Source organism: Falco punctatus (genome assembly GCF_963210335.1).
Source record: "Falco punctatus genome assembly, chromosome: 10".
NCBI classification, from domain to species: Eukaryota; Metazoa; Chordata; class Aves; order Falconiformes; family Falconidae; genus Falco; species Falco punctatus.
Window position 1 is genome coordinate 26,067,929 of NC_137590.1, and position 67,464 is coordinate 26,135,392.

At 45.7% G+C, this 67,464-nt stretch overlaps 1 protein-coding gene across 3 annotated transcripts; it reads right to left on the minus strand.

Moving 5' to 3' along the window:
• Positions 1-22,727: 22,727 nt before the first annotated feature.
• On the minus strand, positions 22,728-60,361 carry WT1 (WT1 transcription factor). Of its 3 annotated transcripts, XM_080405877.1 has the most exons (10): positions 60,250-60,361; positions 59,872-59,995; positions 53,350-53,472; positions 53,030-53,132; positions 47,235-47,312; positions 37,740-37,842; positions 36,248-36,398; positions 28,741-28,830; positions 26,963-27,055; positions 22,728-23,569 (listed from the first exon to the last, which is right to left on the minus strand). In XM_080405877.1, the coding sequence occupies exons 5-10, from the start codon at positions 47,294-47,296 to the stop codon at positions 23,448-23,450; spliced, it is 621 nt and encodes a 206-aa protein (XP_080262003.1). In that variant the 5' UTR covers positions 47,297-47,312; positions 53,030-53,132; positions 53,350-53,472; positions 59,872-59,995; positions 60,250-60,361; the 3' UTR covers positions 22,728-23,447. The 3 variants fall into 3 exon arrangements, with proteins under 3 accessions (XP_080262003.1, XP_080262002.1, XP_080262001.1); XM_080405876.1 differs by lacking the exons at positions 59,872-59,995; positions 60,250-60,361 and adding an exon at positions 57,633-58,400 and having other exon boundaries at positions 26,972-27,055; XM_080405875.1 differs by lacking the exons at positions 59,872-59,995; positions 60,250-60,361 and adding an exon at positions 57,633-58,400.
• Positions 60,362-67,464: the final 7,103 nt, after the last annotated feature.

Here is a 67,464-nt window from a genome sequence, read left to right on the forward strand (position 1 = left end):
CTTCCACAGAAGACTCTGGAGCTTCACTGACTTCATACTGTTCACTACACCACAAACCACAATCCATCCATCAGCATTTTGAAAGCCACTAAAACACTAAAGCTTCGCACACACTCAGGTAGGCTACAATAAATAAATTTTAAACACCTCCACCTTTTTAATTCTTACAATCAGTTTTATATAAGCTTTTTCATAGACTGAAAGGATCACCACCCCTGTCAAACTTTAAAACTATTACTCTGCAACTCCTGCAAGCAACTTTTATCTCCACAGAACGGAAGTTAAATTTAACCAGCTGAGAAATCCATGATCATCATTAAAAGAAATGCAACAAAATCCCGTCAGTGCAGCAGAATCTGAACTGCCGGTCCAATAAATCAGCCAGTTAGTTTAATTATAAAGAGCATATTTATAGTGGAATCACTCCAAAAACATTACAGATAGGCCAATTAGTTACAGTCTTCCCTCAGAATAAAGTGAACGTAAACTGTATTCTTACTTCTGTAGGCTACATGAAGAATTTCATCTGGAATAAAAGCTTTTCTCATTTAAATCCACACTGACCTTTTTCTTTTTTACTTACTGCACACTGCTGTTAACCAAAGGAAAGATTTAAGGGTTTTTAACCAAAGTATCTGTTGGAAGTTCCAAGTAATGCCTTGACAGGGCCCAGGTTGCCAAGAACTGTGCTTTCTACCAGTAAGCAAGGAAATCTATCCAGCTTGGGTTTTTTAGAGAAAAAAAGACATTTCCTTTGGAATTTATTTTATCTTCTAACGATTCGGTGCTCTCACTGCCCAACACAAAGACATACCTTTCCCCAAGGACAGGGGGAAGCTCTGAGCACCCCAGGGGACTGTGAAGGCAGCCAGATCCCTCAGCCTGGGAGCCTGGGCTGCCATTTTCCCGCCTCAGGACACAGCCCCAGGCAAGGGGGCACAGCTATTTTCCCGCCTCAGGACACAGCCCCAGGCAAGGGGGCACAGCCATTTTCCCGCCTCAGGACCCCAGCCCCAGGCAAGGGGGCTCTGCCAGCCGGGGGCTGCCGGGCTTTGGCTGTGCCTCCACCCGCCGCATTGCTGCCCACCCTGCCCACAGGCTGTTTCTCAGCATTTTTGTGAGGAAAAGCCAATGTTTTCTTCAGAAATACCGTGAGTTCCCATGAGTATGGAGCTGGTGGATGAGGCGGGAGGGGGAGCGCAGGCACCACTGCCAGAGAGGGCTGAGAAACAGTGGGGTAGAGAAAAGGTCTTAACCTTTGAATGTGTGTTTTAAGGGAGGGGGCAGACTTTTTAGGCCTTGCATTTGACCTCCTTACAACAGGAAAATGCTATAATCTGAAGGAGTGCCCTTTAATTTGAAAGGATAATTTTGTCTAAATACATGCATCATCAGTATGATGGACTGATGAATAAATAAAATGAGCCTGCTCCAAACTGTTCATGATACACTTCTATTACATAGTACCCCATACGTTATACTGCAACACTAACCTCTTGATTAATCCAATGCTGACATTCCTTATGTGCCTACGAAAAGACACTTGTGTTATCGAGTCTAGATGGTAAGATAGTCCCCATGCTGCCACCTGATCCAAGGCCAGTTTAGCTGATGGCACAAAGCAGATCTGTCATACATGGTTATCCAGGGTTTTCTTCCCTATAAACTATGTTGTTATCACAGTGAAGGATTTGTACGATCTAATGAGAATGCAGTGAGTGTATCAGAGCAAGCCCAGCTTTCATGGAAGTATTAGCCCTGGGCAGGTTTATTAAAAGGGCCTCTGGAGTGTAGTCATAAAAAAAGGGGTGGATTTCAAAGGTAACTCAGCACAACAAATATCCGAGCAGGAACAACTCCATGTAACTGCCAAGCAGAATATGGCTGACGCTCAAAAATTAAAAAAAAAAAGCAGAAACCCGATAAGAATAAAAAGGATGTTCATTTTCAAGTAGAAGATAAGATATGGATTGAAGTTCATTCTCAGAATAGTGCAGAGAAAGATTTTATGGCTACACAAAGATTCGTTACCAAGTTATTTAACTAATAGGGTAAAAGGAACCACAGTGCTTACTGTATGCCATGTGTGCTGCTGTGGGATGTAAATCCTGGCACACTCACACTGCTGGGGCTTCTGGCAGCCTTTATTCTGGAGTTGTGGCAGAATTCAATGTTTATAGTCTTTACATATCCATCTCTGGTTTCATCTACATGGACATTAAATTTATTCATTCTTTTATGTTCTTTACCTCAGCCATTCAGTTTCTAGCTTTCCCTCAAGAAAAGGAAATAACCACAAGAAGGGTGGTAACCATATAACCTCTTCCATACAAATTATGTTAACTTTCTTCCTTTCTTTTCATTATATACATATATTTTCTACCCATGTACATCTTGGCCTAATCATAATCATTAGTTAATACATTGGAGAAGGAGAGATGGGAAGGGAAAGATGCTGGACATCAGGGGTCAGATCAGGGAAAGGATTCCTCACTTTCTGATTGGCATGAAACACCCTGCAAAATTAACTGGGGAACCAGCAAACAAATGGATTGACAAGGCTTGTATCACCCACAAAATAAGGCAGGGAAAAAAGACCAGGAATATTAATACTAGTTAAGAAGGGATAGGCAAAGCTGTACACATTTTTTAAACTGAAGAAAGAAAGTTGAAGTAGAAAAAAAATCTAAGAAATTTGTGAAGCTTTATTAAGTTTCTTATAGACCTGGGAATGGAGCAGTCTGCAAGTATACATTTAGGCTTCAACAGTGATCTAGGACACTCCTAAAGTGTATAGTGTGAGTATATTGAGTCCATTATTCAAAACAAGAATGAATATGAATGATGTTTAACTGTTAGGAAGCTGGTGCTGCAATTAAAATTTGATTGTAGCATTGCAGGTTCACATTCTGAGTCTCAGTTTCACCACCATTTTAGCTTCACTCAAGTCCTGGGGCAAATCATTTGATCATGGCAGGTCTCTTTCTTCTTCTGTAACAGAAATCTGTTGGTAATATTTCCCTTTGCCCATTCTTTTTGGAAGCAGGCGATAAACTCTTCTGAACAAGGACAGCCTCTTGCATAAAAGTGCTACAGTAATAAAAATAATGATTTCTGAGGTTTTTTCACACTGTAAATTCATGATTTACCACTAAGGAGAAATACCCTGGTTTGAAAGACTTGATGACATTTTCTGAAATGCTGTGGTTATGTATGGAGATACACCAGAATGCACCAGAAGTTCATTAGTCACCTTTTCAGGCCGTTTCAGATGTATTTCATTAGTTATATGTGGAAAAGAACAGCAGACTTTTCCAGTGCCTTTCTTGTCCTACCCTTCCTTTCATATTTTTCTCCCACTCTCAGCTTCACTTCTTTTTCCATGTTGCCTCTTATAGTTTGAATAACTTCCCATCTGCCACATGCCAAATCTCCTTTAGATCCTTCCTTAAAACCTACTTCCTTCACATAGCCTACTTATGTTGATATTTTCACGACGACATCTCCATTCATTCCCCATCTGAACTATTGTCCCATAAATCATATTTGTCTTGCTTAGATTGTCAGCGCTAAACATAAAGCATGTCCCGGACATTCTAGCAGTCATTCCTAGTCTGCTGCCACATGAATGATAGCAGGGTCTTGTATCAATTTCTGTACATTTCCCAGCAGGACAGAGGAGAAAAAATAATTCAAAGAACTTCACAACAGCCCTCAAGGCTTGTCTGTATTACACAGCTGGAAACAAACATTTCTTCCTCCTGTGAACTGCAACTCACAACATTATTAGTTAACCGAAGGTTAAATGTAAGTAACAAATGTTTGTTCCTATTACACCCAACAGATCCTTACACATTGACAAACATCTCAGCAAATATTTAAACATGCTTTTCTTCTTGGTTCTGGAAGTCAATGTTTCAAATGACACAGTAGCTGAACCTGAATAAAAAGAATCATTATTAGTCCTTAACAGTCAATAACAAATAAGAAATGCTTAAAATTTGATGAGAAAGATCTGTGAACAGTTTTGAAAATTAATTTTGTCAGGTCATATTTAGTTAACAGCTCTCTATTTCAGTTGTGAAGATTAATGTTTTTTCCATGAAACTAATGCCAAAACTTTGACTCACTGGAAATGAAACATTAGTTTAAAGAGCTACTCATTATCATTTGTTTTACAGTAAAAAATAAATTTCATGAATTAAGATATAAACCATTTTGTCATATAACAGTATGTTGGATAAGACATGGAAGGTGACCTGTGTACAAATAGTTCATCCATTGTTGCCAAGTTCCCAACTACTGTAACACTTGCACCATTTACATGGATAGAGAAAAGTTCTGCTTGCTCAGACTGTTGACTGAGGTTAGCTTTCCTCTGTAAAATAGAAATTCTAATGCATACCTTATGGGAGTGTGATGATGACTGACTATCGTTTTCATTATCTGTAGTGTGCAGAACCCTTCCCTGTATGTTAACGCCTGCTGGCCTAATATCAGCACTGGCCTGGATGCACAGTCAGTGAGATCTTCTGGGACATGACACCACTATACATGTGAGTAGAGATTTCTCATATGCATAGAAGTTCTCAAAAAAAAAAAATCCTGGCATAGGGCAAAGAGGTTTTACAGGTTGTAACTACAAAGCAATTAGTGTTTCTTGGAAGTACCACTGCACCTTCAGCATGTGTTGCTTCTTATGTGAAAGAAAATAGATCCTAAGGTCACCTTCTTGCTTGCAAAGATTTTATTCCCACAAGAAAGCAGCAAAACCTGGTAGTTTCAAAGAATTCTGGGAAATGATGAATGGAAATGGATCTTATCTTGCAGGATAAATTCATGTTTGTTTGAAATCAAAATAAAAATCTTACTTTAGCATTGAAAATCTGTATTAAATATCTAAATGCGACAAGAAAAAGAAATATAGGAATGATGGGGGGGGTTTAATGGATATTGATATTACCTGTCGGTACCGGAGTATCAAAAAATTATACCAAGAATTCTTGCAAATTTTGCAAATGCTTACCTTCGAATTCTCCTGTATTTCCCAGAAAATACTGTGGACAGTAGTTGTTATTCTGTCATATCAGGAGAATATATCTCATTTTATACTGCATTTAAGGTTTTATTCTCTTTTTTTGCTTTGTGACACACTGTTTTGTCAATTTTGCTTTCAAACTAGATTATTTTTTCATACTTTTTTCCTACAAAATATTTAGACTCATTCTTAACCTGATGAGATCTGAAACTAGTATTCTTGGCTTTAGGGATGCTCTAAAATGACACTGAGAAAGCACTGGCAGATAATGCCTTTGCAAGTGGGGGCAGAGTTTTTGCAAAGGCTGAGAAGCTAAGGAATCTGCAGCATTCCTAAACCCCAGTGGGTTTAATGCTCCTTGCTGTCTCTGAAATACCAATGTTTTGATGTGTGTCCCATTTCCTGGATTCACTAGCACTGTGAATTTGGGGATCTTTTCAGACTATTTAAGTTTTCGCTTCTGAATATACATCCTAAATATTTAGAAAAAACTGATTTTTCTGAAGAAACTATCAGTGAAAACATTGTTAAAGTAAAAGTAGTTCAGAGCACATGTAAATAACCTGAAATGTATTTCCTCTGTAAAAGCTGGTTTCTCCAAAGGTCCTAATGCTGGTCATGATTTTGGTTCTACAATATGAAATACTTTGAAAAGGTTGTGATTCTTCAGAGGACAGATGAGTATACTCGTTTCAGAAAACAACACATCTTCCTTTTAGAAAACAGCACATCTTCAGTGTGCCCCCACTTGGCTACTTAAAAATGGAAACATTCAAAGTTTCCAGTTACCATGGATAAACTGGGCATAATAAAACCACTGTGAATTTTTATTCTTACTGCCTCTTGTTCTACAGCCAAAAGTGCTCAGTTTGCAAATAGGAACCTCATCTTTCTCTACTGCCAGCTTTCCAAGCTCATTTGGATCTTAAAATTTACAGGAGAGACTTTTAATGCTTTTCACATTATCACAGATGATAATTGTTCAGGTACATCTGTGTGAGCTCACCACCTTCATTTCAGTCTCTCTGGTTCTAACTCAGGAATGCATTTCAGCAAATCCATCATTTCTAAGCAGTGTGTAGACTACAGACATATTCAACATTTTTCTGAATGGGAATGTTTTCTTATAGATCATACAGCTGAAACCTACTAAATACTTAATGTCGTGTGCACAAGAAAGAATCGTATTCAATCTTCCCAAGTTAACTGTTCTAGGAATAAAAAACAAAACAAAACAAAACCACCAAACCCAAACACCAAATAAAACAACAACAACAAAAAAACCCACAACAAACCCCAACAAAAGCAAAGGAAATACATTGTTTAGAAATCAAGTTGCTAGAACGACTGAAGGAACAGGTTCCTTGAACAAGCAACTTTATGTTGCCATTTTTAAAAGTCAGACTGGACTTGAACAGTTCAGTAAAAAACAGTAGTTACCTCGATGAGGACATTACAAAACTTGGAGTTAAGAATAAATTTTAAAGAGACTGCCTCATGGAGACAGTAAGATCTTGTTAAATTATGTTTGATGTTCTAATAGCCTAAGAGGTAGTGAGTGACACTGTTGTTAGGAAACTGGCACTGCCAAACACAGTACACAGTTAACTCCCATCTGTGCTGTGTGTGAGAGAGAGATCTAGTGCCTGGCCCGTAGAAAGAACAGTTGCGATCAAGGAAGGTACTGTTTACATTTCAGAAGCCTGCATATTTTTACAAAAATAACCTTCATCATCATTATCTGATGCCAGCTCCACAGCATGTACAGTGGTCCACCTCCTGATTACAGCAAAGTTCTTTAGGATCCATACTTCCATTCCTTTAAACAGTGCCAACACTCAGACTTGAGGAAAGTCAAAATATTGTGTGTCCAAGGGATATTGTACCGAGCACATTGTTCATTATTTCACTCAATAAAATCTCCTTTGTTGAAGCTACTCAACATTGCCACAAGATTTCCAGTCTACTAATAAAGTTCAGAGTTGTTATCCCAGTGATCTGTTCTGGCTTGCTACATGACATAGAAAATATTTCTTGTAACTGATTAGCAATAGATTGTTTTTATAACGATGTGTTTCTGTGCACATACCCTCCTCCAACATCCCTCCTCTATTCCCAGGACAGAGACACCAACTCAGTAGTCACAGACTACTATATTACATCAGAGAGCCTCATTAAATCACTGTAGACACAACTATCTTTTGTATCCATCAAACCATGAAAGGTTACCTGAGTTACTAAAAAATTCCAGGCTTGTCTTCCTAATAAACAACAGTATAGTGATTAATTGCTAAAAGAATCTGGTGCTTTAGGAGTAGCTTTTATTTGGAAAGTTTAACATACTCATTCACCAGACAACTGAACTCTCCACTTCTCACTTTCTCAGGTCACCTGCAAGTACTAAAGATTTATGTGAGCAAGAAATATTGTTACTTTTTAACATGGCGATGTTTTTTTAAGCAACATATTTCAGATAGAGATTTAGCCCCATGGTGCATACAAAGAGACTTTGCCTTGAGAGGATTTGGTATGAACTGGGTCACAAAGGCAATTAAAAGTTGTAAACCAGATGTATTATGTCAGTTCTATCCTTTTCGTTTGTGTCAATGGGTGAAATCGTAGCATGGTACACTCTGGTTCATTTTGTCATTCTAAAGCTAGAAAATATGTAAACAAAAAAGCAGCTCTGATTTTTTTAGTATTGTGAAAGAGAGTCATTTTATTCCACTTAATGATAAATTCAAAGCTGAAAAATGCATGTGTATTTTTAAAGATTCTGATTTTATAAAAGTGCATTCTGTAGTCTGGATTCGCTTCAATTGTGATTGCTTTGTTTTCTTCTATATCCCATAGTATCTATACATTGGATGAAACATATATAAATAAATCACACCATTAACACTGTGTTTTCATTCACCTGTGGAATCCTTCATAGGAATTACCATTTCATGTAAAGCACACACTAACTTTCATATGACTGAGCTGGGCTTCCAAAATGTTTTCTGCTTCCATGGAAGATCAGTTTAAATACAGTGAAATAAGTAAATCATGTAAGTGGTTGCTCAGTACAGAGTTCCTCAAGTTAATTATATTTCTGTTGGTTTTGGCTAATAACTAATGCTACAATATTTACTTTAATAAGCTGAAGTAAGCTCTGAGCCTCTTCAAAATCACGCTGTGTAGAGTGCAAAAACTGTAAACATTGCAGAATGAGGATTGCACTTAAAAGTAGATACATTACTTACTTGCCAAACTTCCTGCAAATGAGGGAGGATTAGCTATTCTCAGTAAGGTATCTTTATAGGTAACTGCTGGGAAAACCATTACAATAATTTGGTGGCACTGAGCAGCTGGTGCTGTGGCATCATTCCTAAAAAAATGACATCTTTGAGAGCCTACCCTGTGGGGAAGAGTAAAAGTCTCTTTGGCCTCTTTGCTGCTTAAGAGAGTGAAGATCAGTACCTAGTAAGTTCGTAAAACTGACTAGCTTACATGTCCCCTTCTCTGCTCTAGTCCCAAGGAGCCACTGCATCTGGCTGCCCAGGAGATCTCCAGAAACAGGATGTTCTGGCATAGAGGCATTACACTCATTCCTTCAGGTTTCCTGTATTCCCTATGACGCCATTCCCTCAGGCCGAACTAATCAAAATGGGTAGAAAATGGGTAGAGATTTCCACAACTGCACCTCAGAAAGTTCACCTTCATTAACCATTCTGTTCTTTTGTCAGCTCTCATTGTTTGGATCATATTTGTGCTCTCACCTTCACCTGTGGGACTTTCAACTCATGCCTGATACAGTTATCTGCATTTTGTAGGGGGAAAAAAATGCCATATGCTGTCCCTAAATAGCTTACTTTCCATAGCCAGACAGAAATGTGCCTGTAATTTGCTTTATACTGCCAATACTTTTTGTGAGAGGAAATTGTTGGGGCACTTGAAGTTATTTATTTTCCACTATATTTTATTAGGTTATTTCCTGTTTTTCTTCCTGTTCCTTTGCTCTGTCTAATTTGGCAGATTGATTTTCTTCTTGCACTTTCCTTCCTTTTAGTTTGTTCTCCCAGTCCTACTCATGATCTACTTATCCAAATCTTCTGGACATCAGTTGAATCTTAGAAAGTAGAGCTGGCCAAAGATATCAACATTTAAAATATGGATAAAGCTTCAGCTAATTCAAACCTTCAGGCTTGCCATTAGAGTTACATCCAAATCTAGAGAACAGTCATGTCCTCTGTGATTTTTTTTCATATTTATTTTTCCTTTTAATTTTTTTTCCCCAAATCTAGCTAGCCCCTGCTTTATCTTGTTCCTGTTCCCACTAAGGTCACATTTAGACTGGCCCAATTCTTCTACTTTCTATTTTAGGTATCAGAATGTTTCCAAAGACCCAAGTACCTCTAGCTTTTCAGCATTTATACTGGGATGAGTAGAGGGCAAAAGAACTGGGAAATAACACAACACTCCTGGTAGCACCTGATGAGAGTTGGGCAAAATGGGACATTTGTTTGGTGTTACTTAAGTCTACATGGCATAAGACCTTTATTGCTAAACACATTCACCTTCCTTCTCTGCTAGTTTCAGTAAAGTATAATTAAAAAAAAATGTACAGGTGAGTACAACATTCAACTTTGGTCTCCAGCTCCATCTCTGTTTCGTACTGCATATTTTATTGTTGTGTTAGGAAGTGAAAACTGCACATTGCATGACAAAAAAATAACCATATTGCTCTGAAGGTGAATTTGCCAATCTACCAGATCACAGATTTCTAATGAAATGCTCTATCCTTCAGGAAACAAGTCCCTTTAAAGTTATGTGCCCCTCTAGACTGAGATAAGTTGAACAGCATTAGATGCATCTATACCTTGGGAAAAGAGATCATTAAGTTCAACTCACAGAGAAATAGCCCCAGGGGATCTTGGGTTTATTCAGGCTAGCCAAAGGCCATAGCCAGCACAGCAAAAATTCCAAAATTTGACATATTTAAGCTATTAATTTGAATTGCCAAATAGTCTTTAGACATATTGTTACAGAGCCCTGAAAGTGGAATTGCTCAGTGGTTAATTTTACTCATCAGCTGCATCAACACATGTTCAAGGAAGGCAGGAATGTTGTGTTATTCCTGCAGCATTTTATGATTTCTCTCTTCAGAAAAAAAAATTGGATTTGTATTTATTCTTAAAAAACTAATTACTTCTGTCATAACTCTTCAAAATAAAACTATTAAAGTAGTGTTACAACACTATTGATTCACTTCAGTAGCACATAAAACAATTGAAGAAAAGTGACTTACCAAAATGTTATCATTACAAAACCCAAATGCAGAAAACTCATTTATTTTAATTATATATTTAGTAGTAACTGCACACAAGCCATCAAAACTGGAAAGGGAAACTCCTAACATTGCTTTCTAAATCAGTTTCTAAAATGTTATCTAAGTTTCAGCATTTGTTAACTAAGCACAAATTTGATAGCATTGAGGGGAAGCAATACACTCAAAAGAGATTACAGAGACAAGAATATGCTGATACTAAAGGCAGTGAAAAAATATTTTTTATGCCAAGAAAGAAAAAAACTTGGGGTATGACCTGGAAATTTGAACACTTGAAGAACAAGGGTTCAGCATTTTTTATTTTTCATTTTTGGCACACTGTGCGCTCCAATTTACTGCTCATGCGTTTGGACACAGATTCGACTGTCTCCTGTATCCAAGGATAATGACCTACCACTCCAGTGATTTAGTAAACCTCAACTCTGTGTAGCCACTCAATCAGTGATGGGCTAATCCCTTAATGGCCATTTGTGTCTTTCCAATGCATCCTAAAGAGTTCTGTAACACTCTGATTCTGCTGCACAAAATTATGTGCACTTCTTCCACCCTCGTTATCTTATCAGGTAGCTAATTCCCACAAATGATCATGCAGTTTCAAGTTTAAGATGAAATTGCAATTGAATCATAAATTTGTCACTCTCCAGACAGCTGCTAAGTCAGTAAAATCTTGATCAAGTAGGGATTAGTCACTGGATTGAACAATTAAGACCTGTGAGTGCATCTGGCCCTCTGTCAGAGACATGTTTATTGATAAAAAAAATAGTTTATGTAGAGGTTTAAAATGTTATTAATTCTTAAGTGGGGCATAATCCTTTATCTAGTATATTGTGACACATAGCTAACTATCCCACTAAAGTCTTGTTCTGCTCAATTGACTATTTAAACAGAATTAATCTTTTGAAATAATGACTGCGAGCCTTTGCAAATTATCAGAGTAGAGTGCAGTGAGAGATGTCATTTACAAAAATTGTTTGCTTCCATGTTTTTTTTTTTTTAATCTGTAAAAGGAAACAGCCTTTCAGATCATCACCTAGTTATATTTTTATTAAAAAGTTCATATACATTACGCAATATATTTCCTACACAAGAAAAATATGTTTCCTGCAGAGAATTGGCATATATGCACATCTCTGAGCTGTATTTTGAAAAAATTAAGGCACAATGTTATACGGAATGCTATTTTGCACTGCTTGTTACATAATGGAAACAAATAAAAGAGATAAGCACTTCCCTCATGTTAGTGACCCCTAACCAAAGCTTTCTCAAGTAGAGTTTTTTCCCATTGTATCACGTATCCATGTTTTACCATGTTCTATTTTTGTTAGTTTATTGTAGGAAACAGTAGATCTCTGAAATGTCAAATGTTACTGTTCCATGGCTGTAAATTTTACACCATTTATATTTTGAATTTTTTAGATAGTTTTTTAACTACAGGTATAGATGCATTGACATTCTGGGTACTTCTATAGTTCTTCAGTTGCAGAGTTTTCATTGTGTTGACAACTAACTGTGAAGAACTCGGCACAGGCTAAAAGCCTCATTTCAAGCATACTACTCACAGGAGTAATTTTTGTTCATCTTTGTTCTGACTGGGACTTCAACTAGTGAATTAAAACTAAGTGATTTAAGGTATAATTAACCAATGATACCATTAATGTGTGCAGTCTTGTGACCTGATAGATTTGGTGCCTGCCAGGTCTGTAGCAGGTGATCATTGACCAAGCTCTTCCAGTGCCACCAGTATCAGTTTTTCTGATTTATCTGGTGTGATGAAAAAAACCAGCAGCATTCCTGTATCTGTAGATAAAAATGTTATTTGCTTACCTGATGGAAACCTCCATGTTGTACTTGCTTGTTATGAAAATGATTCACTGGAATTACACCAGACAAAGCAGAAAATTTAACTGGCATTTTCTGCAGCCCACTGTTCTCATTCCATAGTGCTGACCACAAAACTTCTTTTTTAAGCAGATCTGTACCCTTCAATCCCTTTGCTTTTCTCACAAGATACTGAAACAAAATTTGGTTTGAGATTTGAGAGAAACATCTTGTTCAACTTGACATAACAGTTTTCAGCATTTTATTTCCACTAAAGAGACTCAAAAGGTTACAAGTAAATTTGGCCCAATGAAACCGAAAATTGGGACAGATACCTAAGTTTGGCTGCCCATATAAAAAATAAATACATATCCCTAATTAATTTAGCAATTTGCTCTATACTGCAATGTTTCAGACTTCAAAGCCACATCAATATAAGATCAATGCAACTCCATACAAGAACCTATTCTTGTTATAAAGATTAGTATCTCCTTATAGTAACATAGCAACAGTATTTTATCTTGCACAGTTACACTGAGCAGCACCAAATGCAGTAGCATGTGCAATAAATAATTATCACAGTGTTTAGCTATGTTAAGTGTTTACACTTAACTGAAAATAAAGGTATATGTAATTTCGGCAGTGCATAATTACTTTCTGTATCTTTAAAACACTATCCACCACTTGTTACCAACTCTGTGACTGGTGCAGACTCTAAGTAAAATGTAGCAATAAAACCAAGTATGGTTGAAAGTGTTCTCAAGGAACAGTTTAGTCAGGCAGGTACTTTTACCTGCCGTGTTAATATTGGCTGGATTTAGTGCAGGGGTACGGTGGAAAACTTCAGGTCTAAATTAACCATCTTCTGGTTTTTTAGCTGAAAAGATGAAGGGAGTGCCAGCCATTTCACAGACATAACATTTCTGCAGCCCATCTCGCACAAGGAGGCCTCACACAGTGATCTCGATGGCTTGCTCATGCAAGCCAAAAAGATGCCCTCAAAGATACCTTTTGCAGAATCCCTGAAGTGCTTCATGCACACACAACTGTGAACACACAGGCTACAGCACACAGGAGGGGAAGTCTTAGTCACTGTTTAGTCAAAGGTAACAACTGCCACAGGCAACAGTGTACAGAGGTGGCCAAGTCCCTTGGGACTGCTCCTCGTCTGGGCTTTGCCCAGTGCTGCACTAGCACTGAGGGTCATCTACGTGGGTGTTTGGGGCTGGGCCACGTACACCTGCTGGAGCTGGAATGTTTAAATTTGTATTCACTATTGCAAATTCTGCCTCAGTATCACACCCTATGTTCTTTGTCAAATCACAGGGAAGGGCCTCTTGCTCAAGGAACACAGCCCAGATTCTTCTGACAACCGGGTTGGATTAGGGTGATTCACTTCATGAATCAGACAGAACATGCCCTACACTAGCCATTACTTTTCCATGCTGCTTAGAAGCATAACTTTGTAAATACTCTAAAATCCTGCTCTCATGGGTCACAGTCATTTCATTTTGCCCTTGCCTATGGCTGATTAATGCAAATTAAATTTCAAGCCAGTCAGCTCAAGCGATCTGCATAGTGTACAGAAATCCAGAGGTTCCACTAGAAGGCAAAATTGTTTTCACCAGTTAGCAATGTTTTTGGAAAAGGTCAGAATTCTAAATGCACTGATCTAAAAGAGAATAATTAAAAAATTCGATCACAATAATCTTTGATTTAAAAGAAAAATTGAAAAATCCAGCTGGGTTACTTAAGATTTTTTTTCTGGGTTTAGTGTGTGTCTGAATAAAAACATTTAATATGTAAAACAACAACACTGCCTTTAAAGATGGATCTCTGCAAAAACAGCCAGGAATGTACTAAGCTATTTCCAGTAAATAGCCAAGTTAAACAACACACAATGACAAAATTTCCCCTGACTAAAACCAATGTTATACATTTCATGACTATTCACTACATTGCTCCTGAAGCGAGTTCATGGTTGGGGCCAGTATTTCAACTGGGTCTCAAGATTAGCTCAGCCCTATCTTCTAATATTGAATCTCATTCCAGGCAGAGGAGAATTTTAAAAGAACAAACAAACAAACAATCTAAACCTGCCCTAGGTTTCTTTCTCACCTGAAATTTTATTCTACTCAACTAATATACAGATCTTAACATGTTAAATGCAGAATCACATATCAGAGGTACTAGAATCCAGCTGAACTACATGATATACAAAACATAATCCTAACACATAAACTTTCCTTTAGTCTTGCTGTGACAAGAGCATGTGTCACAGAGATGTGACAGAACATCCTCTAACTGTATACTCATGTGGAATAACTAGGATATTAATCTGGAACGATCAGTGGGTTTTGAACTTAACTCAGCAATTTCTGGTCAGGTAGAAATCTTACCCAACTTCAGGAATATGGGGCTTTTCTAAGAGTCTAAGATTGCAGATTCAGCAGAGGTTCATACTATTAGAAGTGCATTACATTATATTACCTTTATTAACAAGGGAGATTAGTGTTTTAACGGGCTGGTCTCAAAATTCATAGTTAATTGTGAAATCCAGTCTTTAGTATTTTTTGATTCCCTACAGTACCTTGTTCCAATAAATACTCTGGTGCCATATAGAAATTACATTGTGTAAGTCTCTATTAAACAAAACATTTCAAGATGTTAACCCTTAAAAAGAGCAGTATATGTTTTGCTGAGGTCATCCCCAAAAAATTGGTTTGGGTCAATCTGATTTTTTATGTGATTTTGGATATCTAGCCCATACAAAACTTTTTGTAACCTAATTACATGAAGCAAAATAGCACATCAAAGGAAAAAAGTGAGCTCCAGTGCCCCTTCACTAAGAAAAATTAACTTTTTTTTTCTTTGACATTTTTTAATGAAGAAGTTTAGCACTCTCTGAAATGCCCAAGAAAATATTTGTTCTCTAGGCTAATGTCACCTATCTATCTAAGAGGTTTTAAATGTGGTTCTAAAGCAAGCATTGATGAATTCAGAATAACATTACCGAGGTATCAGCTGCTTCATGTTTGCCATTGTGGATATGAAAATTCCCCTGTTAGCTGAGTGTCTGTAATTCAGGCCAAGCTCATAATAAAATGTTTGGCTGGATGATCAGTGATTGATGTGCAAGGAGCTGGGGGACTTCAGTCCAGCTTCTAGTGGGGGCATTCTCCACATGCACAGCCACGAAGCATGAAAGCCGCAGACTGGGAGGGCAGGAAGACCAACCTGTTACCTCCACACCAGGCGCTAGTCTAGCACTCTCCAGTTTTGATCTGAAGTACAGTGGTAAAAGCCTGAAGTGAAAAATATACAGCTACTGCCCTAGTCTCTCTGTGCTGTGTAGCTAAAAGCAAGGCTCTATCACTTCAGGCAGGAGCACTTCCCTATCAGTGCACTCATTAATTTTTTGCCTTCTAATAGTTAATGATTTGTTAAGGAGACAATGGAAATGTCTTCAGTGTTTGATTCAGCTTTAGAATAAAAGGGAGATTCTGAAAGACTTAACTATTAGGCCTGTGTGTGGTAGATGAGAACTAAAGGGTTAAAAATACTAATTGTGGGCAGCCATCAAGCAGCAGAGAGTAGCAAACATACTGGATATAAACAGGTGATAAAAGGCGATAAGAGATGACAAAATTAAGAAAATAAAGAACACTGTTATAAAGATTTATAGATCAGCTAAAGCAGAGAAAAATAAATGATAACAAACACTGATAAAAAAGCAATGGGGCATCAGCCATATAAACAAGCAGGAAACTTCAATGCTTCTGTATAGTACTATGACACTGGTTTGTTTACACCAGCATTGACCTTTTGCTCCCAAAGAAGTTTATTAACCGTCTTGGTCTTTCTTTGTGTTGCTTTACTCATCAGGAGAAAGTTGTACAGGGCTGATTCTGATGAATGGCTTTTTCAGAAAGTCAAGTTATCCTTGACTAGATGCAGATGGCCTAGTAAAAAAATGAATGCTGCCAGCAGACATTGTCTTTATCAGTAGTAAAAGTTCAGCAGGGACTAGACTTCCTCATCTCTGGCCAGAGAAACCCAGCCTTCTGTTTCAGCACCATATCACATATTGTCCTAATGAATTCTTGTAACACACTGCAGCCCAGATAAATATGCTTATATTAATGTATTTTGGCAGTCTGGGGTATGGTACAGAATTGACACAAGTGTTTGGATTCTGCCTGGAGCAGACCTTAGGAATTTATACAGCTTACAAATATTAGACTGTTGTTAGGTTGTTTGTCCTGTGTGACAACCTGCAAACTGCAGCTCATCCTCCCCAGCCTGGCTTCACAAAGGGGAAGCCTGTACAGCCACACTGGAGTCCTGCAGCTCGGCACGGGGTAAGGAAGCAGCTCACTCACTACTGGGTTTCGTTCATTCCACAACAGCACCAAAACTAATTTGAGATTTATATTTCAGGCAGTCCAGTGGATGTTCACCAGGGCGATATCCACTGCAGGCAATTCAGACCCTGCTGCCATGTGACCTTTTCTTTCTTTCATTCTCTACTAATTCTTCCTTCTAATAACAGAAACACGTTATCGCCACGCTTCTGTGGTAATGAGCAGTGCATGATTTACAGCACATCTCTCTTCAGAGCATGAAGCACCATCCCAGGCAGCCTCAAGGACAGCAGGAGCTTGTCTTTTGAAGAATGCCACAGGCAACCAGATTTTTACAACTCTGTAATTCTCAATAGCTACCCAGATCCACTTGGATAAATGCTGTAATTACAATAACAGCACAACTGTGTACTCGGGCAACTGAACTACATTTTGAGTTGTGTTACATGATAGTCTTCAGCTCTGACTGCTGCTTTGTAAATCCTGTAACTTTCTGTTGCAAGTTAGGAAATTCCTCCAGCTGGAGCAGGCAGTTCCCAGAAACGCAGCTGTCCTAAAAGCAAGAAAACCCTCCAGGCTGAGCCGTCTAGCGGCTGAGGGTGAAACAGCTCTCCTGCTCTAAATACAGGTCTTTGTTGGGCTGGAGTACTTGCTGTACAGTAGATAAAAACCCTTTTATTTGCCTTTACAATGCACCTTTACTGTGCAGCTAGACCGATAACTTAACCTAAAAACCTCAGCGATGCTGTTAAAAATGTCAGAGACCTTCCTGGGAGGAAACATTAAGCAGAAGTGATTCTTGTACCAGTAGAGCACGTGCACGAGGACACGACATTTCCCAAGAAACTCCAGAGCAAGATTTTTTCTGGGCAGTGAGGTTACTTTTTTTTTTTTTTTTAGTTATGTTTTTCAACATTTCATTCAAATGAATGGGAGTTCTGGGGCATGACTCAGATGAGAATGAGCCATAAAAAGAAACAGTCTGAGAATAAATACAGTTGTATTTCTCTCCTGCACCTCCATACTAAACTGTCTCAGTATCCTGTGTTTTTTATAATCCTCTTGCACCAAAAAGGGCTTTTTTGATGCTGGGGAAGGGCAACTAGTTTTATATTAAATTTATCTAGTCATTCAAGCCAGGATGATCAGTCAGGTCTTTCCATTACTGCTCAGCCCATTTTTGCAGATTAAGATCTTGGTTCTGCCAGAGTTCATCAGAACATAACTAGCCTGTTTCACACACACAAAAAAAGCAGTGATGCTATTAAATTATATTTATACCTACAGGATAAGCATTTAGTCATCAGGAATAGAAAAGCCCTGCCTGGGACTATACTTTCTCACTCAAGATTTTCAGTGCCTTTAAACATCTGTCTTTTAAAACCTTATCTGTGGCTTGCAGCCTCTTCAGGGCAGAGTCTTCCTGCTACTCAGTGTTCTTACAACACCTGGCACAAGATTTGGCCGTGTTATGTGTCTTCTAGAAGAATGCCATCTTTCAGACCATCCTCACTGCCAAAGCTAACTTTTTTAGCAGCAGAAGCTGGCATTTGTGTTTGGATTGCTATCTATACAGAAAACCACACTTATTTATTTGATGTTCTGGCCTACTTCCAGTGGCCGTGCTGGTCTTGGTTCCCTCATCACCATCATTTAACAGCCTTACTGTGCTGGTGGAACCACACCTGCTCATTGGTGCAGAGACTGCCAAACCCAGCACTTAAACTAGGCTTCATCATGCTGCTATTTGAAACCATGAACGTTCTGCCAGCTTTTTTATGGGAATCAACACAGGCTGTGCTGACAATGTGAAAGTTTGCAAAGCTTCGTACCAGCAGAGAAGAACATAATCCTTGTATGTTTTGTCTTTCCCTCATTTGAATCATATTCTAGCCAACCCTGCTCTTTCCTATATTACAAGCAGTCTTTCATGAAAAAAAGAAAATAAAAGTTTTGGGGTGGTTTTTTCCCTGTTTTTTCTTTTGGTGTCTCTTCCTGTGCTTTGCATTGGTAACTTGCAGGAAGAGAAACTGCTTTGGTAGAAGTTTTTCAAAAATTCACTTTGTAGCAAGTCTGTCAGGGCATCTCACTAGTGGAACTAACTTAGGACCAGTGCATTAAGAGCACACCCATTCCTGCCTGCCAGGCTCATCTTCCTTTCAGCCTGTTCTGGCAGTTTCCCTTCATGCCTCGCCAGATGATGCCGGCAGCCCTGGTAAGTCTCCCCTGAGCACCGAGAGCTGCTCTGCTCCTCTGCTGAGCAGCCGGGGCTCAGAGCATTCCCCGAGGCTATTGGCCTACCACTGTCCTCTGGGTTTATCTCAGCTCTACCCCCGGTTTTGTCACTGTATCCTTCAATCCCCTCTCTCCCCATAAAAGTGTCTAGCTGTCTCTTAAACTCACTTTACCATTTGCTTCTTTGACCTCACTTGGCAACTTATCCTTGTGTTTATTATTTGAGGTGGAATAGTTCTGGCTACATTCCTGGTTTTACTCTTAATTGTCTAATTTTTAGAATGGTGTCAGTGGGGTTGGGATTTGGGTTCGGGCTTTTTTTAACTCATCGCTCTTGTGACCAGGTCTTCTCTTTCATTAGGCTCCTTTGTGTCATCAGGACTTCCAATAACTACAAGAATTCTAATGAATCTTTTATTGGATCTACCCAAATATTGCAGCTGGGCTTTCTTGTCCATTAGTGCCATTCTGAACTACATACACTGCTTTTAATTACTTTTTTGTTAATTGGGGCGGGGGGGGGAAGGAGGATTTTCCCCAAGCAACAAAGAGTTCCCTAACTAAAAAGCTGAGTGATCCTCCTTGCCTGTACCAGCCCCAGTGGGAAGGTACAAACAGGGCTCAAGCAGGACCGAGCAGCAGAACTTGTTCACGCCCTCTGGCAGCATACCTGTGCCTGCTGGTGGCCTTTGTGTACCCACCTCCTGCTCAGTTCAGGCAGCTCTAAGGTGTGTGGCTGTGGGTGCCTCCCTGGAGCCTCTCGATCCACTCCAGAGCCTTGTCGGGCTTTTGGACAAGGTGCTGGGAGCAGCTTGCTTACCGTATTGGATTTGCTGTCAGGTCAAAATGATGACAGGAAAAGACTGTGCATGACAGGGTTTTCCAGTGCCTGTTGTCTAGGGAAAGGGAAGGAGGAAGAAACACTGGTTTAAGGCACCTACCTGCATCTTCAGGAACTGTTCCCGGTTGCTGTAAGGTTGGTTGGTGGAGCAGTGAAAAGAGTCCTACTGACATCCTGAAACAGATAGGCCTGGCTGGAGTGGCTTCTAAAATGAACAACTCCCCTAACCCACCAAGGAAAAAGAAGGAAAGCGCTACTTCTTTGCAAGTCCCCCCTTCCCTTCCAGGAATCGGCACCTGTCTGAAGGACGGACTCGCCTTCAGGTCGGTTGCCTAATTGCAGCAAGTTAATGCCTTCCCTGTTTGTTCAGTACAGTCCGTATCCTTAAAGAACATGATGTGCACCAGAAGCAGACCATGTGGTTACAATTCAGGCACGTTAGCTCTCGTGTTTTCCCAGAGTAGAAGGGACCCTTTGCTGGATTCACCTACCTTGAAAAAATTGGTGCAAGTGAATTCCTGAATCCCAGCTGATACCATCGAAGAAAAGGTCACTTTCCCTTTCCTGCCCAACATATCTTGTACATCATGAAGCGACAAGAAAAACTGGAATTGTTGTCTCTATAACGAACATGCTCTATTCTGGGGTGCTATAGAAGCTACAGGACAGGAATGGTGTGCCAATCACAGTAAGACATTAACCATCAGCCAAAACAACTGGTCACTATTTTCAGTTGAAGAACAGAGGGCAGAGGCATGAAAGATTTGCTCAATTAATTGTGGGACTGAAAATTTTCCAGAGAGCTAAGGATACTTGTAAGATATAATAGAGTGCAGCCCCCTCATTCTTCATATGGAGGTCAAGCTCTCAGAGACTTGGCCTGCTGCACAGTTTCTGCTTGCTGAAAAATGAGGAATATGCTGCATGCTGCAAGAACCAGTGTCTGGGGGCTGCTTCTAAGAAATTCATGTAGGAAAGCACTTCAGTAAAGGTGGCTTACCTTACTGATAGAATCCTGAAAACAAGGAAATGAAAGGGAGAGACATAAAATGCCTCTCATGACAAAGACTGTAAAATAACTGGGAATAAAAATTTTAAAACAACTTGTACACATTTACCATTGTCCTCACTGTACTCGGCAGGTTGGAGGTTGCCATGATCATCAAAATCAAACAGTGGAGTAGCAGTAAGTACTTCCGTTGAAGAAGTGGCAACAGCAAAAACAAAAGGACATGCTCTGTCACTCATCAACCCACGCTTCATTTTTTGCAGCCATCCATCATTATTGTTTGGTATGCAATTCGCTAAGCAGCAAAACCATGGCTGTAGTTATTTACAGCTTACTGGAAGTCTGGCCTGCGCTGCAGTAGAGGTTTGGTTGTATTTCACAAAAGATAGTTTTATTTATGTTTGACTAATGCAGGCACAACTGGAGGCTGAGTTTTCTTTTTTTGGCTTTTAGTGTAAACACTCATGGCAGCGCTCTATTTTGGGTGCAGGCTGAAAACCAGATTGTTTTGTAGTTGCAGAAGACTGCTGGGTAAATCAGAGGACATCGTTATTGCGACTGAACTTTTCTCTCAAGAAAGCAAGGAGGAGTTGCTTTATTTTTTAATTCTGTGCAGTTTTAGGTACACCATTCACTCCAAATATTTGATGTTTGCCACACTTGTTATGAGTTTCTCCAGAGAGATGCTGGCTTTTGGCAGCAAAAGATAAAGTTGACTGATACAAATGAGTCACAGTACCCCAACAGTAATTAACAGTGATGCAATACCCATGCGAAAAAGAGGACTTGAAGAATTAACTGTTGAGTTTTCTTGACGATGCAGCTGCACTTTAAGAGAGAAAGCTCAACCCATCATAGAACTCCATTGTGTACATTAGAGAAAAAGCTTGGCAAGATACATTAAAGATTTTTGCTAAAGAGATACAAATATTTTGCAAGGTCAAAGGGCATTGAGGCAGGCTGTACTTACTTCCAAAGAAAAGTAGGCAGTATGACAAAGAAACAGTAATTTTTTTTTATCTTCATTTTCACACTTCATCATCTAAGAAAGACTGTCTTTTTCAACCTGCTGAACTGATTTAAGCCACCCCAACTCTGAGTTAACTTTTACTTAAAAGTCAGTCTATGACATCCTAATCTAAGAAGTTATTTGTGCTTATGGTTTCAGCACAATTCTACAGAAGGCCAGTACTGCTATTTATAAACTGGATTTTACTGTTCTGTAAAATTCTTACACAAATCTTACAGGTCAAAAGAAAAGGAAGAGTTTGGTAAGAAGACGGATGACTGAAGCAACTGCTTTATAGCACAATATGAAACTTGACACTGTTTGCTGCTGCCAGTATGATTCCCAAGTGAGATGGATAAATTGTGGTCAAGACCTGGACAGGTTAACTAGTGGTCATCAGTGCTGGTGGTACCTTTATATACAAAAAAAAAAAAAAAATGGATACTATTGGACAGGGCATTTGAAATTTAATACCAGACATGAAACAAGACATCTGTTGGACTCTCATTTGTTTCTCTTTGAATGGGCTTTAATTGAAAGCTCAGTGAAAAATGCAGGTTACATTCTTAGTGTTATCAATAGCTTGTAACAGCAACAACATCAGAACCGTGATGCATCTAATATTTATACACTTTCTAATTTTAGATGTCTAAGAGCAATACATTATCAGATATATATATACACACAATCTCAAGCAATTAAAAGTAAATAATAAACCCCTCCTCCCAAAACCCTGAAACAATATATTTCCTTACACTAATAATGTCTTCTTCACATATACTTGACAAAGAGTCTTTTTAAGTTACTTATCTTAAGAGTAATCTGTTAATGGAGAACCTGGACCAGCCCCATTAAAAGTTCAGTTTTAAGTTTATACAGCTTGCTAGCCACATAACCAGTGTGGCTTTACATTGTAAACAAATCCCAAATGTCTACAATGATTGGAATTAGTTTTGTGTAAAGGAGATCTATGCATCTCATGATAGAATAAATTTAATTCAATACATTAAAAAGAAAGAGAAAAAAGGAGAGAGTTAATTGACAAACAAAACAGTCTTGAGAGATCAATTATGCAATTATTTAAAAAAAAACAAGTTAACTTAATGGTAAGATTCTTCTTTTCTGTACAGAGAAGCTCTGGTTCATCTACGTTTAGCTGCTCTAGAAATATGTCCTTTAAAAAAAGGTTTGATTTGTGAAATTCAAAAGCAGATCTTCCAACTTTAAAAGCTTGCCCTTTGGCAGTACAAGTACAAAGTTTACCAAAAGTATCTCAGGTGATTGTTCCATCTCGTTTGGTGAGGACAGCTGTAGTAGCATTTGGAAACCTCCACACATGTACAGATGAAGTAAGCGTAAAGCTTACCTTCAACAGGGAGGAATCACTCTCATCCACTGCAGGGCTTAAAAAGGTACAACAGTGTGTACCTAGAAAAGTTCAAGTGAAAATAAAACCAGAAAACTGCAGGCAGATGTGAAGGTAAGCATAGTTTATAATAATCTTGACTGTGGCAATCTTGCTTACTTTTTAACTTACTTTTACTTTTTAAAAAAAAAAAAAGGTTTTTTTTTAAAAACCTATTACTTTAAAATTACAAATAAAAATCCCTTGAACTTATTGAATAGGAACCTGTGTAAGTCCAAATGGAAGACAAGGCTGAGCAGAATCCTACAGTTTAGTTAACTTGTGTCAAATGGGATGCGAAGACAGCTGCAGCTTTCTGACAGAGGTGATCGAAGAAGGCTGATAAAGTTTGCAGTAGCTCTTAATGTCCCATCTGGTTTATTCCCTTGTTTGAACTGTCTAAAGGGCCAACTGCAGTTTAGTCATGTTCCTCTGGTGCATGTTGTGATGACGAACTAATTCATCAGACCTGGCAAATTTTTTTTGACAGCTGGGCCACCGGCAACTGAAAGGCTTTTCACCTGTTAACAAAACACCCTGTTATTAACTGGGTATACAGCTTGCCTGAGACACTTATTTGTCTTCTCTCTGCAGGGCTGTGAGGAGCTAGGCAGAGCCCCTGCCAGGAGGAGAGGCATCCCAGGCTGTCCTGAGAGGGTGTGGGAGTGCCCTCAGTTGCTGCTCGCATCAGCGCTCGGTGCTTTCCTGCATCTCCCTCAGCTGAACTTTAACAACAGCTTTTTCAGATGACGTAGAACATTTTGCAGTGGTTCATTCCTGAAGACAGGCCCCTACTGAACACCATGGCGCCATGCCTATTCTGCTCTCGGCTCTCGAAGAACTAGTTTAAAAGTCACTCTGGCATTTGCACAAGCTTCAGTCACACTTTGGACTGCGGTGCAGACATACTCTTAGTCACTGTGAAAATTGTCAGTGACTATTTAGAGCTTGACGTCAAGTCAAGGAGAATTTTTCCAGCTAGTTCAATGAATTTGGGCTGAAGTTCTCTGAAACTGGTGAGTGTAAGTGAATATGGTAGAAGCAAAAGGGTTCAGCATGAAGTCTGCTGAGTCAGACTGAAAGTTTCCCACTACTGTCTAAATAAAGTAGACTCACATCTATGGGAGATGTTAAAGGCTTAAAATATTCAGTATTTCTCTAACATTCCCGTGGGCATGATATTCGCTAAAAATGACCCCAAGCAAAGTACACTCAATTTTAACAAGAAATGACACAGCTTCTTACAATTTAACCTGGTCTCTTGATTTTCTACACTGTTTAAGTGGAATTTCAGGCCGTGTATCTGATGCCATAGGAATGCTGATGGAATACCTCAGAGCAGCACCCGGTGACTCATGTTTCTTTTAGAACTGCATTTTCTTTATTTTCCCCCAAAATAAACGCTATATTTTAAAGTAGGTTCAGCGCTGGGACTGGGCTTTTCAGTGCTGTCTATACACCTTGTACTCTCCAACTCAAGATACACTGGGGTGGTACAACCTCACCCAGACATCTTCTCTTCTTTGCCTCACACTTTGTGGATTTCACAAACATCCAAATTCAGGCAAAGGGGGATCTGGAATTGGCATAAATATGTATTTCTGTTTGCAAAATCCCATGCAATATATTTGGTGGCATACGGTGGGGTGTTAAAATCTACTTTATCCACTTCACATACATGCTGGCAAAAGCATCAACCATCTCGCATGAGTGCATAAAACAGTATGGGACAACACTGGTCTGGTCAGAGCTACTGATAAAAATCACAGATTGTATGAAGTGGTCTTCTTCCATCTCAGCAGCATTAGCAAAATCATCCTGTGAATTGATGTGAGTTATCTATAATGGCCAGTTTTTCACTGAACTACCACAGTAAAAGAGGCACAGTTTTGCTGTTTCACAAGCAGTTCTGGTTGTCCTCTCACAACAGGGGACAGAATCTCTGAGCTCTGTGCTGGGCACAAACTATTCTGTACAGCTTCCCTGTACAGGTATCAGAAATCACACTTCATTGCTAAAAATCTATATAGATGTATGAAGTTTTCCTTTGATTAATTTTTTTGCATTCTACAGCAAAGATTGCTGTCACGGTAGGATTGCTTGTGGAGACAAAAAAAAATGAATTTGTTGCTTAACAAATAGTTTGGCAGTTGACTTAAAATTAGGATGGAATTAGATGGAAGTCACGTGTGCTTTGCTTCATCAAGATTTAACATGGAGCGAGTTCACTTGAGCTAGGTGTTTTGTTGCAAAATTTAGAGGGTACCAGAAAGAAAGAGGAATGAAGCTAAAGGGCTAGATGGAGATGAAAAATCCCCACCCACCACTCACGCTCATTCCCCTCAGGACATGTGTATTTTACAGTCAAAGGAGCATGACACATCCAAAACCGTCGACAGGAGTATCATCACAGCAGCATGCAGCTGGGCTGCAGAGCTCGCACAGAACCTGAGACAGTGGCAGGCAGCAAGCCCACGCAAAGGTCTGTGCTAGGAGGTTATCGGTGCTCAAGTGAGGCTGCTTTCAGCAGTGAGTGTGCTGTGGGCTTGGATCACATGGAGCAAGGAAGAACTAGGAAAGGGAGATGAGTCTCACTAGAAAAGAGAGCCAGTTCTTCACTGGTTTAGCTATGCTGGGATAAAAAATTACTGCAATGAAACGTGATGGGGAATGTAGTTTATCTTGACTTGCTAGCATGCGATACCCACTTGCCTTTTTGTCTCTACCAGAACGTTACCTGTTGCTGATTACAAAACAGCTTTATTCATGGCAATGTGCACAGATCCAGGCCCTGCAGCTCAGCATGAGGCTACGGGGAGGACCCAGAAACACTGCCATGCCCTTTACCATTTGCAGACTGCAAGTGTAGATATGGCCATGACTTGAAGTGTTTATTTGACTGGCTGACTTACTCTCAGGTAAGTCATTTCCTGTATTGAAATAACTTTTTTTATTTTTGAAAGCCTTAAGTATGGGGTTTTATGGTCCAGAAGAGAAAAAAGACTCCTTAGCAGGGAGAAAAAGATTTTCAGGATCCTCATCCACCTATACAGAGACTGAACTTAAAAGGTTAACACCAGTATAGAAAACACTGTGACATCTAACGACATGTCAAAGTGCTTGGTAAACAATTATTTGGTAAAAATACTGCACACATAGTGGAAGGGAACAGAAAATGTCAGTTCACAGGAATAATTATAAAACTTAAAACTAAAATACAGAGGTTGCTGCAGTTGTTCCTTGATGGGGTTTACAATTACATGAAGGCAGAGTAGGCTAAAATGGCCTCCTATTTTTTCCCCTGTATTTATATGAAACACTGTGGTTTCTACAAAAAGGTCCGTGAATATTTGAGTAAGCTTTTACTTTAGTATCTGTCAGTGTGAGTTTGCAAAAGGCACTCCTTTTATCTTCTGCAGAGATTACAGTACAAGCAGCAACAGCACGAGCTTTGCCATGCTATCCTGCATTAGGCTCAGCTGACACTTAGGAGAAGTATGAGTAGGCATGAATACTTTAGATTACAGACCTTCAGCTGAAGCTAGAATTAAAATTTCTATCTTGTAGGGTTTTTTCAGTTAAGACAGTAGATCAACTTGACATTTGTGGGCTGAAACCATGATGTTCATTTCACAATAGCTGTCAAAATACATTTTGCCAAGCTGAAATTCCTTTAAAAATGAAGAAAAAAAGCGTAGTTTCCAAAGTCACCTAAATCCTTTGTGAAAAGTGACTACAACACTTGGGAAACGCAGTCACACTGAAAAATCAGCACACTCTGAAATTCCTTCTGTTGTTCTGAATATTTAACTCTTGGCTAAGAGACTTTCTAATCATGTAATTTACAACAACATTGATTTAAACTTAAAACTTAAAAAATAATGAAATATAAATGTGAAGAAAAGTTTACGCACTTGTTTTACCTGTATGAGTCCTGGTATGAGTCTTCAGATGATCAGATCTGGAGAACTTTCTCTGACAGGTTTTACACTGGAAGGGCTTCACACCTGCAAAGACAAAAGGCGGCTATTCTTATATCCCAACACCTTTTGGAAGGGTGAATAAAATCAGCTATTTCTGAATTTTCAAAAGCCTGCATTTTTTGGTAATAGTTACTGTAACTGCTTCTCCCAGCTTCATGCCTACACGTTACAGAAAGTCATTAATCAGGCTGCCATCCCTCTGTAACCTCCTCTTCTGAAGTCTGGGTCTGAAGCATCCAAACAGCACCACCAGAAACAAACACCCACGTACGCTGCTGGGCTAAGGAAGATCTGCAGACTTTGTTAATTCTCATCCTGTGGCTTGGCCCTATTGGCATCACGTATGTGCAAACATGACACAAGAAGAACTGAGGCGCAGAGGTATATTTTTATATTCTCTCAACAGGCTTAACTTATTTCACACTTCTACTATTTATGTTACACACTACACCTAAGTCTTGGGGATTGATTAACACAGATATATATGTTCTAGCATGCAGCGGCTAAAAATGTATCATCCCACCAACTTTCAGAGATGCTGCCTACATCTCTCAAAAACACCATTTTGAGTGGGACAGAGCATCTTTAGCAGGAAAAGTAGTAGGCAGAAACCCACCACAGAACAGTGAGTAAACCCACTGCCAGGCCACTCCCTGAGAGATAGGAGACCCAAACACAATTTCTTGCTGTAACTCAGTCAGAGAAGTACCCTGAAGCCCTTTCTCATGTTCCATGCAGAGTGCCCTCATAGTTTCATTTCCAGCCAGGAGGCTGGAATCCTAACCATCTCCTCTTCTGCGACTTTGAGAAGGGCAGCTGTCAACATAATTTAGACCTCCAAGAACTCCTGAAATGCTGAAATGGGCTGCCTTGACATTTCCAGAAAATGGTGTATGTGCAAAAAACAACTTGCTGAATTTGGACTGAACTCACAAGTAGTTTTGGCTGTCTCAGAACATTTCATCCAGTCAGTGATTCACTGAGGAAGACACACAAGCCTAGCTAAGAGCCGGACCCATTTGTAACTGCCGCTGCCCTCGCCGCTGTATGTGAACTGCTGTACACTCTCCAGGCTATTTGTGCAATTCAACCAGCCATACCTTTGATGTTTCCCTCTTTGCTGCTCCTAGAATCCTTCTTTAGTTGGCAGAATTCAAAAAAGGCTCAAATTTAAGCTTAAGCTTAAAAATACAGCATAATTTGCTGAATTATGGTCTTAAGCATAACAGCTAGGGCGGCTTTTCCTTCTCCACTTCTGTTTTCCATGTGTAAGTGCACAGCAATTCCACCAGCCTTTCAGGTTATGCACATGCAGCATTCACCTGTTAGCGCTGCCACATGAACAGTGGAAGTGTTTATCAGGTTACTCACTGACAACTTTTTCTTGCAGAACTGTTTGGTTTTTAAAAACACTATATTCCCTATATTGGGGAAACAGTATAAAGCAAACAGTTTCATTAAGAAAGCTGTTTCAAAAAGATGGTGGCAGGATGAAACTGTCACCTATACAAGAGTAGTGCTGAAACATCAATTAAAAAAAAACCCAAATACAGTCCACTCCTCAAGCTAACTTCAAGAATGTGGCACTATGGGTATAATGTATGAACAGACGGAACACCAGAAAACCAGAAGTTCAGAAGTATACTTTTCGGATCGCAATTCACATATAAAGCTGAACTCTAATGAGCAGAGATGTGATGTCAACAAACCTGTGTGTCGTCTTTGGTGCCGTTTGAGTTGGTCTGAACGAGAAAATCTCCGTTCACAATCCTTAAAATCACACTGATAAGGTTTTTCACCTGTAAAGAACAAATAGTTTGTCAGAAAATGTGGCTAAATGAAGGAACACATCAACTAGAATCAGAATGTGAAGCGTTACACTAAAAGACTTCTCTCCTGCCTAAAGCAGTCTGGTGTTACACCGGGATTCATATGCTATAAAGATGTACAACTGGGTTGGAATCAGAGAGGAAAGGCTGGCATAATTCTACTGCACTGACACTGGTATTGAATCTTCTTATTCTAAAAAAAACAGCCCATTAGGTTAAAACTACAAAAAATTTCAGGTTCCATGAAATTTTTTTTTATTGCCTTCTGCTGGAAAAGAATGGAAATCTCTTGTTTTATATTTCTCAAAAAAAACCACCTCTAATATATAAAGCCTTTTCCACCAGTTTCAGTAATGTATAATTTGTACAAGGGAACAACTTACAGTTTGCTTTAAATTGGATCTGAAGCAAAAATGAAACCAATGACATCCATGTAGGTGGTAATTTTAACCACACTAAATGAATTAAAAGAAAATTAAGAGCAAAATTCAACAACAGAAAAACACATTCTTCCCCAAAATGCAAACAATGCTCCTTCCATAAAGCACCATCAAATAGAATTTCTCGTGTAGCTGCACACCTCTCGCAGGTAAACATAAACATAATAAATATATTATGTAAATATAAACTCTCCCTCCACCTCCCATACAGTTCAGCAGAGGCCCTCTGGATGGGTTTTCTCTGGGATGAAAAGTGAGATCCTGACTTTTTTAAAAAAAAGCTAGCATCTCAAATGATCCTGGGTTTCAATGTAAGGGACTTCATCAACCACATAAACATTCAAGAAGCAATGCAGCAATCAAGGAGCCTGAGGAAAGAGGGAAACACTGCTCATGTAGCAAACCACAGAGCTGGTAAAATCTGGCCAGCACAAAAAGCCCTAATCTTTACGCTGTTACAGGAGGAGCTGTATGATCTTTCAGATCTGATTCACATCTAGTGTAAGGCCCCTTTCCACAACACTGGGATCCTGCACGTGCCCCAGATGTGATTACATTTATACCTGCAAAAAGTCTGTTTACGGTGCCACAGCCCTGCACAGAGGCCTCTCAGCACAAGAAGAAATGAAACATCTCTCACTGCAAAGCTGGGAAAATCCTGGGGTTTATCTGGAAGGTACAAACAAGGCCAGCTGGGCCCTGCTTTGTCTGTGGTAGAAAGCCGAGATGTAAAACAAAGGTCCAGTAGGAAGGACCTAAAGAAGAGCATCAGCTGAAGTGAGCAATGAGTTTAATTTCTCTGGGTATATTTTTAAACACATACCACTTTCATAAGTCTTCACTGCAAGTGCCTGCATTTCTCATTTTACTATGACGAAAAAGTGATTCTGAGATACCAGTGCAAACTACCTCAGTTTACAGCAGAAGGATTCTGATTGAGGTAGCACCATATAAGTAGCATATTAAGAAGAGTGTTCCAAATCCATACTGCTGTGGGTCAGATCAAAATTTCACAAAAGCAACTAAATCTGAAAGAACCAGTTAACTTCCTGTGACAGTCACCCAAAGGAGTTTACAGATTCTCAAACCTAGGTGTGGACAATTTCCACGTCTGCCGTGCTTAATTTATTAGCATAAGGGATTAAAGTTGCCACAGGTGTTTGAAATAGTTCCGTACACTTTGACCGCAAGGACTCCCTGGGGGGTGCCTGCTTTTCAGAAAACGCTTACTTCCAAGGAATTCAGCCCTCTGGCAGATTTAAGAGGGGGAATGTCAGCAGAGCAGAATGCAGTGACAGGATGATTGTCTGCTAATTGCAATATAAACGCAGAAGATGGTTAAGGAGGTATTTGAATAAAACAGTATAGCAGGTCTGATGGCATGCACATGAAAGTATTTAATCAAATACTTTGAAATACAATCTTGATCAAAGTAAGGACAAATTTAACCAATGCATCTATTAAAGGAATCAAACCAAGATGCTTACAGAGAAATACGATGACACTGCATAGAAAATAAGCAAACAAACAAAAAGAGGCACAATATTTGGACAGAAAGTCTAATTTCCCTTTCCTTCTATATCTCCCATGCCAGTTAGTGCCAAGCAAAATGCCTGCCAAAGCCAACTGTCACATACCTGTTAATCCCCTTAAGTTCCATCAGAACAGAATGACAGAAATGTCCCTGATTAGAAAAAGTCTGTTAGCACCTCATTAAATCACTATACCAAGAGGGGTTAGAGCAGTGTCTAGTTTCCCCAAGCCTATTAAAGCCTCTCCAGTAAAAGGCTAAAGTCTTTTAATGTCCAAAAACCATCCCATAATACTGTCACCTTCCTATGTGACCACATACAATTTCAAAACAAAACAGGAGATGAAGATGGAAGCTTCACCAGTCCTTCCACCTGTGGCTTGGAGGCTTCCATGATTATTTACATTTCATTACTGAAAGAGGGCACATGGAAGAAAGGCTAAACTTAGTCCATAATGAAGTAGTCAAGATGAGAGGGGATAAAGTGAATAGCAGTTCTTTAATATTTAGGAAAATATTTAGAAAAAATAAAGCTCAACAATTGCAGAACAAGTATGAATCAGACTTTGCATGTATTGCAATAAATGTTTCTAATAAAATAAATCTATTTGCTCAAAAATAGTTAACTTAAACTAGAAGAAGCACACACATTTTCTCTGGATGAAACCTATTTACCCAGAGGCATGGAAAAACAGATATTCCTACTGCTGTAGCATTGCACAAAATATTCATAATTATTGTATTTAATTAAGGAGTGCTGCAAGAGCAAAAGTGCACCGCTAACAAGAAAACATGAGGAGAGGAGGCAGATTTTGAATGAGAATCTGAAGGCTTGTCTATACTCCCTTCATCAATTTAAACCTCTTTTCTTGTATACCCACTTAATTAAACGAGCACAACCCCATAATCACAACTTTACCTCGCTAATAGTAACATTTTTCTATTCACTATTATTTGCTTTAGCAAACTTAGATAAAATGTATGTTTTCTTATTTAGTAGGAAGCCTTTATAGGTAACGTTTTCTGTCATCTTCACACTGTAGTTCAGCTGTGAGATGTCATCACTGTTTTGACACTAATCTTGTATTTTAAATACACAAGTGCCCTTATTTTATGCCACAGAAATGAAAGGCTAAAAGCAGCCCATGCTGGGGAGGCCAGCAGTCTCCCACCATGGCTCACCGAAGATGCCTGCAGGAGAGCAGAAGATAGCAAGGATGCAGCAGTATTTTCCCTGGACCTCTCCTAGTATCCAACAGTTCACAAGTTAGCAGCTTTATAAGCCAAAGGTGGCTTTTTATGTAACACGCGTTAATGGGAATTTCTTTCCATTAATCTGTCCAGTTGTTTCTTGAACCCCTGTAAGCTTTCAGCTTCCACAGTATTCTGCAGAAGGGTATCACACAGCTGAAGTACGAAGGTCAGGATTTCAAAGCGACATCGATGAAAGCGTGCTACCCTGGGAGCTACCACGCTAGACTCTTAAGGGGAGAGCCTATGCAGCTCCCTGCTCCGGCACAATTACACCCATTTATCAATCTATCATCTTTGTATATAGAGAACTGGGCTCTGTCTTTCGGAGGTGTTGTAATGATGACCTGCACTAATGACTGTAAAGCATTTAGCAGCACGGTGGCACACACCACAGTAAAAGGATATTTGCTTTTGTCAAAGCAAGGAAATGATTGTTAGATGCTTAGCATAAAAATCATTATTAGACTGCATTACTTACACTCCCCAGAGCTTCAGAAATTCCCCACCAAGACCTGAGTCCCCTGCCACACGAAGGACAACCTTCCTGATTTACAGACTCTCATACTTCATTGCAAAAGCTCATACCTGCAGCTGAGCATATTTAGGCTGAAGAATGTCCCTGACAAACAGGTAGAGGGTATTTTCTCTGCAAAGATGCCCAGCTTTCTGTTAGGATAAATCCAGTTTTTCCAATGTGTGACACTGAGCCCAAAGGGTCTCTGGCAAGAATGTTGATGTTTCCAGCACAAATGAAATGTACAGAGGTCTAGACAACCATTTGTTTCTGCAAAGAAGTCTCTAAAGTCTGCCACAGGATGACAACTCACATTATTTGCTGAACTGTTGAAAAGTTACATGTATTTTTGCATTTCCTTTCAGAGGTCTATGTGCTGCAGCAAAATACACTGAGATAAGAAAAAAGCTTTTTTGGCTGTACATGTTTCAATAAAGGCATTGTTAACAATGGATACGCAGTCTTGGAGGGTACAAAATGTCAACATATTTTCAACTAAGGCTATGTTGAAACACTGCTAAAAACTGATTACAGAATCCAACTTTGTATTTCAGGGCCCTGCTCAATTTTGCAGTAATGCAACTGATGAAGAATGGAAGACCTGATGAGCCAGTCCTCTGCAAGTATCTATTATAGAAAGAAAAAAGATAATCAAGAGCCAACATTATCCTGCAAACGTACTATCCGCTGGTTTAATATTAGATATATGTAACAGCTTGTTTTCAAATCATGTGTTCATAATTTAAAAAACTGACCTACCGCTACACTAAGAAAGGTGGAAGAGCTTCAAACCCATGAATGAATCCAGAACCACCTTACAGGAGGACTACTAAAATGTTATGTTGGCTGCAGAGAGGTATACCATAACACCACCAAATTACCCTCCGCTTGAGCTGACATCTGACAGCTCTCCTGACTTTACACTGGCTCATCAGGATTCCTCCCCATCAAAACATTGAAGCAGAAGAAGAGACACATCCCTTTGTCTAGTAAATACATTAGGTGTTACGTTTGCCAACTACTTTCTGTCTAATATGCTAATTCCACCAAGCCCAATTTCTGTACCGAGTAGAGAACTCGAGAATGGGATTTTGGAGTTCCTCGGGTTACAGACAGAAAGATGATCAGAGAGCTTAAGAGACAGCCACCTAATTATCAACCTAAACCAACAGCCTCGCTTGAGTCATACCGGCCCCTTAAGATATCCCCTAACACATAAAAACAAGCAGGTGGAGATAAGAAAGAAGGTGCAGAGAAGGAAGTGTGAACTGCAACTACCGTAACTGTTACGAAGACACAAACATTCTTCATCGTGATGACTGATCTGGCCTTGGAGAAAACTGGTTTCCAAATTTTGCTTTTGACAAGCAGCTTTTCCACATGCAGGAGACACAAGTCAGAGTTAGATAGAGAAAGACATGAAGTTACAAAGGAGACTGGAAATGGATTTGCATCACAACAGTCAATTCAAACTGCCCAGGACTCCTGAACAGTGTGGGACTGAACAAGACCATTATGGCCACTGAGTCCAGACCCTCCACCACACCAAGCAGCCAAGAAACAGGTTAACTCAGACGTGTTTGTAGACTATCCACTCCAGATCTCCCGCACAGTACAGCTCACCAAGCACTCCCAAAAACTAGGACTGACAGACCACAGGAGGAGACAAGAAATGAAAAGCATCATATCCTAAGCCTCTACAGCAGCTGGGAATTTGGTAAGTAAAATTTCCAGACAATAATTATAGAAAATGGCTAGTACTCATACAACAGGCTGAGAACAAAAACCTGACAGCCCAATAAAGGGGAGAACTCCCTTCTGATCCAAACTTTGAATGCATCAGCCTGGCAAGTTACCCAAGCAATTATCATACCAGCAGTGCTTCCTCTCTTTAGCTGCAACCAACCCTGAAAGCTTGTATGGTCTTATCAATGGCAATGTTTGTATCGGCAAATACAAGCTTTGGGAATCAAGCTGGCTTCTTGCAGAAAGTAACTTGCAAAGGTCTGAGAATTAAATAAGTTTTGTTGTCAGCACATCAAAATACAGTGGCAGAAGGATATGGGCCCACCTGTACATAAGAGGCGTTTGAGGAGAAAAAATGATTTTCCTCTACCCTGTTCCACTGTAGTGTAAAGCAGAGAAGGGGCATGTGTGACCTCAAAGACAATGGGAGAAGCCTCTCTAGGGATGTTAGATGGCCATAGTCTTATCGTCTTTGGTGACTCTACATGTCTAGATTATATCTGGTATAAATCTGAAAATCTCCAGTTAAGGGAAAGAAAAAAAAAAAAGATGTAAGCTGAAGTCCTTGTGATGCATCCATAAATAATACTGTGAAAGACAAGCAACTAAATGGAATCAAATACAGGATCAGAACAAACAAATTACGACTGTTAAAATACAGAGTAAATCAATTTAAGAATGAAAGAAATAGTGATTATGAGAAAAGGTCTGAACAGTTTAGGCATACTTGAGAAACATACTGCAGTTAATGGTCCCCAAAAGACCTCCAAATTTTCTCATTTCCAAATTATTTACAGAAAATAGAATAACATTTCTGTAGACCTTGATCTCTAAAGACTAAATTCCAGTTACAATCTAAATTAACTTGAATGTGTAATCTGAGAAATACTGCAGATGTCTATCTGAATATTTTGTGACTTGCCCATTTCAAAACTAAAAAAGCTTTGTAATGTTCATTTCTCGCCTATAAGTATTTTATGCAATTAACAAATGTCACTACATGGTCTCCAAAAGGAAAAAGTTGCAACTATTTTGTGTGAACTGTTAGACAATCTGCTATGTCACAGCAGTATGGACTGCCTTCCTGTTTCATCCGTTTGACCATCCACCACACTAATGGCTAACCGAGCATCCATGGTTACAGATTTTATCCACAGATTTCTAGATTAACACAGAAAGAACTGTCTAAATAAAAACACAATAGGCAATCAAAAAATGCATAAGGAGCATACCTAAAGGTATATCATAATTTTACATTTCCAACAGTATAAATCTCCCAGTAAGAGAACTAATTCTCTTTACTCTTTGGCAAGGTGCAGCAGGGCATTTGATTTGCACATTTTGAGATGTAACTTCTATTGCCTGAACTTAGAGAAAATCCCGATCTTAGTCTGCAAATAACTGGCTTCGGGCTCGATTCTTCGTGGAAAGATCCCATAGCAAGGAAGCTCATCTGCCAATCCCTGCCTCCATCCCCAACCAGAAAAGGCTTACACAGGACTAGAGGATGCTACATGTCTAGGTTCCTCTTGCAGAGGAAGCTTCTTGATAGTTAACGCAAGATAAGATTTGGAGCAAGCTTTGATGCTCCCAAATGAAACAGGGGAAAAAATAAGAAGGAAGATGGCTCGCAGCCCCAGTGATGCCCTATAACTAAGAGAGGGAGGGAGGTGAAGTACCTGCCAGTGCTGCTCTGTGGTTTTCTTCACTAGATTCAGAGAGTCTTCTGCATCCGACAGAGGGATTGCCCAGATGACAGAGCATATGTACTCATCCGACAGATTCTCACTACCCCTGACCTGGCAGATCATTTCTTGCACCTTATGGTATTTTAAAATCACCCTACCCACTTTGCCATCTAGTGCTGCAACGGGATTTATCCCAATCCATGCTGACACTTACCAGTGTGCTTTCTGCTGTGCATCTGTAAATGGGACAACTTAAAGTATCGCTTGTTACAGCCAGGGTACGCGCACATGAAGGGACGTTTTTCATTTGTCTCACTTGCTGATCGGACAATAGTTGGAGCTACTCCTGGCACCCGTCGGACATCCTACAATGACAGAGACTTGCTAATGCAACATGTACGTTCCCAAGCTTTTACTTAACAATCAGAGGCATTTCTACATGACAAAGAGATACTTAAATACATTATACTGCAAACAGGCAGTTTTATTTTATTCTACATTAACAAGGTATAACCTTAGTATAATTTAACCTGTTCTTTGCACAGAGTATAACAATTATTTGAAGGTGAAACACAGTGAACTCTACTTATTAAATTCTCTCACAGTATTTATATGCACGACTAAATGGACCACATTTTGACCTCACGTATAATCACATAATCCTGGAAGAACATTCACTGGTGTATGAAACAGTTTCAGGCTTATACCACTGTAAGAGATAAGAGCACAAGCCAGAGTACCATTCTCCTCTCTATTTTAAATATGCATATGAAGTTAAAGGACAGGGAAATTAATGTTCTGAGTTAACACAAATAGGTAAAAAACAAAACAAGAAAGACTGTCTAGGTGGAGCTGGTGAATAGTTCAGCCTTAATGCATTTTGGCCACTGCCACAACGTTCCATCAAAGACGATCTTTTCCTTCTGGGACAATTAACTTCCTTAAACAATGTCAACTGCTTACTTTTATTCACTTAACAAAAGCTGGCTCACAAGCCTATTTCTGAGAGCTTGCCACTGAATAATGACTTGTTAAACTATACAGAAAAGGAAAAGGAGAAAAGACGCCATCTAAAAACATTGATGCATGTTGACAGCACACAGCAACACAGAGACAGATACTATGTAATGACTTTGCCATCAGTTTTAAGAAAGTAGATCTTTCACAGTGGCATTTATTGATGGTATGACTGTTTTAGAATGGGAGGAAATTAACTCCCATGAATGGTAAGTTCCTTCCAAATATTCACTAATTACTTTGTCATTAGGAAACAATCACTTATTATATTTTGTTTTAAGGAAATACGTTTGAATTAGTAAAGTTTCAGAAATCCATAAAAGCAAAATGTCATCTAATACTTTCTTATATACAGTTATCAGACATAATCCATTGTAACCACAGACGCTTGACAGCCAAAGTGATTGGAGTTAGAAGGTGGAAACCGGATCATATATTTTGGACCATCCTGAGAAGCTGGTAAGGAATATTGCCTCGCAGATACACTTTAGAAGAAATACACAATTCTAAATGACTGTGTCAGAAAGATACCTTACATTATACTTCAATGGCTTCAGTGTAAGTCAGGACACTTATTCAAGCATTTCTTGGTAACGCAGGGAAACCGCAAATCAAGGACAGAATTATAAAAACCACGATAAACAGTCAGCAGCTTTACTCCCCTATAAAGAATGCCCTACCATACTCACTTGTATGCCTCTAAAAACTCCATGGGTGTGTATTCTGTATTGGGCCCCACAGCTGTATAACATGGGAGCGCTGTGGTTCTCATTTTCATATCCTGCTGTATGGCTGTAAATAAAGAGGGAAATAATGGAAAAATTAAATATTTTTCAGTACTCAGCTCCACGTGACAGGTTTCATTTCTTAAGTCAGTGACAATGTATGCAGAGTTCGCTTCTATAGCTCGGATATCCAAGTTCAAATGAAATTCACCAAAGGAAGCCTGCTCTGGCTTTGCATGGTGCTGCTCCCGCTGGCGCAATTCAATGACTCCATACATACATCTAGTAGTAACCATTAAGACAGTCCAGTACAAAAAAACCAAAAAAAACCCAAAAAAACCCAAATATCATTAACTCTTATGTATTTCCACAAAGATTTTAGGTAAGAGAAAAAATCCACATAGCAGCATAACTGTGTCATGTGCACATATACACATTATTTATCAGTTGAATGTGGGGCTGACTATTGCTAATATCTTTTGGAATGAGCAAAATGCCTCAAGTTTCACATTAAGTGCAGTGGATTTTTGTCAGCACCTCATGACTCAGATATTACCAGATACTACCAAGAAAGTGATGACATTTATAAGAATAGCAGTCATGTACTCATAAACAGAGATTACAAACCAGTGTCCAAATTATTTATCCCACATATCAGCTTGCAGGATGCGCTACAAATGAACCCTTCATAAAAATCAAATTTAAAAAAAAAACAAAACAAAACCAGGTTATACCTTTCTTCTAGGTATAAATTTTCAAGATTCCTCATGCAGCATCATTACAATAATTTCAAAAATTTGTAACCTTTGTTGTGTTTTGGGGTGTCACAACCACACGTTTTATCTAATTGTGTTCTTCAAAAGCCTGTGTTCTCCTGTCCAGAACATTAGGAACACTGCTGTTTCTTGTTTGCAAACTTCTTAACGTCAAAACTATGTAAATAAATTTTAGGTTTTATTTTTAAATTAATATGTTACACTAGCATGTACATTGCCACATGTATTAATATACACTGGCAACGGTAAGTGTTCATGTTTTACACCACGCTAGAAATTAGAAAGCCCAGAACAAAGCCCAAGGGCACGCAGCTAGGGACAAAGATGGATACATAGGATGTTATCCCAGGCTTTGCCAAATGCTTGCAATAGCAATTTGAAGGGGTCCCTGAGGCCCAGACGCTCGTTTCACTGGTCCTTCCTTTCTCTTTACTCAAAGTTCATGTGCAGAGTAGAATTACAAGGAAGTTTTAAACCTCTTAAGTGATTTGCAGAACAGCCAGTGGAACTGGAATGCAGGAGACGTCTAAGAGGTTTGTGACCCTCGCTAAAGAGGAGGGGAGCAGTGCTTGTGAACAGCGCTTACTGCAGCATGGGGGTTGCGTTCCTCATTACACGTCCCCACAGTGGCTTGCAGGCTGCCACCTGGCAGATGTGTTCCTTTAGATCGCTTCCCTGGCTGCTTAAAATACTAGTTTCAAATCCTGGCTCCACCCGGCTACTCAAATCAAAAGGGACACCTTTTAGGAAGGTATGCTCTCTTTATTTCAATTGTAAGTGGCAAACAGGTGATCGTAATGAAGTAAGTTATAGGGTGGCAGCAAGAAAGTATCTCTGATCTGTAGCAATATCTGTAATAATAAATAAAGGAAGATACCGTTATCTGATTTAAATGGATTAAACTCTTTTCTATGTATGTAGCGCATCAGACTAAATAGGGTGTCATCTCTGCTTAGGGCCCAGATGTGGCCTTTTGTTCCCTATCACAAGTAACAAATTACTATTTGCTCAGTTCAGGTTCCCCACCAGCAGGCAGCAAGTCCATAGATGTTAAAAAAAATGGCTGTAAAGCACCCGACCCAGGGTGATATCCATGCCGATCACAAATTAAACAGTGCACTTTAAAACAGAAATTAAATGAGAACTACCATTTGTAAGGAGGAAGTCCTGCAGTAAAAGCTACTGCCAGTATGTAACGTAGCAGCAAACCAAGGGTAAACATGAACTTCGGCATTAGTCACCCCAAGTAACCATGTAACCTCTCATTCACGCCTCTACTACCAACTTTACACATTACAATAAAAATAATACACAAAACAGATAGGAAGAATTAGATAAGAAGAATTCCCAGGACAGAAACTTTAGGAGGAAGAACAGGAATAGGCAGTGAAAGCTTATACCATAAAACACAGCCTAACTTTCCCTCCAAACTCCCGTGGTTTTCATCTTTCAGTGATAACTGGTTTTATAATGACCAGTCAGTTCTGAAATAATTCCTCCCCAGGAATAAAAAGCAGAACAAAGTCCCTGCCTGTGCCCTAAGGAGTGGCTCTGTGAATGGGAGGTATCCTCCGGATGATCTCCATCTCAATTTTCATTGCACAGTTGGGAAGCCTTCCTCAGCCTTCAGCTTTTTTCATATTTCCTCCCAGTATTTCTAGTTATACCTCACTAAAACTGTACATACAACTGCAAAGCCTTAAAGATTAAAACCTGTTTTCTGAGCCTCTTGACCCATAACATACTAAGTACTTAACCAGCTCCCTAGGAGAGACGCTTTAATAACCAGGAACCCTAGTTCCCATTTTACATTGGGCACGTTTCCATCAGCATTGGCTGGTACTCAGCGTGGTCATATGGATGATGACAGCAAAATGGATCTGTGAGATTTCTCAGTTAAAATGCTATTTATTCACTACGAAGCACTATGGAATAATCCGACCTTCGGGGAGATAGAAAATAACAGGTGAATGTTTTTTCAAGTCAGTGGAGAAACTGGAACACTGAAGGAGGAGTTTTCACAAACCATCCCTATGCCACCGCTCTCCTGAGCTTCAACCTTCACTCTGCATCGATAGTAACCTCACTGTGAAATACAATTTTTTTTTTCTTGCAGTATCTTTACTCAATGCATCCGTGATGTATGCCACAAAATGTATGCCACGGTTCGCACCACTGGCTTGTTTCATATTGCTGCAATTTATAAACTAATATAAAAGCACTGATAGAAGAACGGATCTAAGTCTCCTAAATACATTACTGAAACTCAAACACCTGCTTTATTGCATACAACAGATGATGATCAGATGCAATGCCACATACATGAGTAATACAAGTATTACTTAAATTTAATTTAAGATGAATTTTACCTGCAGTACATTAACTAAATGGAAGTCTTAAGAGGATAGGAGATTCTTTAACTTTCACCTTTTCTAGTCAAGCACTCTGTGTTTAACTAGGCAAAGAGACAATGCCTTATCATAGTCACACAATCATTTAGGTTGGAAAAGACCTTTAAGATCATCAAGTCCAACCGTTAACCTGGCACTGCCAAGTCCATCACTAAATCGTGTCCCTACGTGCCACATCTACACGTCTTTCAAATACCTCCAGGGATGGTGACTCAACCACTTCCCTAGGGTTACACTTAGGCCACCAAACCCACCAGCATAACAATGAAAATTTGTCCTAAGAGCCTCTGAGGACTAGACAACAGCCTAGGTCTCCACCAAAGCACTGCAATGTGTACACTGTACACCCCAGGTCTGCTAATAATATTTGCATTATAAATTAGAAAGAAGATGCATTAGAGATTGTCCTGCCCTGTTCAGATGAACAGCGATAATCCAGGGTAGGTAAACACTGATACTTTGGGAGTGACAGGCTTCTGGGACCAGGAGCCACGTGTTCTCTCCCAGCAGGATGGGCTGCTCAGGCAACACCACAGCAGCCTGGAGACCTGCCAAGGGAGCTGCTCGCTGCCCTGCTGCAAGTGCACTCAGAGCACGGCTGAGAGCGCTGCCAAAGCTGCTACGCTGCGTCTTCCCCGGCTCCACAGGCTGAGCAGCCCCCAGCAGAAATTCAGCTAAGGCCAGGGGGCTAATCAGGGGGAGAACAGTTGAATTAATCAAAGAAGAAGAAGAAAAAAAAAATTTTTAAATCCCCAGTAAGGCCCAGAGTTACAGTTTGGAGAGACACTAGAGCAACTCCTCCCTCCACAAGTTCTAAAAGGAGTCAAAACTAAGCAAGACTTGATGCAGCCAAACGGGCCTGCCAGGATCCAACAGACATTTTTGTTCGAGCACAGACGGAAGGATTTGGCCTCACAGCCTGGTTCTGCCTTTACTTGTAAATATACTACTCCCTTTAACTTCGATGGGAACTACACAAAGGCAGAACCAGATGATAAATATTTAGAATTCAAGTTAGTTGGTGAAAAAAAAGGACCTGGTGTATTTTTTTCCTGTGGTTCTAGGCAGTCAGAAACAGACCTGGAAACACAGCCATAAAATGTAACTCTAGGTAACTGGGAATGTAAAGCGCCGAGCAAGAGCTCGGTGTGTGTTGCAGGAGTATTTAGAAGTGCTTGCGTTTACCATTAGCCCGGCAAATCCTTAGCACTCGGAGAGTAGCTCTTTTAAAATGATTAATCACAAAGTTGAACAGATTGTACAAAGATTCATAAAAATGAAGGTTTTACCGATGAGAATGTGTGATGGAAAACAGAGCAGCTTTAGAGAGTTGTATCAATCTAAGTGGTTATAAAAAAAACTCATAAAAGATGTCATTCTAATCTGAAAATTTTAAAAAATAATCAAGCTGCAATTTCTCTCTCACACCATTTTTACTTTGTTAACTGAAATTGTCTGTCTAATGTATAAAGCAGTTACAACTTAATCTGAAGAGTTAAGCTTTTTATTATTATTTCGTAAACCAAAAAAGGGAAGCTTTAGGGCATACTGAGGAGAGCTAGAAAATTTCAGACGAAACGTGAATACACGTTGATTCATGAGATTCAGACTTGGAAGAATAAAAAAAGCCAGAAAGCAAGATTACATAAAACAGGCACCACATTAAGCCTCAATTTAATTGTGTTTCAATGCAGGAACAGGAATTTTAGGGTTTAGAAACAGAGCCAAAAATGAGGCAAAGTGAGGGTGTGGGCTAGTCCCGTTGATAACAGAACATAAAGGAAGAGAAGTAGAGTTAATTCCCTCTGCTAAGATATTTACCATCCTAGCACCCTGGGAAAAATATGTATGGAGACAGCAAAAAGATTCTGATTAGTTATATAGAAGATCATGTTTCTGCCTGTTTTTTGTCTAATACTGTAACGGAGGGTGGAGTATAAAGCTGCATTTTTATCTGCACTTTCCAAGGCAAAGGAATATTAAAAAATGTGATTTCACAGATTACAGCCCTTCTGCCATCTTCAATGAGAAAACCAGCTGGCTGATGAAAGGAAGGCACTGGAGATTCAGGGGACCCCAGTCTCTCCGACTTCAACAGACTTTGTTTGGTTTGTTTTTTTTTTACCACTGACCCGAGTGGAATCAGGATTTCACCCAACACTTCCCTTCAGCATGAGACCCTCAGCTATCAGTGGGAAAGGGGAAATTCAGGATTAGAGACAATAGGTCATTGTCCATTTCTAATTCATCTTGATTGCAGAACTGAACCCAAGTAGGAAGTTCTGCACCTCCAGATTTTACTACCGCCACCACCGAAGCTAAACAGAAAAACCTTTACAATTCACTCCTAGACAAATAAGTTTTCACTGTCTTGTTTTAGATGCAATTTTAATAGCGTTTCACAGAGATGATACCTAATTCTCCTTTCAGTGAGGCAGAGCAAACAGCAACAAATACAAATTTCCACAGAACACACTATTTAACACCCAAGCAAAACCAAAAGGGGAAAAAAACAAATTTTGTCTGGTTATAGACTATATTTCAGATGACTACTGGAAATATGGATCAAAAATTTTTACTCAAGCAGCTGAAGAGACAACTATGCAGTATTTCTGTCAAGTCTTGCTGTTGGGTATGCAGCTACACTTCTTGCCTACAGTGCCGTATCATTTCCTGCTTGCTATAAGTTATATCTGTGCCACTTCCATACAGAACTCATCAAAATATCAAGGAGGGGTTTATAGTCATGAGGTCCACCTCTACAATGACACTATGAAGGGAAGCAGTATTTTCCACATTGGACAAATAAGAAAGCAACACAAAAATATCAAAGACAGAAGCTGAAGGGGAAGGTGTCCACTGATGTGGGACGCTCATTTTGAGATGTCTGGGACACAAGTTCTCAGGGTAATAAACAAAGGACCCACTGACTTTCCTGCAAGAGTATAAATCTGATCTCAGCTGCTCCAAACAAGATACCACAAAATGAGGAACAAACCATCTGCAAATAGTCTGAAGAGATAAAATCCAGCCCCACAGTGATGTTCACTGACTTTAACCACGAAGCTTTCCTTTCAGATCCCTGAGGCTGCCAGTTTGTGCGACAGCTCTCGCAGACAAGCCAGCCCTCCCTCTTGTCTACCCAGAGTTCAGAAGGTGACAGAGCAGTTGTGGACAAACAGGCAACACATAATCAACACACGAGCTCCCAAGGCACTGTTCTTCCCTCACACGAGTTACAAGCACAGCTTGGGCATTCAGAGCCTAAGTGACAATCTACAACACAGACTCAGTTCACTTGGACTATGTGGTAGCTGTAGTGGGTTCGCCAGGGATGACAACCTGCAGACAGAAGATCAATTTGGGCCATCAGACCTCCTTTGGTTTGCCAGCAAGTAAAAACATCTAGAATCCATGACTGCAGCCTTTTCTATCTGCTTCCCCGTTTACACCTCTCTCCCCATCCCCTGCCAGGCTATCACGTTGTTGTACTCTGCCAGAGGACAACATCTCTGTACACCTTGTGTGTCTTTCTCTACCACGTAGCACTGGCTGGCCAGGGACTCCACACCCTTTGCTGCGCACCTCTGCTCGTCGCTGAGGCCGTGCCTTCTGCAGTTCCGTAACGCTTACACCTACTGAAAGCACTCAAAGACCAAAACCCACTGAGACAAAGAAAATTCTTGCCCTCAATTCCAATATCCGACATTGAAATACCTGGGAAGGAAAAAAACATTCAGGAAAAAAAAGGTCTTCCAAGGCCTTAAAGCCATAGGCTGAAGCAGGCTCTGAGAAGATAAAATAATTCAATAGCTGAGCTGCCAGGCTCCTCCTTCAGGTCACACACAAACAGGACTGTTGGTAAGCCTGCAGCCCGACAGGAATGGGTATCACAATGAGCGAAAAGGACATGGCTTCGGCCACCTGACAGTATCCCTTGCCAGATTTCAAACTTTTAATCTGGAGTGAGGCGATTCTGGAGCTGGTCAGTCAAATACTGGCAAGAATGTAAACAGCTAAAACCAGAACGCTCTTGGCTAAACTGCTAGATAACTTCAGCGCAGAAGCGGCTAACTACTTCTACCTGAACTGCGTGGCAACAGCTTCATTCCAGCACATTAAACTTATGCTGAACACGAACCCAGAAAGCACGCTGCTGAACTGATCCACTGTCAAGTAAAATGCATGTGACCCCTAAGTTTTATATAACTGTAGAGTCCTTTATTTGCAAAACTTAGCGGTAATGTTTTCTTCCTTCTTGTAACATGCAAAAGTCTTATTGAAGCCAGGAAGAAGTGCTAGGGAGAACTCAAGGCAAGGAGCTAAACAAGGACTGTCATCGTTGGACAGAATCTAGAAGCTCCATATTTCAACAGAAAGATTGCTTCCAAAATTCTTAAATTCCAACTACAAGATTGAGAAAAGTATCTGAAATACTAAACGCCTGGAAATCACTTATGAACAGTTCATACATTTTAAAGATGTAAATCTTGGGAAGAATACCTTATGTTCATGGCAACTGAGATTGGAGGTACTGTGTATTGTAACTCTCAGCCAGAAAAGACAGATAACTATTTTGGCTCGTATTACCAGTGATGAGGCTATGTCTAGCACTGATTTTCCACAGATTCTACAATCTTGGCCTATACCAAAACTTTCAGCTTTGTTTTACCATAGATCATTCATCTTGATTTCTCCCCCCCGCCCCCTTGCATGCATCCTAGGTCACATAGTTTACACTGCTAACAGTCTGACTCCTGGACAAGTAAGAAGCCATTTATTTTGTTCAGTACTCCTTTAATATTTCTATTGTGTCTTTTTTATTTTTTTTTTTATTTATTTTACTGAGTTCCCCAAAGAATAACCTCTTCCTTGCTTTAATAACTTGGACCTCAGTCAAGGTTGATGAGTTTCTCCATTTTGCAGGATATTTTCTTCAGAAGAGACAAAACAGTGTCTAATATTGCAATGACTGATCTTTAAAGGGTACAGTTGAAAGAGGAAATAAAAAAGACTTATAAAAAAACAAGAGTAGGAAATAACCTTTAAAAAGAAAGGATTGGCAGCAAAGACACTGATCGGTACACAACGGTAGGCTCTGGGGATCTTCTCTAACCACGAGAGCTCCTCGACAGATCTCTTCAGGCTCAATTCTGTTGTTCATGTCAATACCGGCAATTTGCGATGCTACTCTCTGTTCCCTCCAGCCTTCACAGGCCACTTGTGAATGAGCTGGAAGCAGCCCCACAGTATTTTTTCCTCCACCACTCTACAGCACTGGACACAAAGCCTGTCTTGGACAAGGTTTTCACATTTATGGACAAGGACATGGTGGCATAGATGGATGCGGGCTTTCCTAGGCTTCCATGTGGGCTTTTCTAGGCTTCCACCATCCGCTTGAGGAGGCTGCACATGCTTCGAGAGAACTTCTCCAAGCCAGCCAGTGCTACCTACCTCGGGCAGGGGACCTCTCATTGCCACTTAGCTGCCCACAGCAGAGCTGGCAACCTTTGGCTTCGCCTCGGCCAAGGCCAAAAGGTGGCTCTTTTGCTCACGGCGGCACTCGTCGGTGACACGAGGCACAGCAGCGCCAGCCTATCCCCGCCGGCCTTACAGGACAGCGGGCGCGGCGGGGACCGGGGCACCGGCGGCTCCGCGCCACCTCCCCGGTTCCTCTCCCTTTGCCCCGGCCCCGGCCGGCAGAGCGGGAGGCCGGGGGCCGCGGGGGCGATGCCCCTCGGGCCGGGGCAGCAGGGGCCGGGGCAGCGGGGGCCGGGGCAGCGGGGGCCGGGGCAGCGGGGGCCGGGGCCGGGCAGCGCCGCCCCCCCAGCGGCCGCCACCCCGGCGGGGCCCCGCGGCGCCTCGGGGCCTTCCTGCCCGCCCAGCGGCAGGAAGCCCCGCGGGGGAGGCGGGCCGGAGCCTCTTCCCGGCAGGTGGGAGGGCGACAATGGCCGGGAGGAAGGAAGCCGGGAGGCGGCAGGGCCGAGACACAGGACGCAGGGCCTGGCGAAGGGAGGGAAAGGGAAGAGGGATGGTGGGAAGGGGCGACAGCTCGAGGAGCGGAGCGCGGAGGGGCCGCAGCTGCCCCGGCCCCTCGCACTGGGCCCGGCACTGCGGGGGCTCACAGGCCGCGGGGCCGCCGTCGAGCTGGGCGGTGGCTGTCCGTGCTGGGGAGCGGGTGCCAGTGGTGAACTAGGGGGGAAAGTCTGCACGGTACTGCAGCTACACCGGGGCAAAAGGTGAAGTAAATAAAAAAGGATAAAGCACCTTACCCCTTCAGTGTGGAGCCCAAGTTCATTTGGTTCCATGTCATGCATTCAAGCTGTGAGGTCATTTGGTACAAATTGTCACTGTTGGGAAAATGCGGAGAATTAGAACTAAAATGACAGCCGTCAAAGAAAAAACAATACATCAAGGCAGCAATATTTGCCTTCGTTATGGTTTTTCAATATATAACAGCAGAAAGTCGATTTATTTTATATAACCCCTTTTACCGACGTATTATCAATTTTTAAAACAGCAAAAGGAAACCAAAGAAAAGAATGGCTATGGGCTGAAAAGTCTCTTTGCATCTGCAAGCCTGTCCATTTGTAAATAGCTGGAAGTGGAGGTGTAAAACTCTTTCCTTACAGAAAAGCAATATCCGATATTGACACACTGAAATTAATGAAACGAATATAGGCACCCCGGCGGGCTAACGAAGCAGATTATTTGTTTTTTAAAAAAGCAAATCTGTTAGCTGTTCTAACCAGGAGTATGAGAGACCACGTGGTTAATGGAGTGAAACAGCTATCGTGACTCGTGATGGATGTTACTACATAGAGGGGCTTGACAAGCAGGAGAAAAATGGAGTGGCCGCGCGATAAGCGCAGCTCCCCGCGGGAACACGCTCCCGCCCCGCCGGCACACACCGCGCCGGGCGGCCAAGGCAGCAGCGCGGCCGCGCAGCGCCGGCCGCGGGCCCCGCCGAGCCCGGCCGAACCCCGCCGAGCCCCGCCCGGCCGGCCCCCCCAAGGGCCGAGGGCTGCCCGCGGAGCCGGCGAGGCCGAGCAGGCGCCCCGGGCCGAGCCGCGGGGCTCCCGGGGCGCAGCTCCCCGCCGCCGCGCAGGCTCGGCCCGCCGGGGGGGGAAGGAGGCGGGAGCCCCCGGGGCTTTCAGCCGCGCTCCGTGATTGATGCCCGGGAACAGCCGCTCACAATAAGCGCGAGTCTCCCCGTTGATTAATTGCACCTAAATTCGCTGGACTTGTGCGGTGAATTTATATCGTTCTGTTATTAAAGAGGGTATTTTTTTGTTCTTATTCGTTTTCTTCGTGGCAGGTAGAAGAGACCTAAAAAAGTCAGATTCCAGTGGGAAGCTTTTGCATATAAAACCAAATTAAGTGACTTCAATCTCGAAGTATGCGTAATATCATTTGTCAGTATCACTGGACACTATTATTCATTAGTGTGTCTGAAGTGCTATTATGCTACTACAATGTCCTGCATATCAGCTCAGGAATTGTTAAACTCTCCCGCAGTTTCCCCATTCGCAACAGCAGTCCGTGCTGGTCTGTGCCAACTACGTTTTGCAATTCCACGAATTCTTCCTGTAATGCTGCTGTAATTAATTCCTCCAGGACCCTGATTTTTATTAGAAGTGCCCGCCCGATGCATTTACAGCAGGAGATTTCCCTTTAACTTTCTTTCGCTTGACAGTTCATTTATAAGAGCCTCCCCCACAATATCCACTTTTCCCCCTCCTTTGCTTTTTCATAAAGCAATACACTCATTCATCTTGTCACTAGCTCGCAGCCACTGTACCGCCTGCCGCCGGTGGGTGACAGCGTCCCAGACCAGCCGCCCCGAGCCCGGGCCGGTGCCCAGCGGCGCGGTGCAGCTCCCCGTCCGCACCTCCTGCTGCCCGCCCCGGCACGCAGCGCTGTGCTCCCGGGGCTGCGGCTCCCGCAGCGGCGGAGCCCGGGCCGGCCCCAACCTCGGAGGGAGCCAGCGGGGGCTCGGCCGGGCTGCGCGTCCTCCGAGGCGCTGCGAGCGGGGGCGAGAGCAGCCGCTCCGGCCGCTCAGTCCCGCTTGGCCGCGGCCGGGGCCTCTGGCTCAAGCGGCCACGCGGCCCTCGCACCCCCCTCGCCCTCCCGCTGCGGTTGCGGCGGGGCAGGAGCGGGGGCAGGCAGTGCGGGGGGGAGCGGGCGCCGGCCGCGGCACCCCACGCCAGCCCGGCTCGGCCCCACGCCAGCCCGGCTCGGCACCCCACGCCAGCCCGGGCTGCGACCCCACGCCAGCCCGGTTCAGATCCACGCCAGCCCGGGCTCAGCACCCCAAAAGCACCCCACCCCAGCCCGGCTCGGCACCCCACGCCAGCCCGGCTCAGACCCACGCGAGCCCGGGACGGAGCCGAGCAGGGCGCGTTGCAGCGGCGCGACGTGGGGGGACGGAGCCGTTTGACTCGCGGCCCCGGGAGCGGACTCCCGCGGGATGCGCTGCGGCCCCTCGGCACGCCCGGGCGGGCTATGCCCCTGCCCTGGGAGGGCACCCCCACCCCCCTCCGAAGCGTTGCAGAGGGGGTGCGCGTGATCCCTGCCGCCGGCAGCGGCCAAGGACAGAAGCAGGAGAAGCACCTTTCCTGCGGAGGTGCTGAGCCCGGGGCCCTGCGGCTTGTACCTCGGGAAGCGGGGCTGCCCGGGCTGTGCCAAGCCGTGCTGAGGCGGCCCTGGGACGGCGGCAGGTGGGCCCCGGTAAAAGCAGAGTCAGGCACGTATGCCCGGGGGCCGTCGGGCACCAACGCAGGCTTAAACATCTCGCATCTGACAAGTGACAGAGAACAGGGCATCCCTAACTCCGTTTACACCTCGCCACGGTCGACTATTGACAGTACCGTCCGATGATCTCATGGAATTAACAGCTCCTCTCCAAATCTCGGCTTTGGATGAGGTTTGAATGATCAGAAGGAGAGCGGGGTCTCCGGGGATATGCCTGCACCGATTCCAATCTGAATCCTTGGCCCTCCAAACGGCCACAAAGACGACGCTAAAAATAACTTATTTTCATTACAGAGATGCTTTTAAAGAGAAACGAGAGGAAGGGGGGGGAACGTTCCTACAACGGGGATTAATGTAAGTTGGAGTGGAATAAAAGGAAGTCAACGCTGAGCAAAAAGGGAACTTAAAAGGAAACCAGTAGTAGATCATATAGAGTTTGTTTTGGCCTGCATTGCAGTATTGCCGAGTTCTTGACCTCTGCACAGAAAGAGCTATAATCTGAACCAAGACTCCTCCACTTTTAAAGTCTTTGTAAGTGTGACTCACAGTAAATTTTCAACATCGAGCATGTTTACTACATTAAACAGCGCGAGGTAGAAAAGTTCACATCACCATTTTAATGGACCCACAAATGCTAGTCATCTAGTGCACACTTGCAATCTGTGCGGGTTTGTCATCCATGTCCAGCTATCAACAACAGGCGCAGTACTCCTTGGCAGAGGAACGGGCTGCGCTATAAACACAGCGAGTAGTTGCCGAGGCGAGAGATTTCCGAGATACTTTTGCTTCCAGTGTAAGAATTACGATCTTTTAGCCATTTCTTCCAAGCTGTTGCCTTCCCGACGGCTTTGCCGTGGCCCGGGAGAGAAGGCACGGCAGCTGCGCGCTGCATCGGGGCGGCACCGCCGGGGTGGGCGCAGTCCCTTGCGCGCCCCGCGCAGCGGCCGCCCATGGGCGCAGGGAGGCGCGCAGCGGGCACGGGCACGGCGGCGGGCAGCCTCACCGCCCCATCCCTGCCGATGAGGCAACCGAGCCACCGGTCGTCAAAGCACAGCCGGCAAACTCCACCTGAGCCGCGAAAAGCAAAACAAACCTTCGCAAAGGAGGTGCGGAATAAATACGGTCTTTAAAAAAAAAAAAAAAAAAAGTAACGATTTCGCCATATCAATATAAATATGGATAAAGACAGTGCGGTCGGTTTCCAGGCCGTTGGGGATGCGGCTAATGAGTCATGTCCGTTTCTGTACCGTAACTGCTCATCCACCGCCGTGACAACACTTTCTAGGAAGCACACTTGTGTAGCGGGAACCCCGGTGTTCCCAGGTGCTGTGGAAGGTGTGCGGGGGGACAGGGGAGGCCGTACCGAGCCCACCCACCCGTTCAGGCTTAGATGCAGGCACAGGCTTTGCACAGCTGCCCTCGACGTGGAACAAGTTCTGCCCTGATTTACACCCCCGCACATCAGTACGGGCTCGCGTGAGGTTTAAGGGCTTAAACCCTGATCCCACCGCAGCAGGCAGTAAACCTCCCAGGGAGCGGAGCGGTATCAGGGCTCGGCTCGGGGAGAAACAGGCTCCGCAGCGCTGCTCGTGCGCGCCGGGCTCCACGCCCCGGAGCTGGGCGGGAGGTGGCGGCGGCGGGGCGATGCCAGGCTGGGCTCACCCCCCCACACACCCCCGGGGCACCTGGAGGTGGGAGCTCTCGGCAGAAGCAGCGGCTTCCGACGGGGATCGCACCTCCCCGGCCCGGGTCGCACCGCTCACCGCACAAACGGGCAGGGCCGGCGCGGGACGGGTCGCCCGCCGTGCCCCCGCCTCCACCGGCGGCCCCGGCAGGGCGGCAGGGGCGAGCCCCGCGGGCTGTGGGGCTGGGGAGAGCGGTGGCTCCGAGCTGCACTCCCCTAGCCTCCCTACACACCGTATTTATAGATTTCCCTACGAGGCGAGCAATCTCTGTCACTTCAGCGCAGGAGTTCGCCCCGCCAATTATTCTGCGAGCTAATCTCTCTGGATAGGCTTCTTTCCTTCCTTCATTACCTCATTCCCTCCTTCCCTTGACGTCAACTCACGTTCATTAGCAAAGTGGCTTCTGGAAGTGACAGAATTTTGTTGTCCCACGTCCAGTGTTGATTAATCAGAGATGATATAACTGGCCTACGAGAGGAGCCGCTCACAGCTTCCTTCGTGCAGGCATATTGTTTTGTATGCAAGAGTTACTTAGCAACTCCAAGATATGGGAGAGGCTCCAAGTTCACAAAAAGTTGAGGAATAAATTTTGGGGAACTTCTTTGCTCACTAAAGACGTTGTAAAACTGCAAGAGACACGCCCGGCCTCTGTGCCAGACCAAAGAAAACGGGAAGCCGTGCTTGCCATGGACCTGTCTGTTGGCAAAGAGCGTTTGTGCTTCCAACAAAGCTCCAGATGCACCTTTCTCCCGGCACGGAAATCCGATAGGTTTATTGTCTCGTTTTCAATAAATAACCTCCTTGCAGGCCAGTCCCTGTCGCTCCTGGGAGCCATTGGAAGGGCAAAACAAAGCCCCTGGACAGAGTCGAGTTTTCATTGCCTGTACCATGCTCTGCCCATCGTGCTTGCGCACCGCTGAGCAGTCCTGCACCTTCCCAGCCTCGGAGAAGAGCGGCTGGGGAGATCACCAGCACCGAAGGCACAGGGGCAGGGGCCAACCGGTGCACCTTGCAGGTCGGATCCTACAGCCAGGGTGGACGCCCTGCGCTTCGCAGCCTGAGCCAGGGCGGAGGGGATGGGTGCGGTGTGGGGGTGCTGGGGAGGGGCAGTGAGGGATGCTCTGGAGCGGGGTTTGGGGCAGGCTCTGCTGGTGGAGCCCCACAGCTGGGCTCTGCTGGCCGCCGTGGGCACCCGTCCTTGGCGTGGATGAGGGAAAATCCCAAACCCTTCGCACCAGAGGGTTCCAGGACTGGTATGTGCCAGGGAGGCCGGGCAGTCTGGCTCCTGCTTCCCAAAGGTGACCAGCACCTGCGGCCAGGGAGCAGCTCCCCCAAGTTTATACAACTAGGCCCGGGGCAGAGGGTGCAGAATCTTTTTCTGGTTTTGTGGTGTTTGTTTTTTTTTTTGTTGGGTGGGTGGATTGGGCTTTTTGGTTTGGTTTTGTTGTTGTTGTTGTTGGTTGTTTGGGGTTTTTCTACGTGTGAATCTATTTTTCTTTTGAGAAAGGAAAAAATATCTGTTTCCTTGCAGAAAGGAGAAAGCTGAACGGCATGCGGGGGAGAGACCATGTCCGAGCAACAACCCGCGCAAAAGGAGGCCAGGCAGAGCTCCCTGCCGGCGGAGGTACCTGTTGTAGGGGTTCCGCAGGAGCAGGGCCTGACTGCCCGTGCAGCTGTCAGTGGGGGTGTGACAACCATACACCGGGGGTGGCACCGAGTACTGCTGGTCCCCTGTGGAGAAAGCGGCAAAGAGTTAGCCCCTGTGGCCACCGGCTGGTCCCGCGCCCTGTGCTGCAAGGGGGCTGCAGGGTCCCGGGTCCCAGAGTTTCGGCAGCTCCAGCCCCGTGCCAGGCTTGCCGGGGCAGGGGAGGCGCAGTGGCACGACTCCGGAGTCATTCCAGATTGCCACCAGCGCCCTTTGGGACGGGCCCGCGGAGGCTGCAGTTACCTAGGGAGGGCTGCTGGCTGATGGGGTCCTCGTGTTTGAAGGAGTGGTTTGTAAACTGCGCGGCGTGGTGAGACGGCGTGTGGCCGTAGCTTGGGGTCCCGTCAAACGCCACGGTGCCATAACCTGCCGGAGAGACCACAGCGGGGTTAGGAGGTGCCACCAGCTTCCCACCAAACCCCTTCGAGCAGGCGACAGGAGCCGCAGGTCCCCACCGCCATGCACCCACGGCACCGCAATACTTCGCACTTATCGCACCAGGTGGATCTGCCCCCGCTGCTGCTGCCCACGGCGAGGGAAAAACCACGGCCAGGCTGTGCCCCTTCCGTGGCTCCCCCCCCGCCCCCCCCGCACAGGCACCTCGTAGGGCTGCGGGCACGGGGCGGGGGGAGCCCCCCGGGACCCCCCCGGGCAGCTCCGGGCCGGGCAGCCCGCTCCGAGGGGCGGACAGTCGGAAGTCTCATTCGTGTTTAAAGAGAACAGATCGGCTTCGGTAATAAAAAGGATGTTTTCATTAATTGTTGTTCATATTAAAGAGGAAGATTCCCATCTGCTCAGCGTACTCCTCTGCCGTTTCCAATTTAGAAGTTACCCTTTAATCTTTCCTTTTTTTTTTTTTTTTTTAAGAGCCGCTTTCTGAAGAGTCTGCAATAAAGAGGCGGAATGTTACATGCAAAAATAAAAACTCCTCCTTTCAGCGAAAACTGCTCTCCAAAATAATAAACAGGCTATTTTGTTTCCTACGTCGAGCAGATTCAGATGGAAAGAGACCACCTCTGCTGACCCCGGGCCGCCACGAAATCGTAAATCAGGTGCTTGGACACCAACTTTCATTAATGACTTGGAGCTGGCTAAACAACTTCAGCTAAAAAAGTAATTACAAAGTAATATTATCTCAGAGGCTTCTCGGCTCATCAGCATTTACCCCGAGAACCAAGCTGCTCCGAGAGCCACTCTTCCAAAAAACCAAAACAAAAGTCCGACGCGGGCTGGGAAAAGAAACCCAAGGGGCAACGAGCACCCCCTCCCTCACCCCCCCTCTCTCTTAACCCGCTTATTCCAGCACGGGCACACACACACACACACACACACAGCCCCGTCTGGATGGGGCGTGTAGCCGGGGGGGGATTTTGTTAGTCGAGGGGGAGCACTCGGGGCTGTTTGCAGGCTCCTTTCAGTTCCCTTCGGTGCCAGGTCTCTGCTTCACCCCCGCCGGTCGGTGATCACGGGGGGCGGGGGGGGGTGGGTGTCAGAGAGGACAGAGTGGGGGGGCAGCAAAGGGATCCGACTGTTGCTTCTCTATTTTATTCTCTCTGCAGACAGCCTGGATCCAGGGACATTACAGGACTTAATTAACAACCTACGGGGTTGCGCGGGAGAAGTGAAGCGAGCGACGGGGAGGGAAAAAAGTAATCCAGAAGACTTTGAAACCTTCACCTTCGCGATGATTTTAAGCTGGCCCTGAGACTGCCGGGGCTGGACTGCCTTGTCCCCGGCCAAGTCCCTCTCACATCCCCCTCGTCCTAGGAGCAGAGCTCCTTTCCCGGCGATGGGAGCAGCGTTGACAGGCCGGTACCTTACGGGCTCCCATCCCACAGCTGTTTCTCGCTCCTTATCTCCTCCCTTAGCCCTCAGGGTAGAGGATCAACCTTCAACTCCCTTTTCCCCCATTTCCCTCTGCCTCATTTTTTAACTTGCAGAAAACAGACACTTTCTACGTTGCTTCTGGCCCGGCGCAGACTTGCGGTGACCTTCAAAACGCAGCTCGGAGCAGAACGAGGTTTTGGCCACATTTTCCGGTGTTGCCTGACCCAAAGCTTCAGGAATGTGATAAGAAAGTTGAGTTCTGAACCGAGCTGCCGATAGCGAGGTCTCTTTAATTAGGGCGTTATCAGAGCCAGGCCTGATTAAAATGTGCTGAAAATAATTGAAAGTTGTACATCTGCTGGAGAATGGGGCGTGCTGGGGGCATCCAGTTGTTGGAGGAGCCCAGCTGGATGAAAGAGACAAGCGAGGGAGAAGAAAATTGGGCTGAGGTTTCAAAGCCTTAGTTTCCTAACCCCCACCCCATCCCAAACTTGGTAGAAATGTCATCGCAGAGCCAAGGTAGTGTCTTTCCCACGGTCGGAGGAACCGGCTAAAAAAAAAAAAGAAATAGCAGTTCAACCTTGAGAAGAGCCAAAGCAAGAACATTTTATCCATCCACGAAAAAGAAAAAAAAAAAAAGTGCAAACAAACACCCTTTGCCGAATTCCTTCTTGCCGAAGGAGCCCGCTGCGTGTCGCCGAAAATAGTTGTGGCTAAGGCAGCGCTGCCTGGGCGGGGAGGAAGCCCCGAGCTGAAGGCCACCCCCGTCCGCGGCCAGCCCGCTCGGCCCGGCGGAGCACGGCAGCCAGCCGGGCCACCGGCCCCGCTCCCCGCCGCCGCCTTCCCCGGGCTCCGGCAGGGCGGCGGGCCGGCCGAGCGCGGCCGGGGCGGTGTGAGGCCGCCGGGCACAGGTGTATGCGCAGGGCTGGCGGGGCCGCAGCCGAGCAGGGCCCGCACGGCGTCGCAGCCCCAGTGCAGCCCGGGCCGGGCTCCGCGGCTCGGTGCGATACCGGCTCCGTGCCCCTTTGCGGCGGCTACACGCGGACGGCAGGGTGGCGCGGCTGCTCTGCCTCCCGCCCGGCCGCTCACCCACCCAGGGCTGCGTCCATCTCCCTCACCCTCCTCTCCACCTTCTCCTCGCTCTTTCGGCCCAGCTGCCAGTTCTCTCCCACACATAACCCCCTTCCAGATGCCCCCGCAGAACCCCCTGGCCTGGCACGGCCTGTCTGTGCGAGGCCGCCCCCGCCGCTGGGAGCCTGGGGCTGCCCGGGGCGTGCAGCGGGTGCGGGGCCTCGCCGCCCCCGAGCCCCAGGGACGCGCCGGTCCTTCCTAGGGCACGGCCCCGTGCCCCGCTCCGCAGCGTCCGACGTTAGAGCCCGGCGCCGGGGGCCGAAGCAGCGGGGCGGTGGCACCGGGACCGCGGCCCGGCGCTGCCCGGGGGAGGCCCGTGCGCGGCCGCGCTGCTGAACCGCCGCTTCCCCTCCGCCGCCGCCGTCTCCCCTCTCGGCAAACCTCGCCCCGGGCCGCCTCGCCGGCCTCGGGGCACCCCTCGGCGGCTACCACAGAGCTAGCCCGGCCGGCCTGGGCCGCCGCTCTGGCCCCTCGCCCTGCCTCCCTTCGCCGGCCGCCACAGAGCCGGGGCCGCCGACCCCAGCCCCTCCCTGTGGGCAGGGGGCTGCCCTCCGCGCCGCACAGCAGCCCGAGCCGCGGGCAGGGCGCCGACGACCCCGCACCAAAAGCGGCGAGCCCACGGCGAGCCGTTCCGCTCGGGCCGAGCCACGCCACCCTCTGCCGCTGCCCTGTCCCCCGAGTCTCGGGGCCGCGACGGCCCGACTCCCCCTCGGCCAGACACCCCCGGCGCCTCGGAGTGCGGGGCAGGCGCCCGGCAGCCCGCGGCTCCGGCGCTGGCTGAAGGAGGGGGAACAAGACCCAAAAGGTCTCGGGCGAGCTCTCCGCACGCTCGCCCCCTTCCCCTTCTTCCTCGCGTTTGCACCAGCAGATGTTTACACTGCAGCCGCTGGAAGAAAAACGATTAAGACGCTGATCCCCGGTGCCACACGCAGGGGATGACCCATCGGCCGGTCGTGCAGCCCACGGGAATCTCTCAGGGCGGTGCGAACAGCGGGGGCCGCTGCCAGCTGCAGCGCAGCCCGTCCTGGCCACGGGGATGCTGGGGGGGAGCTACGCGGCGCCCCTGTTTGCCTAGCCCGGCCGGGGGCATTCAGAGCTCCCCAGGCTAATTCGACAAGGGACTTGAACACACTGACGTGCGGGGAGCGGTTTTCGGATTCAGGAGGCGGTTCGGAGGTACACCCCCCACCCCGCCACCGTCTGTGCAGGGAATTGTCTCGGAGCACCGGCCCCATCTCCATCCCAGGGCTTGCGCCGTCCCCGGCCTGAACAAACTTTTGCGAAGCGAGAGGCTGCTCCAGCCCGGGGAGGGAGACGGGGGGCTCCAGCCCACCTGGCAGAGCCGACCGCTGCCCCGCCGGGGGGTGGGGGTAAGCAGCAACTCGTGGCTCCTAAACCCCCCCCCGCAGCGACGCGACAGGGAGAGGAGGCACGGAAGGGCTGGCTCGCCTGACCCTGCCCGGCCGCTGCCGGGAAAGGCCGGGTTTGCTGTTTACATCGGGTTCGGCGGACCCTCCGGGGGCCGCCCCCCGCCCCGACCCCGGGGCGCCCGGCGGCGCTGCCCTTACCCTGGTTGCGGATCGCTTGCTGGCTCTCCAAGCAGTTGGGCAGGTAGGGCCCGTTGGGGAACATCCGAGCCTGGCCGGAGGGCGGCTGGCTGGGCGGCGGGGCGCCGAAGGGCCCGTAGCGGCAAGCCCCGGCCGTGCCCGTGAACTGGCCGGAGAAGTGGACGGTGAAGGCGCTCAGGTATTGCTCCTCGTGCGGGTCCGATCCGTTCCAGCTCGGCTCCTGCTTGATGAAGGAGTGCGGCCCCAGTGAGCCGTAGGAGGCCCCCGGGGGGAAGTCCAGGACGGGAGCCCACTGCGCCGCGCTGCTCACCGGCATGGTGCAGTTGCTGTTACCCGGCAAGGAGGGCACGGAGGGCAGCAGCGCGTTGAGATCTCGGACATCGGAGCTCATCTGCTCGCAGACCTTCTGCCTGCCGCCGGGCAGCCAGTCTCCCCCCGGGCCGCACTTGTTCCAGGACACCTGGCCCCTGCCCGCCAAGCCGGAGGCCGGCTCCGGCTGCAGGCACCAGGCTGGCGAGCTCAGCCCTTTGGGGGAAGTTTGCTCCGCCACGCAGCTCCCCGGGTCCAGCCCTGCGGGAGCCGGCAACAGCGACAGGGAAAGGTTGTTCTCCAGGATCGCCTCCGGGGTTGCGCCCGCTGGCAGCGCAGGGCAGGGCGGCGTGCGCGGCTTGTCCGCCTGTGCTTGTGTCTGTCTGTCTGCGCCTGTGGCCGTCTGTCCGGGCTAGGGGGGCACAGCCACCTCGCACGCCTCACCTCGGATGCCTGCTCACCCTCAACTTTGCAAAGCTCAAATAGAGGCGCTTGCAGGGGAGGAGGAGTCAGCCAGGCCGATCCTCCATTCACACAACCTCCGCCGAGGGGCTGCCCACAGCCCGCTCTGCTGAACCCAGCCGGACCAGACACGCGGGCGGGGAGGGGGGGGGAGGAGGTGGGAGACAAGGAGAGCCGGGGATGGAGGGGGAGAGGTTACTGTGGGAGAATATATCTCCCCTACACATCACTCCCACCCTGCTTCTGGTGCAAGCGCCACTAAATCTCACCCTAACATCCCTTCGGCTTTAGGAGAGGCTGGCGAGACTGTTAGAGGGATCCAGGTGGCCAGTAAGTACGTGCTGGGAGACTTCCCCGCCAGCTCCGTGCATGTCCGCGGGGACTCCCGAGGGCGGCAGGGTCGCCTCCGCCCTTGCAGGAGCCAGGGGAAGTGACCCAGCCCGGGGCGGGCGGCCCCCGTCCCTGCGAGGGGAAAGTGGCTTTCCAGGTGCCTCTCCCGCCATGGGAGGAACCCGCGTGTCCCCGGGGGTCCGGGCTGCCTGCCCCCGCCTCCGCCTCGCACACCGAGCGCTCCCTGTGCCGGGCCGCGGCACGCCGCTCAGAGCCGGCCGTGCCAGGGTACCGGGGGCTCCGCCGGCGAGGGGAGGGGCGGGAGCCCTTTGCAAGGGGCCCGGCGCCGGCGTGGGCCCCCTCCCAGCTCCGTGCCTCCGACCTGCCCGTGCGTGAGGGGGAAGGAAGCGGCTGGGCAGGCGGGGGAGGATCGCAGGGCCGTAAGCAACCTGCTTTAGGGAGATCCACCTGGCACTGCTCCTGCGGAGCCCCGGACCATCTCTTCCCTCCCCAGCCTCCTGGACAGCAGGTCCCCAAGCGCACATCCCGGGGGCGGCGACGGGAGAGCCCCTGATGGCGTCTTACACGTTATTCCCGGACGGTCCGTCCAGGCGGCACGGCGGGTTTCGGGTGGGCCCTGGCAGCGTCCCTGAATGGGATGCCCTGATTTTGGCGGTGCGGGAGCCCTGCTAGACCGGCTGCCCTGGTAGGACGCCCCGGGGAGGGCGGCAGAGCCCCGCAGGACGTGGCGGTACCTGCCGGCACCGGGGGCAGAAGCAAGCCCGCAGCCCCCCCCTCCGCCCCCGCGGGGGACGCTCTCACAGAACGCGACAAGAGGGATCCTACCGTCTTTCTTCAAAACTAATTAATAATCAGTGGGGGTGGCGGTGGTGGGTGCTTCTGCGTGCACGTGTGGGACCGCACCTGGCAGCTGCGGCCGCTCGGGGGGTGGTGCGGGGGCAGCGCGGCGGTCCCGCTCCCCCGCGCATCCCCACCGCCACCGGCCGCTGTTGGAGTGGCGGCTCCGCAACGCGGCGCCGGGGCCATGGGTGCCCCCAGCAGCCCCCGGCGCACCCTCCCCGGCCGCCTCAGCCTCCCCTTGCAGCCAAGCCATAAACGAAACGCCATGAGCATTTACCTGCCGCTGGAAAGACCGAGCCCGATGTCCTCCCGGTGACAATTTACATTCCTCCTCAGACATTAAAGATTAGCGTAAGCGTTGCCGATCTTGAAACGCTGTTTTCAAATGCAAGGGGCAAATGCTACAACAAAAGAAATTAAAATAGGTCGTTGTTAGAGCAGCCAAGTATTTCATTTTCTCTTTACACTCTTTAACCAAAACGGTCTGGTTTTGTTATTAGTGAAATTACTTAAATTTTCACAAACTTTCTTCAGAGAATTCCATTTAAGATCGCTTTTAATGTGTAGATCTATTTGTTACGGAAATCTACGTGTAACGTAAGAGCGAAAGATTTGTTGTTTGTCTTTGCCGGTATTAAAGATCGTCTGAGCTTACAGGATCTGCCGCTTGTGCCGAGTATACGCAAACTAAACCGCTCTCGGACGCCGTTTGCGAGCGCAGCCCGTGCCGGTGCGGAGGGAAAGCGCTGCCCGCGCTGGCACCGCCGGCTCCGGCTGCTCCCGCTCCCGCTCTCGTCCCGCTCCCGCGCCGGGGCTCCCCGCATCCGCATCGCCCCCTGCCCTTCCCCCCGCGCGGGCCGTGCGGAGCCGGGGAGGGGGGCTGCTGCTGGATTTGCCCATTTCTGGGAGGGACCGACACCTGAGGTCGGTCCTTTTCATCTCCGGCTCTAAGGTGGACAACGTAGGTATTGAAACAAGTCTTTGGCCAGCCTGGGCGGAGTATTTAATTTCCCGAGAAAACTTAGACCTCTCCTAATACAAACAGAAAAAGCCCTTCCCCCAGCGGACTATTTTTCGAAGTAGCGTGGGGTTTTTTCTTTGCTCAAAATAACCTAGCTTGATAAATCTTCTTGAAAGGGAAAGATGTTTTCTTGATCACTTAGGTCTGCGTTATTCCACCTGGGAAGAACTGCCGAAGTCCTTCCGAAGCTTCGCTTCTCTCGCACTTCCCAGCGGTGAGACAAGGCGACCCCTCGGCCAGCAGCGCATCCTCCCTCCCCGCGGCTGCCGGCAGCCCCCGCGGCCACCGGGGGAAAGCGGCGCTCTGCCGAGGCTGCGCTCAGCCCTGCGCAGCGCCCTGCACGGCACCTGCGCCCCTCCGGGCCACCTCCGCCGTGCGGGCACGGAGCGGGCCCGCCGCACACAGGGGCGTCCCGGGATGTCCCGGGAGAAACCCGCAGCGGCGCAGCCCGAGGAGGGGAGGGAAGCCCGGACCCTTCTATCCCGGGACAGGCTGGGGCCCTCCGAAAAGCGGCCAGCGCCCCGTCCCGCAGCCGCGCCCCTGTAGCCGGCAGGAGGGAGAGAGCACGCTCTCCAGCCCCGGCCGGGAGCGCTGGCAGCAGGGCCCCGCGGCAGCGGCCCGGCACGCCCGGGGGAGCCGCTCCTGCCGTGCGGGGGACATCTGCTCGCCTCTTCCCCGGAGATCGCGACCCTGATTCCAGTCGCACCCTGGCGTAAATCACCCCCCGGCCCGCAAACCGGGCGCCCGCGCCCGGGCTCCGGTGCCCAGCTGAAAGCAATGGCCGGAGAGATGGCGGTTCAGGGACAGCAGGTCCTTTGTCGGTGCCCAGACCCAGGGGCCCGGGACCTCCTGCCCTCTCCCCTTCAAACACCGCACGATCCAAACCTCTGCCAGGCAGCAATCAGGCTGCATTGGTTTGCCCGCTATTCCATACCTATGCTGATACCTGATAACGCTCTATCTTCGATTGTGCTCGAAGGCATACTCTGCAAGATTAAACAACGGATATTCCCTGGACGAGGATTATTCTACTGAGAGTCCCACTCGACGCCGGGCAAAACGGGCTCGGGAACCTGCTCCAGCCTGGGTAGAGGTGAAGCACCTTCCCGGCCGGCGTTTCCCGTTCCGCTCTCTCCCCTGCCGTGCTAACCCGTTAAGGGACCGGTAATTCTTACTACACTTAAACTCAGAAACGATCCCTTCGCGGCTCGGAGCTGGGGGAGACTGACATAAAGAGAGATGAACCCCCCAGCCCTTCCAATCCCTCTCACAGCACGCAGGGGGATCTGTCTCCTTTCACTCAGGGAGCTGGTAAGAGTTTAATTGACAAGCGCAGCAGAAACCAAGCTGCGAAGCCCCTGCGGGAGCGCAGGGTGCGGAGGGGCTGGAGCACACCACGGCGGGCCCGATCCTGCCCGCCTGGCTGCCCCTCAGCGCTGCGGGCACCACGGCAGCCGCCGGCACGGCAGGAACGGCCTTCCCTGCCTGGGCTGACGAGGGCACTGGCACGCTTTCCAGCTGGGGAGAGGACATTCTGGTTTTCCTTTGGGGGGGGGGGGGAAGCCTTTTTCGATGGCGCAAGGAGGGAGAGGTGTGCGCCCTCTCCCCGGCTGCCAGCTGCGCGGAGCAGGGCGCGGGCGGGCGGGCGCTGAGGTCCCCCCCGGCCCGGGACACCGGCCGTGAGCCGGCGCTGCGATTTCACCGCACGCCCCCTTCGGCCCGGCTCCCCCGCCGGCCCTGCCGCCCGAAGCGGCGCGGGGCTCGGCCGGCTGAGCGCTGCCCGCTCCCCGCGCCCCCGGCCCGGCACCGGGGCCAGCTCACGGCCCCCAGGCCGCCTCCCCAGCGCCGGGACCGCCATGCGGCGGCGGAGCGCGGAGGGCCGGGCCCGGCCGGTGGGGCTCGGGCCATTATTTTACCGTAAATCTTTGAAACGCTGGAACTAATTACGGAGAGGATATGTCTCAATTTGTTCCGCATTAGCGCCGCGCCGGGCCGCAGGCACCGAGCACGGGAAATTGATGAGCGCGGCCCCGCGGCGGCTCGCCGGGACTGCGGCCCTGACCCCGCGTTCAACCCCGCCTGCCGCACCTGCGGGGCCCCCCCGCCGTGCCCGCTGCGGGGCCGGGGGGCGCCGGCGGAGGACGAGGTACCGCGGAATTTATTGGCATCCCGCTAAGGCTCGGCTCGGTGTAAATCACGGGGCTGTGCAGGGCCGTCCAGCATCCCCACGTATCCTGCCCTCGGCGGGTTTCTGGGGAATAGGAGGGCAGAAACAGCCGGGTATCAGTAACGTCCTTCAGATCTGGCCTTATGTGACACTTAAAATGTCTTAGATACACAGCGGGATATACTTATGGAGCAGCTAAAACTATCATACAGAAAGCGTATAGGTGTTCTGGCACACAAAAGAAATGGCGGGGGGGAAGCTCTTGGGTAATATGCTCAGTTCTTGGCATTATCTGTAATGGTTTTGAAACTAATAAAGTTATTATTTTGGGAGGGGAAAATAAAACAATATTCTAAAACATAATACATTATAAATGGATGTACGGTAACTGAGATCTAAGGAACTAATTTCTCCCTGGTTATGTAGAATGCATATCCCTCTCTAAAGGCATACCGAACTCGAAATGTAATCGTATGTAAGCAGATCAGCAACACCACCCATCATGGACACAAATCCAAAGAATTCTCTGAGCCACCTGGAACAGCATCTTTGAGTATGGGTACACGTCAGAAACGTAACCCAAATTCACACATTCAAAAGTGTTAGGAAGGCTCCAGCTGACACGGACCTGCTGTCCCCAGCCCCACACTGCGGTATTTCTGGTACCTCATGGGTAAGGACAGGCAGTTTGTAACTGCCACCAGCAGTCTCGAGTCTTACTAACCCTCGGGTGTTACAGGACAGGGACGGAGGAGGAATTGTCCTTTACCAGTTTCTCCAGTAGGCTGACCATGAACAAGTTTTCCTCAACACTAACCTTTATCTTTCAACTTCATTCTTGAACAAACAGACTCCAATAATGCAAGCAAAGTCTTGCAAAGCCCTTTTGCAGCCCTGAGCAAAGATACTCTCTTGACCAGACCTTCCCAGTGGGAAGCTGGTGGGGCTCCAGTGAGGCTGGTCTGCCCTATTGCAGCCAAGGATCTAAACCCATTTACACGGGGTTTTGGTCTCATCCTGCACACTTCAGAGGAATTCATGCATGTAAGCACCTGATGAAGGGTCCCACCGAAATCAGTGCTTAGGGACTTGAGTCCACCAGGGTCTTAACACCTTGTGCCACACTGTGGGGAGAGCCAAGCATATCCTCTTTGCCTATGGGATGTTCATGGGGTGCAGAAGACAAGCAGTGAAGACAATGTGTCTAATGCCTCAAGCAGACGAGGAACAAAGGCTCCTCGGTTCTGTTCAATGCTTTCTGCATGCTTCAGAGAAATGGAAGAACTGACCGGTTTTGCAAAAACAATGGGGGACTCCAGCAGTATTTGTGGAGTGCTTGGAGACTTTGGGTAAGCAAAGAAATGCAGATGGTTGCTGAATTATGCAGCGCAGCTCAGTGTGATCTGCCAGTGATATGACCTGTGAGGGGGTGGCAGGGCTGGAGCACTATTGCAACACGGCAAGTCCCTGCTCCCAGTCCCATTAGCACAGCATACGCCAACGGCTCCTTCGCAGCCTGGGGAGAGATTCCACTGCCCACAGCCCCCCAGCACAGCCCTTTAGCTTTGTTAGTAATTGAGCATACCCAGCCCTTCATTTAAGTGCAGCTACATAAAAATACGTGTCTCTTTTCTCTCTCTGGACTATATGTACTGATATGTGTGGATTGCAGCAATACACAAAAGGCAAAACAAGATAATTTTTCTCATCTAGTTGGCTGAAAGCAACAGGCAGCAAAAATGTAGCTCCAACCAAAACAAGAGCTTTCCCAGTTCTTTATTCTGAGGTTACCCACTCAATATGTTTTTTTTCTTCAAAACCAAAGCATTACAGTCAGCCTCTCCCTTGTGTATGTATCACATGCTGCTGCATGGGATATCTGCTCTGGTCATGAGGGTGAACAGTCACCTGAAAACTCCATGGCTTCAGGGCCTCAGCTCAAGAGAGGTCTGCTGCAAGCAGGGACAGAAGCCCTGGTACCCTCCACAGAATCAAGCATGACCTAGCTGGGCTCTGCAGGTGCCTGCACAGTTCTCATCAGCACGTTACTGCAGGACTCGCTGTTTCCACAGTTGTGACTGTCACTGTTCAGCAGCAGCCTCTGCTGACCCTACTGCTGCCGACAGACTTGTCTCACACAGCTCATGCTGAGGGTGAGCTACGCAGGGACAGTTAGAGATGAAGCTTGCAGGGAGAGGTGGGGGGAAAGGGAGAGAAGGGAGGGAGCCCATGTGTTGAGCTTGCCTTAGAAGTCACATTTCTTCTTCATGAGACACAGGAGATTCTTTTCCCTTCAGATTTTATTTATGTTTGATTCCGCTAAATTCATCTGAGTACTGCTATTACACAGGAATGAAAAGCGCTGAGGGTTTGCTGTAGCCTTTGAGTCACAGACTCAGTCTGATCAAACCTACCACTTGTTTTTCCTTCCTATTAAATGAAAGCAGAGTTCAATAAAGTTCAGGTCGGAAGTAAGAGCTACTTTTGTAACGTCTTGACAGACCTTTCTTAAAATACTTCACATGTTAGTTGAAAAGAAAGAAGCACAAATAAACCCTGTCAACTTGTTATTTGTAGACTTTTTAATAAATGAAACAATGAAAGGAACAACTAAATAAGTGTGATTCCTTTCTCTAGATTGCACTACCATAGTTTATTAGCTCTATGAACAGATTTGCAAGTAGCACCATCATGCTAGTCAAGATATTAAAAAAGTTTATGAGCAGTTGCTTAGAAAATACAAGATAAAGCCTACAGAAATCTGATACTGGTCAATGGTGCATTTGTTCAAAACATAATACTCACTTCATGTCTCCATAAATCCTTTGCAAATGAAACTTCCATTGTGATCACTGTTCCAGATCTAAATGATTTATTATTTTTTTTTCCTTGGTAGACATTAGATATCTCTCAGAACGTACAAGTTATGTACCTATCGATACAGAGTTAATCATGCCTCCATGTGATAATAAATATTAAATTCAAATAGGGAGATAATTCAAAGAAGGAATTCAAAGAAGTTTTTTTTTTATTTATTAGTGGATTAACTTACATGAAAAAAAACACATTTCTGTGTGATCTGTTTCAAAATTCTGAGCTTCCACAGTTCCAACCAGTTAGATCCTGGGAGCAGAGCAGACATTGGATCATGTGCAGGGTCAAAACGGAGTTCTTAAGAGTATTATCTCATTGCTTCACCCTGAGCTGCAGCAGCCTTTGCAATTTCTATGTACACTTGAGGAAATGGGTTCTACTGCTTTAAGCAGCTGCTAGAAAACAAGGAGTATACTGAAAGGCCAAGCAGAAGAGACCCTCCAGGAAAAGTCTGTCAGCCCATTCTCCTAACTCCATGGTCTGAGCTTACCAATTTGTAGAAGCATTGTTGTGTTCACTACCTCTAGCTTTCTAGGCTTTTGCACACTTGTCTCCTGTCTCCTAATTGTTCAAATCCAAATGAATTTTCAGTTACCAATTTACTCTCAGAATCTCTGGGCAGAAGTCAAAAGAAGTTCAGCAAATTGGTTGGATATCAGCTGAAAACACACTTAATTTTTCATTAGATAGACTTCTCTCAGAGGAACTACTGGAGTCAGCTTTAGCCAGCCACCAGACCTATAATGAAATAATTCTATGTATTGGTAACATGAACACCTTGTCATAGCTACATATGCTTTATCATGGAATGAAAGTTCTTGAATAAATTGAATAAGCTCCTGAATGTTTTTCCTTATTTTACTAGTCTCTGTTTTGCATACAAAAACTCTCCAGCCAAATAAAGATTTCAGGGTAGTTCACACTTGCAACATGCTTCACTCCAACACCACCTATCAATAATACCCATTCAGATATTGTAAAAGGTTTGGTCCCAGATTTACAGGGACATATGTGAAAGGCATATGCAATTGTCACCTAATGCATCTTCAGAGGTGGTATCCCTTTGGACAGTTGAATCCAACATTACAGTTTCCTGCACTTAGCATCAAAGAAACACAATCAAGCCCATAACCACAGTAAACGCATTTGCACGCACAAGCTCAGAGGAGGCAGGTTTTCTTCAAGACCTGTAATATTATTTAGTAATCCTAACTGAAAGAGAAGCTGTAGGCTGGCCAGCACACAAGGGATGCTCTGGGCTGCCCAGCAAATGCAAAGAATCCAAAGACCCTCAAACACAGTTAAAAGATGGGGAGCACTATCCACTCCTGGGTGCCAAGTTATTAGGTGACTACAGAGCTATGCTTTGTGGAGCACTGCAAGGCTCCGAATAGTCTTCTGCAGCTTTTCCCAAATCACAGAAGTCCCCTGGGAAACCTCAGTAATCAAACAAGATCTCGTGGTCAGGAAGCTTTTCTTCATCCAGCCAATTTTATTTCCCCTTCATCATTCCATCTATTACTCATTACATCCTCCTGCCAAACTCGACATAATTCTTCTCTCTCTCTCATGCTTACATGTTTCAGTTACACATAGACCATTATGTCCTTTCATCCCAGCTTTTCCTACCCCTTATTCAGGCTGCACGTATTTAGTCCTTTTCATTTTTCCTGCTGTCCCCCTCTGAGCTCCGTCTAACAGCATCTCTCCTCAGAGAAGCACTCTGAGTTGAACTAAATATTCTGCAAACAGTTACATTTGGCAGTCTCTAAACGCAAGGACACACAAACCAATGACTAAGTCACCTT

Coding starts and splice junctions, on each gene's coding strand:
- WT1 (XM_080405875.1), bottom strand. CDS start 58,023: ATGAGCTCCGATGTCCGAGATCTCAACGCGCTGCTGCCCTCCGTGCCC. Junction 37,843..47,234: donor TTGGGCTCCACACTGAAGGG/GTAAGGTGCTTT, acceptor CTTTATTTACAG/CCATACAGCAGGATATGAAA. Junction 27,056..28,740: donor GCACCAAAGACGACACACAG/GTTTGTTGACAT, acceptor TTGTCTTTGCAG/GTGTGAAGCCCTTCCAGTGT.